The following is a 70894-nucleotide window of genomic DNA, read 5'->3' as shown; positions in this document are numbered from 1 at the left end:
CAGCTCGTTCTGACGTTAAGCTTCTACAAAGCCATTGTGACTGAACCCTTCGAAGCAAAAGCCGACCTCATGTGTCCATGACCGGTGTGTGTGATTGATCCTGCAGGGCAGCTCTCTCAAGTGGGACGGCAGTTCTACAACACAGATATCGAAGTGGAAATCCTGTCTAAAGAAGAAACCGAGAAGATGACGTATGTGGTACGTTTTCGGGCTCAGGACAAGCACCAATCGAGCTGTCCTGACCTTGACCCCGAGTCACTTCTATCAGCATGGAAATGATTTCATCAGGCGGAGTTCTTGTTTACACTCAGACAGCAAGTGTTTATTGGATGGAGATAAGTGTTTATTGGGATGGGACTCTGGGCAAACTCATAATTCACAGCAGTATCACATGGTATCTGAAATGTGCAATCTCGTGTACCTGTTGTCTTACTGTCTGCGGTCATGTAATGTCAATGTGACCTCCTGTTGTTTAAGAGTTTGTCCCATAAGCAGAAAGTCAATGTTGCGATTCCTGAAACAGCCAGTGAGTTAAGATACACTTGTTATCATACAGGAACTGATGGTGTCCAGTCGTATCCATACATTTCTTAATTTAGAAGTAAAGTTTATAAGGAGTTTATAAGATATAACTAATCACTTTATTGATGTTACAAATTCTTTAGAGATCAAAAATAAGATATTCACAACAGCAACATTTAGGGCCGGGCCAGATTGCACATGACGCGGTATATAGAACATTATATTTAATGGCTTATTAGAAGGCGAGAAGGTTTTTAATCAAGGTTCCTTCATTATTATCTATCAGTTCTGGAAATTATCAAGTTGTAATTAGAAAGATTTTGGGACGGATGCTGTGGAGCTCTTCTCCAAAGAGACCTTCCAGCCTAAAAGTTGTCCTCTCCAATGGATCTATAAAGAATTAGCAAATGTAGCATTGGCCATTAAAACACAATAGTCGCAGCTTAAAAACCCTTAAACCATACCAAAGTATGCCTTATTAGGTCCACCTAGCTAAAAATAATGCAGTCTAATATAAAAGTCATCCAATAAAACCTACTTTCATGAAGGTTATAATGTTCAGTTTTTGCCAAAACCAGTTAAAGAGGTGTTGATTCAGCTGTATGATACTGAGTGTATGTGGGCCAGTTTGTCTTCGCTCCATTAGCCAAAAAGCTGCATTTTCCATTTGACACTATCTTACCTACAAGTAAGACATTTCAATGATAACATATCAACAAAGGTGTTCTTTAAACTGTATGGAGGAAATAAATTAGTCTCATATTTAAATTATGTTCATGTCCTGAGAGAAAGAAAGAAAGAACTAATGTTTTCTCACAGATTGCTTTTGGGCTTTTGACAGATTTCAACAGCTCATCGTTATGAAAAGACAACATTACGGCGATGAGTTTGGTTTATGGTATTTATGGTACTGGTATTCACACTAATTGACTTGTATTTCGAGGGTTTCATTAACGTCTCTCTCTGCCCCGCCAGGTTTATAAAATGAACTTCGACAACGCCGCCTTCAAACACCGCATGCCCCAGCAGAAGACGGCGCCGAGCTACGAGAAGCTGCCAATGAAGCGAGGTATCTTTTTTGACATGTTCCCCTTCAGCGTCATCTTCCGCCGGGACATGACCATGTACCGCATCGGCGACGGCCTCAAGGAGGTCTTCTCGGACCTCCAGGGCAAGAAGGTCAACGAGGAGTTCACTCTGGTCAGACCCATGCTGGAGTTCAGCTGGGATAACGTGAGTCCAAAGCGTAAATATAAAGTTGCTCATGTTGCCTTGCTGACAAACTAAGCCATAAAAATCCTTCTGCTGACTCCCATCAGATCTACACCCATCTGAACAACGTGTTTGAGCTGCTGTCTAAAGCGGTGGTGGAGAGCAAGCAGAAGGTCAACATCCCCAAACTGAGCAAGGAGGAGCCAGAGGAGAAGGAAGAGAGCGAGAAAGCAAAGAGGGAAGAGGAGAGAGGTGCCGTTTCAATCATTTACTTCATTTCAAATGCATAATGTATAAAAAGGTGTTCATTTTAAATGGACAGGTTCACAAAATATCCATCCCTTCACTTCACTCCCTCTTTTTCTGCCAAGGTTATTGCATCTAACCAGAGCAGATAAAACATTTCTAATCTATCCAGGCCTAAATGAATATCAAACCACTGCTGTTCATTTAACAATAAAGTTAAATGCACTGCATCCTCAAAGCAGGTACAACAATATTTAAGTACATTTAAATGCCGTGAAGAGAAATATGTTTTGCAAGAATTCTGATGTGAAACCAACAAGTTGCCGACAGCCTGAGGAGCACTTCTCAAAAATGTGTTGTCAGAATAAAAGCAGATGAAAAGACATCAAACAAAGAAAGTCATTTGTTAAATATTGCTAAAGATGTCATTATTTCAAGAGGCCAAAGCAACATTCATTTTTATTTTATGGGGTTTTGATTTGTATAAGTATGACACATACTGTACAATAATCCACAACAAACCATCAACAGCCCACTAGAACAGAACTTATAACAAGGGGATGGACTTGTAGCACAGTCTATAGCTGAACACTGCCTCTCTGCTTCTGCCTGAGTCTGTGATTAGAATTCAACACAACATCCTTGCTGCCCTCGTTAACTCACTTGCTTAACTCACACCCCGGCGCTTTCTATCATCCATCCTCCCTCTGTTTCTGCCGCTCATCCCTCCGTCAGAGCCAAAGGCGGTGGAGGAGATGAAGGGCACGGACCAAGAGTACAGCAGCGCTCTCACCCAATACAACAGCTCCGCAAACTCTGGAGGGGAAGACATTGAACTGCTGGCATTCCAGACTGTCACCGGTCAGAACAATTTACACTTTAACTCACATTTCTAGTGTCTGACATGCTGTTTTCATTTAGCTCTATGCTTGCAAAAGGTCAGCTGTTTTAAAACAACCAATGGCTTGCCCATCAACAGCATTTCACATATTAATTCTGCTAATCAATTTTCACTTCCTGTTGCATGTATCCTGTTGATCTCATGGTTCTTTTCAGGAAAGTGTAGTGAGACCATCTTTGAGGACATGCGGGAGCCTCCAAAGAAACCGCTCCACCTGAAGGGCCAGATGAAGTACGTCCCCCAGTGGGACTCCCTCATCTTCCTGGGGACGCCCATGTAAGATTACAGCCTACTATGTTGGTGTTTACTTAGAGGTCTTCATAGGTCTGCTTGGCTTCTAGCAACTGGAATCCAACCCCACGTCCAAATTATAGTACATTCTTGCTAATAGGGTCAGGTAGGCTCCAGTTCTATTGCTGCAAGTATCGGGTCTGTGTGTCAATGTATCTAAGACCTAATGCTGTCTGTTGTGGTCAACTGCATTTTGGATCTGGTCTAATTAATACCCAGGTCTATTCAGACTGGGTCTGACAGTCTTTGTGTTCCTTTCAGGTCATGTGTCTTATTTTGGAAAATTACTTTATGCCTCTGGGGTTTGGACAAGTCTTCTACTGGTCCCTTTGAGATCAGGTTCAAAGTAAACTTTCATGCACACAATGGGAAATCCAATTTGGGAATAAACTACATTGAGACTAACCTTTAGTGTTATTTTATAGGAGAGAAAACCAGGCCTTTATTTGAGACATGCTGTTATTAGAGAAAGGCCTTTCTGTCTAATTTTTTTTTTCTCTTATCTGCTCTGTTTCGTCTTGCCTTAGTTTTCTGTTACTATTGCTTGCTATTAATGCTTCGACACTTGTTTCACACCCAAACACTTTCAGCAATTCCATTCTTTGCAAGCTTTTGTTGTGAAATACGTGTTTAACATCAGAACCCACAGTAAGGTTTAATAATCGGAAATAGACAAAGCGTGACAGCAGTATTACTGCTAAAAAGAGACACTCCGGGGTTACAGAGGGGTGAGTATGGCATGACTCCTGTATGTCGTTGTGCTGATGGGATTACTGCTGTGGAAATGGCTTGATGGATTATGCTGAATTTACTTTATGAGCCATTTTCTTTTCCCCCTTTTTATATTTAGTTCAAACCATGAGTTGTTTTGTACAGAGAACAACCCAGAATTATTTGAGATTTTTGAATATTGGCTGTTATTTGAGAAGTATGTAGAGAAAATGTATTCAGTGCTGAGGTTGATGCAATCCTCTGTCATTGCTTTCATAAGTGTATGTTGACACCATATTTATTCAATAACAAACTGGTTCACAGAAATGGTGGTTGCCCCTCCAATCATATCTAATTTTGGAAATTGGATTATGTTCAGTATGCTAATTGAGTGAATTAATTCACATTATCTTGCTTTTCTTCCCTTTCACAGTTTATGTATCTTTATTTCTTGTCCTTGTTCTTGCAGTATAGAGACAGTGGAGGACATGATAAAAATGGGTGTGTACGTGAATGATCTGAACCTGCACGACTCCAGCAGAGAGCTGATTTTGGCCGGGACTCAACAATCGGCTGAGCTGCAGCTGGCCCTCGATCAGGTGAAGACTGAATCCTCAGTCTCCAGATAAAGAGCATCATACTAACAAGGCAGACTTGTATTCAACTGGGGAACTCAATTGTACAAAATCAAAGCCTGGGGGTCTGGTTGAGGGGGTTTACGTCACCTTAGAAAATGTTCTGTAATAAAACTTGTACGATTCGAAGTAGAAGTCATATAATATGATATGCTGAGTGCACAAAATGTAAGAGCTGCCAGTTCTCTCCCTGAGACAGCCTGACCAGGTGAGCCCAGGTGAAGGCTCTGCTCCCCTATTGATTTCACCCATTAAATCCACTTAGTCATGCAGGAGAGATGTGGATTAAGAGGATTAGAGAAGCCAAAGAGGGATTTTTGAGCTTTAACAGAGGTGAGACTGTAACTGTAGACTCTTGTGTCCCATTTCTGATCCCCTAGGAGCAACAAAAATACGCTCAACTGCAAGAAATCATCAAGAAGCTGGACGAAGAGAAGAAAAGAGGAGATTCTTTGCTGTACGCTATGATCCCTAAAGCGGTGGCTGACCGCCTCAGGAAGGGGATCACTGCACTGGAGACGTGCCAGGTACAAGACAGCGCTGTTAACAAGGATGGTGGTACTCGGAAAAAACACAAAATATCAAAGCACCAGGTTCTGAAAAATTCTAAATGAGGCCATAGATGTTGGCTTTTGCTATCCTAGTAATGTTGAGCACTGATCACAGCACCAAATTTTCTCAACAAAGTCCATGTCTTGCATATCAAGGGCATTTGGTTTTGCTGACCCACTCCACATGGAGGTCAGGAGTCAGCCATGCAACAGTGCCCTTAGCTTAGCAGTCAACTCACAAACAAAATGACAAGCTTGTGACCAACAGAAGAACAAGATTTGGCTTCAATCACAGCAGTTGTGCAAGTGAGGACATAAGAAGTGTGAGAACATAGTTGAGCAACTGTTTTACAACTGACTCCACCAAAATCTCAACTAATCCAAAAAAGGGGCAAAGGAGCACGGGTGGAGCTGAGGTAGGCCAAATGAAGGATGGTTGCTGGAACCTAGCGGCTAGCTGTCGTTCAAAACGCCCACTCCAGGCATTTTAATATGGGGGTCTATGGGGATTCACTCACTTTTGGAGGCAGCCTCAAGTGGGCATTCAAGGAACTGCACCACTGTTTTGGCTTCATTTTCAGCTGTGGAGGTTGCTGCTTGGTTGTAGTCGGGCACAATTTTTTAAAACATCCAACACATGAAGTTACAAAATAAAAATGTGAACAGTTTACCACTAACTAACCAAGAATGACTATCCGTCCAATCTAAAATACAACTATAACAACCAACTGATGATGACTGATGACTAAACAAACCTGTGACTGAGTGACCCAGAACTTCTCACATCTCTTTCTGGTACCTCTGTTTGTATCTCAGGTCTTCCCAGATGTGACCATCCTGTTCAGCGACGTGGTCAAGTTCAATGAGATCTGCATCCACATCACACCCATGCAGGTGGTGGACATGCTCAATGAGATCTACATCGTGTTCGACACGCTCAGCGAGAAGCACAACGTCTACAAGGTCAGGCCCTGAAAGCAGCGCAGCCTGATATATCTGCATATCATTCAGCTACTTTGAACGGTCCTTTGACATTTTAAGTATTTAGGGTCAGTTTCTGTCCCCTTCTAATATACATTTTCACCCAAATGAAAAATGATAGCTCATGATTTTCTTTACATTTAACTGTTTTCTAACTGAGCTTTAAGTTCCAGCAGAATTTTCTTACCAAGCTGGGAGATTTCTGCAACAGCATTTTAAACACTATGGGGGATGCAAACTTTCCGAAAAGCTAAATGTAGAAAATCTTTCGTGAAACCTTGTATCAGTTTAACTGAAAGAATAACTGTACAATAATTGGACAGTACAGACTTTTAACTGTCATTGAAAAATACAAACACTAAACATTCGGGTGTGTTTAAGTCTGAGAAAGAAGTAACACATGCACACACGCTGGATAATACATCGAGAGATGAAGTTGAATTCATGTCTTTATCTTGGACATGGAAGTCAAAAGGTCCATTCTCTCTATGACCAGCTAGAAATCGTCTCCTTTCTGTCCAGGTGGAGACGATTCGTGACGCCTACATGGTGGTGGCGGGTGTGCCCAACAAAACCACCTTTCATGCGCACCACATCTGCGACATGGCCCTGGACATGCTGAGCTCCATTGACCACCTTAAAGACCCCTCCACCGGAGATAACATCCAGATCAGAGTCGGTGAGCAGTACACCTGTCAGCCATGATAAGGCCCCCGGGTTATTTTGCGGTTTTGGGTGTTGCCAGTTGCCGGCCATCAGGAGGTCACGGCTCAGGGTCGGCCACGCGTCGCTGCCTTCGACCTGGCAGAGATTCAGTGACTTGATCTTTGTGGTTCAGACATTTCCAGGTTGGGCTTTTTATTTACTCAAACTCTCTACAACCTTAAAGTGACAACTCCAAAGTATAATCTTGGGGCAGAACAGAGATTTTTCTTCAACCAGAGGACCTTGGTAAAGTACACATATCAAGACACTGATTCGTTTTTGTCACAAGGGGTCACTGTTCTGACTTCAGCACTAACCACTGACATCTCTGGAGAATGTTTTTATCATTTGTTTATCCCAAACTGTGCTCAAGATTGAGAAAAAAAATACTTTAGACATTAACAATTAACATTAAATAATCTATGACTTGTCATCCACTACTGGAAAAACCATGATGCTACGGTCTGTCACTCATAGAAATAAACCATAACGCTGCATTACAGTCGAGGTGGGTCAACTACTAAGAGCAGAGATCTGATGCAAAGTGAGGGGGTTAATACTGTCCTTAACATCCATTCATCCATCTATTCTGCAAACTGCTCCTTCTGTCAATGGGCTTCAAGGTGACACCTGAAGAAAATGTTGCTTTCTTCAACACTATTTCTCCAGTTGCTGAAAACACAACTGCTGAGTCATTCGTATTATTCTACAAACTTATATTTCCCTCACAAATAATTATGGTCATGTTAAGGACCAGCGACAGGAGCATTTTTACACTGTTCCACTTTTAAGGTAAATTATAAACCAATATAACAACTGTTCAACAACAATCTCCAGTGTCATCCTCTGAATTTAAGGGCCTGGATAAACGCTGGTTATGTGATGAGTACAAGGTAAAGAACTACTGGAAATGTGAAGTTGTGCATTTTTGCGCAGTGCAGATAAACAGCTTTTCCTCTTTTAGGTATTCACTCTGGTATGGTGGTGGCTGGTGTGGTGGGTCTGAAGATGCCTCGCTACTGTCTGTTTGGTGACACTGTGAACACAGCCTCAAGGATGGAGAGCAACGGAGTGGTGACTACACTAACATATTTAACAACCCATCGCCCGGCAAAATGTGCTAAATAACCCGTAGCAAAAGTGGAAATAACTGCAGTGACGTTCATGAGTTAGCTCAAATTCACATAGATTAGTATAGAAACCATTTTCTGTCTAATGACCCTGCCATTGTGCGTGATGCTTTTTAGTTAATGGAACAGGCTAATCACTTCATTTGCTTTCCGTTGCGTACAGTTATATAAGTTAATGTCATGTTTTCTGGGAAATCTGTTCTGTGATGAAAAGAAAATTAAAAAGGAGGGAGTTTGCAGGCTTAATTTCCTCCCAACACACTCCCACAAAGGAAGAAAACTCTGACTGAACTCTCATTTTAGAGTCCAGTAAGCCAAAAGTTTTCACTTCCCCTTGATGACTTTCAGTACAGATGGAGCTGGTACTTCAATACTTTACTTCAAGCTTTAGCAGGAGTTTTCTGTGTGTGCGTCTGTCTGAGCAGGGCATGCAGATACACATCAGTCAGACCACCAAAGACCACCTGGAACATGAGCCCTACATCATTGAAGAGAGGGGTAAAATCTTTGTAAAGGTGAGCGGTTAATATCAGCACATGATGTTACGACGTTCTCATCCACCATCCACTCACTGAGATGGACATTATGATTAATGCTTTACACGTCGGGTCTTACCAGTCTGTAATGTAGCTGTAATACTTCAATCACTTAGTTCCAATATGAGGTCTGTAATTTGAAAAATGGGACCCCTGCGTCTGCTGGGAGACTCGCTGTTGAGTATTACTGAAAATATTCACACAATTCGGAGATATTTTGGACATGACACTCAAATTTTTTAATATTGATTAATTATTTTTATATGAAATGTTCTTTCTAACATGTATATATAGCATTTGTGATCAGAGCACTTTATTTTCCGAACATCTTCCAGGGTAAAGGCTACATGAAGACCTACTGGCTGAAAGGAAAGAAAGATCTATCGTTCAAGACCCCGGCAGAGCTGCGCTACAGCAGCGAACAGAAAGACTCTGAGGACAAGAGCTCTAATGGGTGAGCAGACAAAAGGAGAGCAGTCGGCAGCAAAGAATCACTTTTCCTGTGTAGTGGACTCAGGATGCCCCCTGTTGATGCAGTCAGAGCTGAGCTCATTGCCCCCTGTGGCACCAGACAGCAAGCACACTGAAAGGCAGGTTTAGGTGCTTTTGTTTGTTGGAAGGAGTCACGCTGACCAGCAAACACAAACTTTTCACTCAGACGGGGCAGTGCTGCCCTTGGGTTATTGAACCACAACAAAAAAAACCAAACAGGGTGAAACAAAACAGGCAACACAGCGCTACGAAAAAACGCCCTTTTAACAGCAGCTTGTTCCTTTGTTTGAAGAGTTCTTTGGAAAAGATGTGAAGATGTGTCTTGAAACAAAACAGAAAAGGGCAAATGAGTGCACTGGCATACCTGTTAACATCGGGGTTTGAAAATAAGGGGAATTTTCTGGCGTTGATTTCTCGGAAAACAGCTGAAATAACATCATTCCAAGGACAGATTTATTCGCTTGCTTAAAGAAAATATGATTGTAGGACCGAGTACTACGCCAAATGATTTGTTCAGGATATTTTTGCAGTGTGAGAGAAGCTGCTGACAGGAATAACATCTCAGAGCTGAGAAACTAGTGTTTTTACAACTATCATCCCTGGAGCCAAAGTAAAAATGTTGGATTTCTGGCAGCATGATTACAGATTATATTACACATTATACTTAAGACAATGTTTTTCATGTCTTCTGTGAATCAAACTCTAATAATGTGTAACTGCTTTAGCTCCACAAGCACCAATGCCAAGCGCATGGCCTCCAACCTCCAAATCACGAGCAGTGAGGAGCAAGCTGAAGGTAAGCCGAGCCCCAGCGACCTCCCCCTGGACACCCTGCCCCCACCAGAGGCCGCCAACGAGCCCCCCGCCCTTTCAACCGAGCCGCAGGAGAAGGACAAAGCCAAAAAGACTAGGAACAACAAGGGGGCCAAGCTGGAGGTGCCCCAGGGGAACGCAATGCTGGAGTCTTCGCCGGCCGCCGACGGGCTGGAGAACCCGGGTCCGTTACTGAACATCAAGAGAAACAGCTTCAGGCAGCAGTACGCCAAGCTGCCCACCAACCTGCCCATGCGCAGCGCCGCCTGCTCCATTCTGTGAGCAGATGGTCGTGGCGTGAGATTACAAGACGACTCCAACCCGTGACAAGGCCGGGACGCTGGAAACATCACGACGCAGGCAGTTCAGCATTTTCAACATGAACGCCGACTGACGCACACCTTGAATGTCATCCCACAGGGTTTTCAGAGGTATAGGCTTTTGTGACATATTGAATAAAAATAACAGTAATATGGCAACTTAAACTGAAGACCAACACTTTGAAACATTTCCCACTATGTATTGTATTCATGCATCAAAGGATCTGCCTTGACTTCTTATGAATTCAGTTGGATCAACACCACCAATGCCCTGAATAGAATTTACAGGTTTCACAACACGCCTTCCTTATGTTGCATGTTTAAAAAAAAAAAAAAAGAGGAAGTGCGATGTCCTCTGAACACAAACAGCTCACGCACAGAGAACCAGTAAACTTCAAAATAGTACCACGGGTAACGGCAGCCATCACAATGAGTTCACTTCTGATTTGCTTTGTGCTATTTGCTGTATGATGTTGCAGCTACCAGCCATTCATGAAGTCACTGCAATTACTGCTACAGAAATCATGTTCAAATGTATGCTGGCAACAAATTACAGGATGTTTTTGGGAAATTGAAGCGAGCCATTTTGTGACGGGGCTTACATGATTTTTAAGTGAGGCGGCAGCCTCCACAGAAAAACTAATTGTATGGATGCCTCATTTAATTCACTGAGCATAGACATCATCAGAGGTTGTATTTTATTTTGTTTAAATTAGGCGTATGGTAATTCGGTAGGCACTTTGCTAGACTTTCACAACGTTGTCTTAAAGAGTTCTGGCTCTACTGTCTGCATGTAACTGACTGCATTTGTTTCACTGTATGATAGTGTTTATTTATATAAAACTGTATGTACAGCCACTAAACCTGACACGCTGTCATTTTTTGTAATTAGGTCATGACACTCATACTCATCCACTGGTTAAAGTGGTTGGTGGTTTCAAAAAAAGGTCAATAATGTTTAATGACAGCTGGCAGTTGCAGGTGTGTGAGGTGACCGATCCTCGTCCAGTGTCACCTGTAGACACTGTGGGGTGTTTGAATAGCCACTAGGAGGTGACATGGTAACCACATGCTCATGAATAAGTTAATAAATCAGGGACTGAGAATAATGAGGGATTTTTCTTCTGGGATGTTCTTCACGTTTAAAAAAGAGATGGAGCGAGATGGATATATTCAATAATGCCGCTGGCGGGGGGCTGAATCCCTGTTCGCTGCAGACTGATCAAATTAAATCTCGGGCCTCTCCTCAACCAGAATCCGTTCATCTCGATCTGTGCTCCCCATGTATGTTACAACGCTGTAAGTGGAAAGACAGCACTAGTGCCGAGCGCACCTAAGCTCTGCAAATCCTCCATCCAATTCAGGCTCCAAATCTTCAGGCGCAATTCCCTGACCTCAGTGGTTATGAGGTCAGTTATTCCTGTCTTAGTCATCTGGTGATAACACACTGCCATTATGTGAGCGACTGTGTGTGTGTGTGTGTGTGTGTGTGGTTGGAAGCTGAAGGCCCGTTTGATCTCTTAATGAAACATAAGTGACATAATTGAAGTTCCTCTTATTATCTCATAACCAAAAGAGGCAAGTGTGTAAGCTGTGTACAGTGTGAAGGTGAGGCAGGTAAGAACCCGTTCCTGCACACTGTACACACAAACACACACACACACACACAGATATTCAGCTGAGTGCTCCCCGCTGATGTTTCCTTGTGAGATGTCATTACACGATAAAGAGGAAGCCATCAGGAAACCGCTTAAGCACTACTTCCTGTCTGTTGCCATGGTGACAGACCTCATTCTGCAGTTGCAAAGTTTACCATGACTTTACTCGAGTTAATTTCTTGCAGAAGGACTGAGTGGGAGGCAAAACAAAGAGGCAGGTGTGTTTCGCTCCTCGCCACACGCTGGTGGGCTGGTGTCCTGTCCGGGCACTCCCCTTAGTCCAGCTGGGTCTCGGCGTCACCTTTAACCCCGACATCTGACAACAATTAACATTTGCGAGAGTTCATTGGGCGATTGTTTTTGAACGGCCTGAGCTTCAGCCAACAGCCCTTCGGCACAGCTGGTTGCCATTCAGATAAACCCACAGATACACAAACAGTTTGAGAATCAGGGGACACTTCCTGATTCGAAATGAATCGCTTGAACTCATGTCGGACGTGTTTGCTGAGGCCGCTCAGCCTCAAAACTGTTTATTCTGACTTCTATCCGACGCTACCTTCATCTGGATTTATATTTCATTCATTTCAGAAGGTCAACAAGTTTTATGACGACCGGCTCAAACAAAGCTTCATTCACGAGACGATGAACCTTCAGATTTTATCGGCCTCTGCTGCGACCACAGCGAAACTCACCACTCTGAGGGGAATTACTTTATGAAGTGTGTTTTTCACCGGGACTAATTATCAGGGACAAAGTGCACTCACTTATATTATCATGACGTCAGTGTGAGAGATTCAGTCAAGTGGCTGGATTTATCTGGAATTAGTTCAAATACAAGTTCAGATTATTTGAAATGTCATCTTTAAAAAACGCATCTGATTAAAATCACTTTAGGACCAAGCTGAACAGCATCAATACATGTAATATATTAAAGTGTTGATGATGATTAGGCGCACGTTCAATTGCTCTGTAACTTAAAAACAACAGAAATGGGGGGGAAAGGAAAACACATGGTGCTACAAGCAGCTAGAAAAGGCAGATTAAACACAAACGAACAGACTGCATCATGTTGGAACTGCACTGTGTTCATAAACCAAAAGAGCCACAGCTTGGTAAAAGTGTGTAGTTTCAGCGCACTCAGTCAGGTGTGAATCAGTGCACGTGTGCGTTCAGACTGCGACACACTCGCATTGTTTTGATTGTACCTTGAACAAGAGACACACAGGGAGGGACGTGGTGCTCGGCGGCAGTGACAGCAGCTGCATTCCAGCCAAGGTGAACACAAAAAAGGGGGTTAAGCCACTCCCTTTTCAGCCGGCTGCATCACTGGATCATTGCTAAATTCTTTCTGGGGTTTTCACTTGTCAGAACAAGCAAAAGGCACGACATCAGCAATACAGAGACACGCAGGGAGAGAGAGCGACAGATTCAGAGAGAGTGCCAAGGTGCGATGAGTGAGGGCAAGAGAGAAACACAGCGAGGAGTTTGAAGAGTTTCAGAGGGAAACAAGATAGAGAGCGGCTAGAGAGAGAGAGGGAGAGAGAGAGACACTCACGCTGAGGGGTGTGTCATAGCAATTTAGTTCCTCAAGGAAGTGCAACTCAACATTATCTTAAGATAGGGTGGCAGCACTGACACAAGTGCTGCAGTAGGGGTTTTTTTTAGGGGGGGTTTCGGCTGCACTCGTGGTGAAGATGAAGGGATCTCATTAAATCAACTGGCCTGCGCTGTCACCCTGAGACGCAGAGGGAGAGGTATCTGACACAGACCAGGAGGGAGGGGGACTCAGAACACGCTCAGGTAAGACGCTTCTGCTTTCTTCATGTGAGAAAACATCCTCTGGGCCCAGATTAGCTTTTTTTGTTCTTGGAAAGATTAAGAGCGCTCATCGCCGGCACCCAGCAGAGACTCGAGGGGTGAACAAACACTGTGACTTCTCCGCACTTCCCCATCTTGAGCGCGGGCTGGGAGACATGCGTGTACATATCTCGCAGTCATGCTGGAACAAGTACAGTGACATGCACTTTTGTTTGCGCTCGCTGGGAGTTGCTCAACTCAAATCTCCAGGCGGTGGACTTTCCCTCCGTCGCTGGCCTACTTTGATTTGCAGCACGTTAAGTGAGAGGCACAGACGGAGAAAGGTGTCACTCATTCAGATTCCAGCTACAAATACAACCTGCGCGCCTCTGCTGATGACGCCGCGCCGTTTCGCCAACTGCTGGCTCTTTTCGCTTCCCCTTTGAGGCACTGCGGATGGGTGGTAGGGTTGAGCAACGATAATTCAGAAGAGTTGTGCAATGTTGAAAGAGAAACTGCAATATGTGCTTTTTGAGGATTTCAAAATGCTTCCCTTTCTACGACTACAAAAAAAAAGCTTAATGGAGGATTTTTTTGCAAAAGATTTGTCAAATGAAGGCAGAAGCAAAGTCAGTACAAAAGAAATAATCCTTACAAACTTGCATAAAGAATTCAATATGCCGCTGAAGTGAGATAACATTAAGAGCTACAGAAGAAGTTAAAAACAAGTCAGGCATCTTAACCTTCAGCCCCGTTTCCCCACGTTCAAAACACACAACGGAAGTGACACTTCATCCTGGCACAAAACTCATCTGCTGCAGGAGGACAGAGAGATCCTGTAGTTCTGCTGTTATCTTTTAATCCTCTCTGGCTTCATCACCAGGAGAAAATAAAGGTTTCCATCAGCTCAATAAAACCACCCCTGCAGCTCAGCGACGGCCTTTCAATAACAGCCTCCTTGTTTTCATCTGATTGAGTAATATGGCTTCTCTATGGCTTTTTTTTTCTGGAACATTCTCATTGTTCAACCTGATCAAAGGCTGCGGGCGGCTGAGAGAGACCTCACCCCTCCTCTCAGTCTCATCAGCTACAACTCAGTCCGCCCAGCGCCAAGCCCGGCGCTGAAAGTCAATGAGAGTGTCAATCTGTGGAGCTCATCGTGACGAGGCCCCGCTGCACTCCAATAACGGGACAAGGCACATGTTGATCGGCTGAGTCAGAAGGGGCTTCGTGAATCCCCCCTCATCGTCAGGATTCATCGTCATACATGCACACTTGCAGAAAAGAGCAAGGACACGAATACACATGAAAAAATCCAACATGTTCTTTTAATCGCAAAAACACCTCAAAGCAAAAACAACCGGAAACCACTTTTACTTGAGAATGCACATCCACGTGCGCGCAAGCTCACACATGTACACAAACAGTGAGGCTGCAGCCATCTGAGGAATGCTAAATATTTACCTCTCCTGTCTGGACGGATGGCTCCACCAATCAGCAGTCTCCCTGACTGTCCATTAACCCAGTGTTTGAAGATTCCTCACCACCTGGCTGCCACAGTTACACTAACAGAGAGCGCGACCATCTCCGCAGCCTCAGTTCTACCTCTGCTCTGTTACTTTTCATTTTCAGTTCCTCTGACAGTATCAGGCCTCACACAGCGTACAGGTGCTTGTCCATCCAGGCAGGCATTTGGGAGGGAAACAAACACTTGAGCATGTAATGCAGTCACCCTCTGGTGGATGTCAACATCAAACCGATGCTTAAAAGCCCTCTTCAATCCATCTGTACCAGAAAATTGATGCTCAGCATTCAAAGCGTCCTCGAGGTGACGGACTGAACGACGTCCATTACAGAAATGTGCTTTCATGGCAATGTGCTGCTGCGACAGCGAAATGTTTCAGCGCTCTCCAAAGGGCTACAACTTCCTGATAGATCTGCATAAAATAAACAATGCAGATGCGCCAAAAGCCAAGCAGCGAGCGGTCTCCAGCTGCGGAGTCACATTTCACTATGTGGAATGCTGGCTGATGACTATGCACTGTGCATGTCCCTCAAATCCCTGTAGTCTTTTTAGCAAATAAATGAGATTGAAGCATGAATCTGAAATAGCTATCACGCTGCTCCACTTCCATTATCACCGTTCAGGGAAATTAATCTAATGAATGTTCTTTAATTCCCCACAGGGAACCCAAAGCTTTTGTAACAAAGCGAGCTATTAGAAATGTGACACTTGTTCAAAATGAATGGCTGTGCATGTAAAATGGAAGGCAGTCAAATATCCTATAAAAGTGACTGTTTGCTTATTATAGATGTTGCAGCTGGGGTTGGGGTGCACACCGGGGACTGAGAGCCGGAGCGAGCCCTGTTTGCATGATATGATCGTTAATGCGACTGGATCACTCTTTCGTTTATTAGCGAGATGTGGAGGTGTTTGCCGACAGTGCTGACTGTGCATCACTGGAGTCGGACAATATCATCATCTGAATAACGCTGCTATGCACAAACATTAAAGCAGCCATCAGGCAGTCACTTAACTGACAGCTTACAGACAATATGTTGTTAATGCACGTTTCAATGACACGAGCTGTTGTTCAACCCGAAGGCAGACCTCAGGCCAGTAATTAAGGTAGCCATTGCATTCAGGGTGCTCACTTTCTGGTCTTGCCCCATCAATGAAGCAATCTGGAAAGAGCAGGCATGGGCCTGCCTCAGCTATGCAGCCTCCCTGTTCCTCTCAAATACTTGTCCACACAGGCCAGAAGTCTGATTTAGTGTGGAAAATTACACTCAAAGACGCTCAGTAACTTTAGCAGGCCTGTTCACACCTCGCTGGGCGTATAAATGTGTAAACATAGGGCCAAATGGAACACAGGAAGTAGGTGAGGATATGCAACAGTCTCAGTGGCAGTGATGCGTGCAGCAGATACTGTATGTCTCTCTTCTGATTCTGTCTGACTAACCGCAAACCACTGGATTAAGGTGGAGCAGGTGTTAAGCATTTAAATAAAACTTAAGTTGTTCTTTATGTGTGTGTTTGGGGATGTGGGATTGGAGATCAGGATCAAGTATTATGCAAGGACGCATATTTGCTTCATCTATTGTGTCACGTTGCTCTGATCCTTTCAGTCTTTGCTGTTTAATTGTTGTGGGAATTTGACCTTATTTTGTTGCACAATCCTTGTACACTTCTCTAATAAGAACGCCAGCTCAGTAAAATTTAATGATTCACTCCAAATCTACCTGTTCTCATGTTAGAGATTAGGGGGAAATTAAATGCAATTAAAAAGGAATTAATTCAAACTGTGTTGACAAATCAAAGATAAACAGTGGATTTTGTAGTTGTGTCATAGCGTGCTGCATGCATGCTGATGACATCCCTGGGGGGTTCTCTGTGATGGATGCTAGGTGTGGTTAAAATCTCAGCGGAGAAATTAAAAGCCACAGTGGAGTCTCTTCCATGGTACTTTTCCCTTTTGGCATCATACATGTGTGTTAGATACAAAAACAAACACTGGAACTAACACACCATAAAAGCAGAGCTTCAAATTTGACGCCGCATTTCCAGTGTTAAATTAGCAGTCGGGATTTCAATTCACTTTTATTTTTATCTACACATATCTGAGCTGTTAAAAACTGTGTCGCCAAAATGTACTTCAGTGACGTGTGTGAAGAAGTTCATGGCTGGGTGGCAATCTGAAGTTTAGAGAGTCAAAGTAACGACTGGAGGGTCGCCAGTTCAAATCCCCGGATGATCTGGGAAATTTGCATAGGAGCGGTGAACATGTGTTGCCCCCCCAGCCTCCATAACAACAACCAGTTGGCCCTTGAACATGGCACTTAACCTCCAGCTACTCCACTGAAGCTGCTCATTGTCTGGCAGTAAAAGACTGAAGTTGTGCCGAGCAGCAGCCAGGTGTGAAAATGCTGCTCTATAAATATCTTCATCATTTTTGGTAGAACAGGTACTCCTCGTACATTTTGCACTTTTATTTTGACCTCTACCGAGACGTTTATGTTTGTTTGTTGGCTTGTTTGTCTGTCAGAAGGATTACAAAAAAAAAAAAGAAGAACCCATTAACTTTTAGAGCAGATCACTTCTGTTCACTAACGTCATTGCGAGATAGGGCACTTGGCCCGTAGATTGTAGGAAAGTTCAGATATCAAATATTATGACTCTGTACTACAGGTACCAGTTCTTCTCTTGGGTCGTCTACACATGTAGTCGCTCAAACTTCATTCAGTTTGAAAGAGCAGTTGTTTTGAAGCGCTCGGGGACAGCGGTTTCATGAGAGAACTGGTACGACTGTAACATGGCCACCATTGCAACCACAGTTTTTTCTCAAACTAAGGTGTGACTGTAGAAAAAACAATTTGCATATTGTAGAAGAGCTGACTTCTAGCGTTGGTGGAGGCCTTCGCTATCCGAGTGCCCTTATAGTTACTCAAGCGATGTGAAACAAAGAAAACAGACACACACCGATGAGCAATCAATCCACTCAGAGAAAGCTGGATTTGCAAATGTTCAATGTTTTCGCCTCTTTAACTGGAGTATTATATGCCATTTACTGATTCTGGATGAGGTTTTAATTTACGATCTTCTCACCAATGTTGGAAAGGACTAATTTGCAACATTTACTACTGCAGTTTTAATCACTAAACTCTCACAATTTGAAACTCATTAAAATGCAAATACTTTTTCCTTCTCCCTGGCAATTCAGGCAACCATGGACACCTTCAGCTCAAAGGACATGGCCTTGAAGGCGCAGAAGAAGATCCTCAGCTCCATGGCCTCCAAAAGCTCTGTCCAAATGTTCATCGATGACACCACCAGCGAGATCCTGGATGAACTGTACCGCATCTCCAAAGAGTACACGGGTAACAAAGCAGAGGCCCAGAAGGTGATCAAAAACCTGATCAAGATCGCCGTGAAGATTGGCTTGCTGTTCAGGAACAACCGTTTTAACACAGAAGAACTCATTGTGGCCCAAGATTTTAAGAAGAAGCTGCACCTGGGGGCCATGACGGCTATCAGCTTCTATGAGGTATGTTTCCATACATTAACCTTTTAATATAAAAACATAAATAAGACCAGAAACGGTCTGTAGCAGCATTTAGGTACTTCTTGCAATGCTGTTTTTCTTTTAAAGGTTGTGCAGATATCCTGATAGTTGACTGGTACATTTGTAATATTTCAGCTTGCATCTATATATATATCTTATATATTGCTCACAGTTATGAATCCCCTATTAGTCTTTCGTCGATTGTAGATAATAGAGATGAACCATCACTGTTATAACATTCTGGATTTCCCCACGCTGGTGCAGGTGGACTTTACCTTTGACAAGGCAGTGATGGAGGACCTCCTGACCAGCTGCAGGGATCTGTTGCTGAAGCTGGTCAACAACCACCTGACCCCCAAATCCCACGGTCGCATCAACCACGTCTTCAACCATTACTCCAACCCAGAGCTCCTGACCAAACTGTACGAGCCCAGCAGCCCCTTCCGACCCCACCTCACCAGGATCTGCAAAGGACTCAACAAACTGGTGGAGGATGGGACAATATGACATAGAACCAATAAATGTCAGTCAGAAACTGGGAGATCTACAGGCAGACTCACTTGAGACTCAGAACTGTTGGACAAAACTGGTCTTACTGCTGCTCAGGACTGGCAACGTACGACAAGCGATTTGAGAACAAAACTGCCGCCCCATCGTTCTCAAACAATATGTGGGATAAAAGTAAAGTTGGTTGAGTCATTCTTTAAGTCTTTCATGTTTAGAGGTGATATATACCATATTATTGTGATATATATACTTGTCTATTCAGACAAAGCTCTCAGAAACCAAACTTGAATACACACTGGTTTATATTATATCATTATTATTGTATCATTTTACTAGATCATGAAATTTCATCTGATGTTTTAAAATTAAGACCTTAAATTGTTGGACTACTGATGTCATGTATTCTGCAGAGGACTAGTTAAAACAGCTGGACACATTGCATAAAGAGAATAGACAGGGAACAATGCCACTGTAATGTAGTACTGCCACCTGGTGGTCAAGATGATGCTTCAGCAACTCAATGTACTGTATTTACTGAGGTGTCTAAGACAATGCAGCCAGTAATAAAGCAAATAACCCCACAGTGGACAATTACACCGACACTTTGTAGTCTCAGCTCCAAAACATGTTTAGGAGCATCAACAAAAAGACTAACTCTAACACTTAAATGGTGTTGACTGCACGATCTTAAATGTTAATCCCATAATTCATGTTTTTGTGAAGACTGGATCACAGGTGTTATTCTTTGGTATTACAAAGACATTGAATATCAACAGACAAGGGAAGAAAAAATCAAACCCTGAGTGGACAAACCACCATATATTGTAATTTAGCATTTAACTGCTAAAAATCTTTTCTTCTTTGTGTAAGCAATGATGTGGAGAAAAACTATTAAATTACAGAAAGCTGTGGATAAAGATCGAGTGCAAATGAGAGTCTGCAGTTTGTGGAGGTTGTGCTTTTTTAAGGTCAACCTTGTTAAACAAGTGTGGATAAACATACATGTGTACACACACACACACACACACACAAAAGTTCACTTAAACATATAGATCAGAATCTGATGAATTTAAACATTTTTTTCATTCTAAAATGTTAAAACAAACAATAAAAAACATACAAATAAAAAATAAAAAGATTGCTGTCAAAATACATCCCAAGGCATGTCTCTCTTTTTAAACTTTGGCTAAATTACAGTTTAAATTTGTCTGCAGTGTACTACTCTCAATATTACAGTGAACATGATTTATATACTTTATAAACTATGGCTGAAGCACTCAGTCAGAAAACATTGTATTAGCAGTATGTGAGGTAGCATTACACATAAACCACTTGTTGAGTTCACCATACAAAGAGTCATATGACTGAACCAACATGTGACTGCGAAATTCTCATTCTTAACATTTGAGACTTATTTCCTGCATGTGGAAACAAGTCACAGCTATGGGAAAACATTGAGCTTTTCATAATCTACAGTATGTCTCAACAAATAAATAAAAAGACTCCATAAGTGCAATAACCCTTTAAAAAATGGTGTTACTTCCCATGTATCTTACATGAGGATGTAAAACCTTTGAGCTCCAAGCCCACACAGCAACAGGGGGATGACTGGAAATGTACACAGGGCTGGGTATGATTCAAATATTTTCAGTAACGGGATACCTTGCCTTCGATTCTGATTCCTTAACAACATACATATTACATATACATATGTAATATGTATACATAATACAGATTAGGGTACAATTACTCACTTCGAATGAGGAAGCTGTTCAAAGACTTGGGAGCAGCTGGACAAACAAATTTTCAGTCCAGGTCGAGTGAAGGGTTTTTTACCCTTTACACTGATGGAATATCTGTACAGTATCTGACTAGATCAAAAATGTAAAAAACTGTTAAAAGGTACATTAATAATACACAGTCGAGTGCGGCAATATTCCACTGCCAGGTCCAGTCTGCAGAATCCAATGTGGCATGTGCAGTATTGGGATCTAGTGGCAGATAGCAGCTAGCCTGGGGCTGACAATCATCCACTGTGTCAACTTTACGACTATTTGTCTTCTTTTACCTTAAGCAACACCACGGTCGACGCCACAAAACGCTCTCTGCCTCGGCTCCAGGTCCCTGCAGAGGCAAGGACAGGATGTGCAAACGGCACTGGCTAGCTAACAAGAAGCACAAAGTTTACTTACTCACCTGTGCAGATTAGCAAGAAGTGGTTAAAAAAAAAAAAAAAAAAACTGTGAGCCCAGCCTCTGGGCCTAACGTTGTGTTTTTCCTGCACGTCTCTACAACGAGTAATGGCAAACTGCCAATCACTAGCATTACTAGTGATTGGCTGATCACTGACGCTGATGAGCTTTACTCCTTCGGCATCAAGGCACCAAATGACAAAGCATTTTATGATACCTGATAGCATCGAAGCGGTCAGTGCCATAAAAGCATTAAAGTTTGGTACCCAGCCCTAGATATATTTATTTATCTTTTATTATTATCCTGGAGGCCAAACCCTGTGCCTTGGCTCTCTGGGAAAGTTTCTTTAATGATCGGAGTGAAACAGCAGAAACATGTCACAGCTGAAAGATCTCATCTTCCCTGTCTCTTAGTTTTTTGGTCAGTTTGGTGATAGTTAGGGGTACTGCTCCATGTGGTCCCTGCTGCTGCTGCTGCTTTCTGGAAGATGCAATAACACTCTGCGATCTTGTGAGGGGCCGCCAGTCTGATGTCCTGCTGGTGCAAGCTGCTTCTAGGGCGGCAACCCTGTGAAGAACAAACACATGAAAAGATGCAGCGAGTCTGGCAACTCACAATAAGCTGCATTCATGTTTGGCCACTCTCAGTGATAAAATCCCTATTCGAAGGAAGTTGGGACGCTGTGTAAAACATAAATAAAAACAGAATGCATGTGCAAACAAACTATGTTTATTTATAACAGTTTTATGAATTGTTACTGTGCCATTGTAATAATAATCTCTATACAATCATGTGTTTCACAACACACGTCACAAACATGGAGCATGACTCTGTATGGACAGTGCATACAAGCATGCAGTGAGAGTCATGCAAACATACCTTTCCTCTGATTCTTGGCATCCTTTGACAGCAGCCTGCTTGGACATACTTATCAAACCATCCAGTCTTTTCAAAAAATCCATTGGAGTAAGGTCTGACGCTCTTTCTCTGCCATCATCTTGCTTCTTCTCAGAGGAGCTCCCTGTGGGTCCACTTTGAGCAGAAACACAGCTAGCATTGTCTTCTTCACTGTCCCCTAGAACCAAATCCACCCCATTACTGCTGTGGTCCAAATCTGACAGCACAGGGATTGACAAGGACTTCTTCAGGAAGATCGAGTCGTTGGTGTACATCCTGTTTGCTCTTTTGATTTGCTCCATCTGTAAGAGAAGGTTGCCTCGTCAGCCTTTTGCAAACTTATTTTAAGACTGATTGATAATAAAAAAAAAATAGCTGGTTGATGCATGTTCATTCATATGGAATATGCCCTTCCTCACTATTCAAACTGGTAACAACTGAATAAATTATCTAAATAAAACGTTGCCCTGCTTGTGAGTTTTTATTCTGCTGATTCATACCCCTTTTACACCTTTTACATGCGAGGGTTGACTCATTATGAATTTTGTTTTACTGAACCACTGAGTTTATACAATTATTTTACGAGAGTTCAAAACTGTAAGGACAAATGCAATAACCAGGATAAAAATCAACAATAAAAAAATGTACACACATAATTTCAAGAAATAGCATTACAGACGTTTATTTTATATATCCGAAAATGATTTGCTGAGGGAACAATCAAGAAATATTATTATAACTACAGTAGTTTCAGGAGTAACTTATACTTACAGAGACTCCATATCTCAGGGCCAGGCCTTGTAGTGTTTCTCCTGGTTGAATTTTGTGCTCAATGCGTCTCTGGCGGACCGGAGAGAGCTGCGACCGGACCAAACTTCCGTAAGACCTCGTCCGGCTCCCGCGGAGGAGGCCGTTCCCCCCGTTTGGCAAAGACGCCCGCTCCCCGGACATGGTCGTAAACCACTTAGTTAACGTTTAAATTGGCAACCGAGAAAACGGTTAACGGGTTCCAGCAAACGCTGATGTTGTTCACATCATGAGAATACAGCTTAGAGTAGCAGCTTAGTTAGCCTGCTAGCATCACTTTAGCTAGCGTTAACTAATTAACGTTGACACTTGACACACGCCTTTTTTGTTTTTTGCGAGTGTCAAACTGTGACTGTATCTTGTTAATGTCACCTGTCGACCCTCTGCCACAGCTAATGACAATGACTTAACATACTTGACTACAAGTTTAACCTACCTTGTACCTCAAACAAATAGTTGAAAAGTTGCTGAGAAATTTGTGAATGTTTTCATGCGTCCTCGACTCGACTGTCTGCTGCCATGTTGCCATGACTGCCGTGTTGCGTGACTAGTCCCATGATTCGTCACAAGCGCTGCATTCATAGCGATTGGGGAAAAATGACACAGATTGAAACCTTCCGTACAGTCTATGGTTTGAAACCGAATTAATCCTCTAGATATGCCTGGCCATGGCGTTGTATTGGTGTGTGAACTCCCAATTTTAAGATAAACAAGTAAAAATTAGTTCAAAACTGCTTGCCACGTTAAAACTGAACTGAACGTTGTTTTAAGAGGAAGTTCGTATTTCCCATTCCACCCATTGACTGGGAATGCCACATCGCTATCAGGGTTTAGCTTGTTGTCGTGAGTAGCTAGTTAGCTAACCGGTTTCTGACCGCCGTTTTCAGATTAAAAACCGTAATAAGTATGTCTTTCAAAAGGGAAGGTGATGACAAGAGTCAGTTGAACATCCTGAAGGTGAGAGTTTATCTCATATCTTATGTTTGGCTTTTCTGGAAGAGACTTCAGCTGAGATGTTAGGTTGTTGTGGTTAGCTTTCCGGTAGCTACTTGTAGCCACCTGTAGTGTTAAACTATGTGCCTTTAAAGCTGAAAAACGATGAATTAACCACTCTACTACTGCTGGTTTCAGAAACGGCGTGTGGCAGATCTTCTGTCTAATTTTATTCCAGAGGATGAAGCAGCTCTTCTGAAAAATGGAAGGTGAAATTAACTTATAAACTCTGATACGTTTTGGGTAATGATATCATGTAATCTGATGCTGTTAAAGGCTGTTCATGCATAGCCAACAACAGTTGACATGAAGTTAAAATGTATCTTGTTCATTCGTTCTTTTCTAGATACACTTGCCTAATATGCGCCTACCGGCCTGTATTTGACACAGTAGATATGCTGACAGTCCACAGAAATGGGAAAAGACATCTAGCAGGTGAGACGTTCAATACAAACAGCCACTCCCAAGATTATCTTTCGTAACTTTCTCAGTTGTATTCTGAGGCACTTAAATTACTTTTCTTGGAATAAAACCTTTCTATTCTACACTGATTTTTGTGTGGTGACTTCACTGTTTTTGCTACTGAGCAAAGTAATAGTTTACGAAATATAGTTGATATCCTGACATCATTTTGGGGAATATAAAAGCCTCAGCCAAACATCAAACGTAGCCTGGATGTGCAGTTTACTGTTCATCAGTAAATTAATGTGATAGCTGATTGCAACAATGTTATTACTTGTTTATTCATTTCTACATCTTGTAGCTGGCAATATGGATAAAATCCTCTATCACAGTATGTCATTTTGTTATTATGCCAATGACCATGTTACAGTATTTTACTGGAAAGTTAATAAATTAAGAGGCTGTTTATGGATAACCAGATATGCTCTTGACAGACATGTTTTGGGCTAATTTAGCAATTAAATTAAACTCCCAGCAGGTCAAGTCACTTTCTAACAAGGATGCAAATATAATGCAAGAATCCAGTATTGTCATAAAGCTGTGCCCCTCACTGAGTTGAAGCTTTGCCTCACGGTGGCATAATGCAACCAGAGATATTGAAGGGATAGCTACAGTGCAATGGTATAAATGAAAGTTATGTTGTCTTACAACATATGTCATCGTGCCCCCAAACCCTTAAAGTAACTACAAATGGCTTTGATAAACTTAATTCTTTGTTATGTTGTATTTCTTCAGGATTAAAATCTTTCTATGGCAAGAAAGCGGAGCTGAAAAATGAAATAACAAAAAGACAACAAGAAAACTACATCCAGACTGAAGACAAAAGACAGGTTGGTAACTTTATCCTATACAGCTATGAACAGAAGGTGCGTTTGCTCTCTCAAGTTGCTGTTCCCTCTTGAGCAAACTTTTCATAATCTCTTCATACATGTATTTGCGGAGGAAAGTTGTTTCTTGGACAAACAACAGGCAGGAGTCAGCCTGATCATTCAACAAGCAGAAGGTCAATGAATCATCACTGGAGAATAATGACACAAGCTGAGCAGTCTTTCTTTTAGTGGCTCAGACTGCTGATCCATGTTGTTGTCTTGTGTCAAAGCCTTGTGTGGCCCTGTGACTAGCATATGACCCTGACAAATAACATTGTGTCAACCATTTTACAGTTGTTGTCTGTTGTGGAAAAGATAAACAGCACTCGACAGAATATCAAGTTGCCTTCTGAGTGAGATCTCAGCGGCGTTTTAGACACCTGTACAGTTCTACATGTTGTGTTTTAAGGAACCCTCCTGTTCAGCCCCTTTACTGGAACAAACACGGAAGCTCACACATCACGCTTTACTAAAGACTGTGCCGTACAACAGCTGCCATAGAAAAACCAGGTGAGTGAGATGTGTTTTTAATATACAAATTCCCACAAATATTCAAAATCTCAGAGAAAGAGTAAAGGAAGATCACAGAAATCTGTCATTATTTTTTAGTACAAAATCTGAAAAAGGACCACTGTCCATCAACTCTGATCCCAGTGGCAACACTTCCAGCAAAACAGCATCTGAACACGAACAAGCACATCGGAAAACTGAAGTTTCAAACAGTTTATCACAAAGCAGCTCCGGTGGCTGCACAGCAGGTAAAGTCTGGCACAGAAAATCTTTTTATTTTCAGATTTGGTGTTAAAGAAAACGCAGCCGTGGTTGTGCTTTAACTGTGGACATGTTTTCTGTGGCCAATGAAGGGTCACATCCATCAGAAGACAAACAAAAGACATCTCAGGCTGCAGTGACACAGGCAGCAGAGCCAATAACAGCCCAGAGGAGGAGAGAGCTGAAGCACTACCTTCAACTGAAAAGGTACAGACAGTGGTGGGATGGCAAAGGTATGACCCGCCCTACTCTGCCTCTGATTGGCTAGTACTCATTACATTGGTTGATTTGGTTGGTTAGGTTTAGGCATGAGAAGTGATGATTGGCTTACCCTCATATTCTTACTGTTACAAATCAGAGTAGGCCCAGGTGATGCCTTCACCATCCTAGAATAAAACACAGCAGCCTTCCTGCCCTTTTGGTTTGCCTAATAAAATAATGCAACAAAATGTGTTTTTTTATATTAAACTTATGTAGTTAATATAAAAGATGAAGCAAACTGCTCAAACAAATTCGTTTTCAGAATTACAAACGACCTCATGATGCTACATCGGTGCTGTCTTGAGGGTTTGGGGCATAAATTGGGGCAGGCACCACCATCACCACTGGGTGCAGAACTGTTTTTTGGTGTGTTTTTCTTTTTAAACTGAAATTAAGCATGACTGGCTGAAGTTGCGCATTATAACTACTAGATGTCAGTTCAGTATATGTTTGTCAGCCTCATGTGTTCATTGCGTTTCATTTTTCCTTGTCAATGTCTAAGTCAGGGGTGGTTGCAAGACCGGAGCGGCCAGTGGGTGAAAGACAAGAATGTGGAGTTTGATTCAGATGAGGAAGAGCCTCCTTCGCTACCTACGAGTCCCCAAGAGGACTAAGAACTGTGGGAAAACAGATTAACTTGTACCACAGTGGTACATTCAGGAGCCATGGTGCTGTTTGAAACAGCCGAAGCTTCACATGCGAGGACTCTCTTAAACAGATTTGTACCATCCATCGACCTTCCATTGGATTCCATGGTTTTCCTAAGATGAATCTACAGCACCACTGTAATCTTGGAACTCACTCCTTAGTTGTAAAAGGAGATTTCTAGTCACCAGTGATCGTCAGCTGCAGCTGTTTATGCTTTTATTGTCTCTGGAAAGTCACAGTTCACATGTCCTTGTGTTTTTATAGCAAATTCACGTTATTCTAACTTTGCAAAAATGTTTTTTACTACCTTGAACATCAAGCAGACTTTAAAGCATGAAGACATCTAGAAAGAAAACCTGACCAAGGCTTGTCAGTCAGTTTTTCTCCATGTCAGCTAAGAATCATTACCTTCGTTTTCAGTTCCAAATAAATGAAGCCAACCTGCAGATCTGTTTACAGTCTGTCTGATTGTGTGACTGCGCGTGTTTCTTGCCTCGCCTGACTCCTTCTAGAGATGTTGCCACCATGTACCCAGATCTCAGAAATGAACTCGGTTAGTAGAGTGACTTTAAACAGCCTCACAAACTGAGTGGACCATGTATACCCAACAACATCACTCTTATGTCTTGATCATGGATCCTTCAGGATCAGAAGAGCAGCAACAAACACTTGCAACCTACAGAATGAGTGAGACTATTTTCCATCAGGCTTTGTTGTCTGTTTTGCTCCTTTCAGTTGAGCTCCGTCTCGTCTCTGGTTGGACTAATCCTCAGTCAGCTTTACTATAAATCAGCAGCAGATAGGCTGTATTGGTGCTAATCTGGGTAGTGAAGCCACCGTTAGCGTTCTTCACAGTGCGTTCGTTCAGTGCTGCTCTCAGCACGGTCGGTATAAATTGGATAACACCATCAGGGTCATTGGGAGGGGGCAGAGGGTCTTAACATGGGTTAGTTTCTGATGACACCGCTAATATGTGTGGAAAGCACGCTCACTTCATTAATTTGGAGCTCAGAGCGTCACCGCCACATGAGGAGGCGCTTGTTGAACATGTTGAAGATAGTTCTCAGTTGTTGTGGAGACTTGGCAGCATGACATGTAAACACTTGTGAATTGCTTCTGAAAACAAATGTATGGATATTTAAACTCTGATGACCTTCAATATCACGTCTGCCATTTTAGCATCACAGCTTGTAGCCCTCTGACGCAAAAAACTGATGAAACACAATATGGTAAATACGTGAGTCACGGCATTTATGGCAGCCGGCATTACAATCCAAAAATACACGTGTGTTTTACTGTGAAACTACGATCAAAGGGGAGAATAACCCCCAGAATAGATTGTGTCAAGGCAACGCTGACTTTAAATCATTTTAAGATGTCAAATGTCAGCGAAGCCGCGTGGCTTTAAAAATGTGACCTTTGAGAAATCTAAAAATTTATTTCCTTGTTATTGCTTCACGGTCTCGTCAAACTTGACATTAAGCCAGAGCCCTTTAAAGAAATGAGGAAATAGGTAAAAGAAACGAGGGGAGGGAGTGGAGGAACACCAGCAATGCCGTCAAAATCCTCGGAGGTTAGCAGCTGTTTCTGTTCATAAATCTCTGGGTGCACACGGGTGCAACCTTTTTTAAGTTGGTTCTTATATTTGGAACAAGGTAACTCAAGCCCAGCGGACCAGGTTGTGTTTCCCATCAGGGTCCGAGGGGTAAAAATAGCACAGGTGCTTGAGGGAAGTCAGAGGATCAGGAGAGACTTTGAGGGATTAAAGTGCCGAGATTCTTTACATGAAGGATTCATCCTTAAATGCTGCAGTATATGTCAGTGTTCAGGACATATTATCACTTATTACATCATTAAAACAACTCATTTTGGGTTGAAATCCTGTATATCCAGTGCCACTGGATTAAATACAGATTAATATGACACAATGGTTATAATGTAAAATGTGAAATACTCGTATCCAGATAAAGTGGAGAAACAATGAAATTAAACTTGCCAAAAATGTACGAAAAGTACTTGAATATATAGATTTATTGAAAGTATTTACAGTTTGTTTTCTTCCCACAGATAGCACCACATTGTAAAAGTTTTCATGAATGAAAAGGGTTAATCTTTTGTGTGGGATGATGTCGCCGATGCACTAAACTAAAAGCACAAAAAAAAAAGACACTTCACATTTTGCTTGTGACCTATACATGCCTTTATGATGAATTCAGCAGTCTACAAAAAGCTGGCTGCAGGAAATGAAATGAAATGATTGGATGTTAGGTTGGTGGTGGGTTGCGCCATGCACGTCGACCCAGCTTGAATTCTGGAGGATTCAGCTCCGGCACGTCACATTGAGGAAGTTGGCACGAGGCTGTTGGTGGCAGTCTGTCTGCAGGCTCCGGGGGGGCTGAAGTGGTTGTTCTTCTGTTTGCTCCTTGTTACTTTCATCTTAATCTCTGCTGGCGAACTGCAGCGAGAAGAAGAAAAATATGACACAAAATGACTAGTTAGTAAAAAAGATGGTGGCTTGAGATACATTTATTTCCCTAAAAATGAAGCCCCAAAATTTGAGTCTATATTTAAATTTTATAACGACACTTGTCATCTTCTCACATCAGGATTTTATACATTAATCCTGCCCAGTGTGGCCCAGTTTTTGAAAAACGCGTGCTAAAGTGCCCTCTTGGGAGCCATAACACACGCTAAAGTGCCCCCTGGGAGCCAAAACGCGCTCTAAAGTGCCCTCTTGGACTCCAAAACGTGTGCTAAAGTGCCCTCTTGGGAGCCAAAACGCGTGCTAAAGGGCCCCCTGGGAGCCAAAATGTGCACTAAAGTGCCCTCTTCGACGCCAAAACGCACTCTAAAGTGCCCTCTTGGACGCCAAAACACACTCTAAAGTGCCCCCTGGGAGCCAAAACACGCTCTAAAGTGCCCTCTTGGACACCAAAAAGCGCGCTAAAGTGCCCTCTTGGACGCCAAAGCGCGCTCTAAAGTGCCCTCTTGGATGCCAAAACGCACTCTAAAATGCCCCCTGGGAGCCAAAACGCGCTATAAAGTGCCCTCTTGGACGCCAAAATGCGTGCTAAAGTGCCCTCTTCAGTGGCGAGGACACGCTATATGTGCCCTTTTTTTCCTTTCCGCCCCTGCCCTTCAAAAAGTCTGTGCACGCCACTGCTCCAATCTTTCCATAATTCTGTGTTTCTAAGATTTTCTGGTCACGCGGTCAGAGCGACTCTCACTCATGTCGTTGTTTCGTGTGATGGCCATGGCAGCTCTGGCGCGGGGACCCTGCTGGCTGAAGTGGTAGCCGAATTTGAGGATGCTGGAGTTGTTCTCCAACATGGAGGCGATCTCCATCTCGACGGAGTCTCCCAGCGTCTGCCTCTGTAGCGGAGAGAAGAGAAACAGCTCGAGATCTCAACCGTACATTAAACCTGACTTTATTACTGGTGTGCCACCTGTCAGTCACTTTAGTGAGCTGTTCAGCACATCCACAGTCTCAGCTCTGTGTTTCACACCTGGTTGTCAATCTTGAGCTCCACCAGTGTGGCATTGTTGGCCATCGCTTTGATGATCGCCATCATGCCGTCCGCGGTGATGAAGTTTGACTCGATATTAAGACTCTGCAAGCTGGTGTTCTCCTGCAGCATCTCAGCGCATGCCTGGTGCACGCACACACACACAAACACACAAACACATACACAAATTGAGATTGTTTAATGCATAACTACACGTTAGAAAATGATCACGTTGATATTCGCTAAACTCCCGCTTTGTGACCTTTGCAACATTTTCATTTCTCAGTGAAAACCTTGAATTTGGAGCGTCTGGATGCGGCTGCTGCTCTCTGCAGGTTGAAAAAGCTTGAAGCGACAAGTTTCATCCCATAGAGAGCAGTTTTCAGCCCTGTGTGTTTACCCTGAAGTGCTTTTATCTGAAACATTACTTACTGATAAAATAGTACCATAAATTAACATTTATTTTATTTTAGGATGGAAAGGATTATGTACTATATTCAATAAGAAATCTAATTCTTCCTGTGACTTCAGTGTTGTCATTGTCACGTTTAATGGTCTAAATGACCATTAATCAGTTTAAATATCTATCTGTGACATCACTGCATCTAAGAATGTACATCCATGTTTCCATACCAAAGAAATAAAAAACCAAAACAGCAGAGAAAACGCAGTATTTGCCCGCGGTCGTCATCTCGTGTTGTACTCACGTAGGCCACAGGGTCGTTGCTTCGGGTCGCAGCGATGCTCAGAAACTCCACGTGAGAGTTTCCCTTCATCGCCTCGAAGATCTCTTTCAGTGTTGGGATGGGAATGTCCTGCGGCACAGACAGAGCTTTGGTTCTTACTGCTGAGGAGCTACACTCCAAATGATCAGCACAGCAAAACGACACTGCAGCTGGTGTGGCAGAGAGTCATGTTCAGAGAGTGGAAAGCAAAGCTGTGTCGGTTTAGGAAAGTTTAGCTGATATTTGTATTTGCGGCGCTGCGTCTGCTTGAAGTCAACGCCGCTTGTTTTTCCCGTTCACCGACCTTGATGTTGTTGAGGTTGACCTCAGTCAGGCTGCTGTCGTTGTTGTGGATCCTCTCCAGGGTTTCCTCCACGTTGGTGGGGTTGGGCAGCTCATCGGGGAAGATCTTGAAGGGATCTGGTTTCACTACACCTGCAGGAGACACAACATTACAGCTTAGGCTACAGAGGGCCTGCAGTAACATAAATTTACAAGGCGTTACTATAAAAAGAAAATATCCTCTTTTAATGCATTAAATGGAACATACATAGTGCCAAAGATAAGAAAAACCCCAACATCTCCCCAGGCTGCAAAAAGAGCTCGATCAAGACTGAGTGCCTTTGGGTTTTTTGCATTTTCACGCAGGAACAACAACAGTTCCTGTTCAGCACATTTAAGGCATGGTTTGGGTATCATATTTTATATCGCTGCCATTAATAAGATAATGTTCAATGTTTGTGCAGGAACGTTGCTGAAATCTAAAGAAAATACATCATCAAAAGAAGATGCAAACAAGATTAAGAATCAGACCAGCGGTGAACTTTTCAACTCCATCTTCTTATGACTGATCAGTTTCTGAAACATCTTTCTGGATAAAAGCAGATCAAGCTGTGTGTGAAATGATGTCAGACGTACTGTTGATGCCCTCTGTGTTGGCGATGGTGCCCGTGGTGCCCAGAGCATCATAGTACTGCTTGTTGCTCATCAGCGTGTACATTCCCAGGATCGCTGCAAGAACAGGAAAACAGCCGCTATGAACAGAGGATAAAGAAGTCTGTGATATTTGAGTAAGATCAGATCATTTGTCCTGGACTGTGCTTTCACGTGTGCTCTTCATGTGCATTGCTTCTGATTTGGAGCCAGCTCTGAGACCTGGTTGGATGCTCCCTCGTCTCCCGTGTGTCTGTTTGTTTTGATGAGATAAAGACGTCGTTGTCTGAGCTCAGCAGGAAACTCGCTGGTTGTAATCTCACACTTCCCAGGGGTCCCGAGGAAGTACACATTTATACACATGTTTCAGGCTGAGCAGGTGGGCCGTAGCTAAAAGACCAAACACGGTTCAGGAAAGGATGCTACTGGAGTCTTGGACGTCCAAAATATATGAACAACTTGATTCTAAGCACAGCAACCAATGAATTTAGAGCAAATGTTATGATATTATCAGATATAAAGAGAGAGAGAGTGAGCTGATGTGTGTATAGAATATGATATCAGCACCAAGAGAGCAGAAAGTCGAATTATGACTTCACAGTTAGTGAAAAAAAACCTCTAACTCTTTTAATATGAACCTGACTGTATCCATGGTGGCAGAGTTACTTCTTGACTTTAGTAAAACTAGTTTCACTGGTTTGGAGATTAAGTGACAGTTAATTGAAAGAAAACAGAATAAATTCTTCTTCTTCAAACATGTTCTACAGCAGGTTGTATCCAACAAATACAATCCACACACGTGATATATCATTTTTACAGTGGAAATCTTCCACAACGCCTCCACCCAACAGACAACAGAGTTGGTTCTCCTGTTGTTACTGTTGATGACCAGGAGGTGGCAGATCTCATGGTGCTTCTCTTGCTCTTGTTGTAACCTGCCAAACTGTGTCACCCACCAACTGCTGTGACAGCAACCACCGCGCCTCACCCCTCTCCTCCACCTTCCCACCCACCAGCCTCCTGACCCGGTGTGGGGAACCATGTGAAGGGCCTTGTGAGGAGAGGGAGGCCGGGGAGACAGCTGCCTGCTCAAGGGGGGGCGTCACCAACCATAAACACCCCCTCATCATCCGGTTTGGCCCTGAGAATAACCCACAGTAGCTTTACAGCACAAACTAGACTGCAGATAACTAAAAAGCTCGATATAGCAGCGTGTTAATACAAATAAAACGTGAAAATTAAGTCACCGGGGTCACTTGTTGGACCGTCCTCCCTCTGAGCTCACGTAGCGGGTCGGCCAAGCTATTCATCCCCTTTTAGTGTGTTTGCCAAAAAGCCCACACAAAAGACTGACAGAGGCTAACTGAGGTTTAATCCTCATCTGGACTCCATCCAGGGTTAAAACGGCGGGCTCTCTGGCGGGGCCGGACAAACAGGCTCCCCCCAGGCTCTGTCTTTCCGGATGCCTGCCCGCCTGTTTGGCCTGTCAGAGGAGTGTGGCGGGTTTTCAGAGAGTTCAAATGATCAAACTCAACAAAGAAAACATATACAGTGATTTAATTTAACCTTTTCTAAACTCATCTAGCATTTATTCAGCAGGCCTGTCAAGCTTTGAATTTTTCGACATGCCAAACTGCATGGGTGTGTAGTGAGAGGAGGGTAATGGACACTAAGCTTCAATCGTTAGCATGTCTAAAGTAGCACCTACAGTAGCAAACGAGTATTACTTCCAAGAACCAGGAGCATATTAGTAACTAATAAGGTTATATTAGTTTGTGGGGTTAAGTTCTATTTAAAACAAAGCAGACGTTCCGGTTTGTTCGGGATTGTTGTGGTTTCCAACCGGGTGTCCAAAGTCCTGACAGATAGACACTAAACTGGGCAAACTGTCCCAGCACACAGAATCCAGCACCGATTTGTCTGCTTGTGTCAAGGCTGGCGCTAACATCACAGGGCACGGCGCTCGCGTCTCTTCCTGACAGAACAGTATGCTAATGGTTAGCTGTCATCCCAAAGCCAAAGCCAGTCTAATCTAAAGAGCTGCAGGAGGGTTACGGCAACGAAACGCAACGTTCATGGCGTCCGTGGTCACAAAACAACAGAAACTCGTAGGGACAGGGTTCAGTGACACCCAGATGTGGTCTTCTTGGTAATCTGTGAACATCTTTTAGAAAATGGCTAATCTTCCATCAGTCCAGTCACCATGGTTACCATTTCTATTGTTGGCTTACGAGTAATCTTGGTGATCGAAGAATAATCATACTATAGGCAGTCATCATCTACAGCACATTAAAATGTCTTGAAGGTCACATTTCAATAAAAAACTCCCAGAATACTTCTCACATTACACTGTTGATTCTAAGCTTCCATAAAATGATTCTGAGCCTCAGGAAACATGAAAAACTGGCTTTTCTATCTGTGAACACAGACGCTTCCCACTGGCCTGGTTCAGCCAGATACAGTATCTTCGCCCCCACCATCCCCACGTCTGCTCCACCCTTCCTTTGGTGGCCTGGGGCCAGGCTTATTTATTTTTGTGTTGCTGAGCATGGGGAATTGGACCCCATCGCATGTCTGGCCATGTCTGTTAACCTGGGACCACTGAGCTGCCTCTGCATCGAGGCAAACAATATGAAACCTGCTGTTAGTTTCATATTGTTTCCCATTTCTGGGCCGGTATAACAGAACTAAGTGGGTCAGAGCCGCTGTGATGACACACTGAGGTCACACTGTGCTGTGTATGTCAGGACCTGCTGCTGGGAAACAGCACGAGGACAAACAGATGGCATCATAGGAGGACTACACCTTTTTCACAGCAGACATGTTTGCATGTCATGGCAGGAAACCCGCAGGTGTAACTGATAACAGTGAGAGCAGCGGCATTCCATTTAGATGAGCTCTCAGTTTCAGGGTCCTGGTTTTGTGCATGCTGGTTCACTTGGTGGCGCTGAGCCATCATTAATGAAATTTGTGTTTCAGACGTGCTTTTCCTGCACTGACAAGTCAAAATGTGAATGAAAAAGGTCTTAGTCAATGAAATGAAAGTGTCACAATGAAGCTGTACATTGCTGCTCCATCACCGGTTACTATGGAGGTGAGATACTGGTCTGTTGCTACGGGCAACAATCTGAGACATAGGGGTTAACCCAGCAATTTCTCCCCTTGACTCTCAGATTATCTAGATCAATGATTCACGAACTTGTTGTCTGTCATGTTCCCCTTTGGAGACCAAAAAGAATTACGTGCCCCCGTCACACATAACGTGACTTCAGTTTTAACTCTGTGTAATAGTACAGAGACAAGTTCAAACGTAGTTTAACTGAAATAACATTATAAAGTTCAGTTTTCTGTTGTGCAAATGAAAACTGTGGTCAAACTTTGCCCAAACTGTGAGAATTTTATGTTAACGGGATACAAGCTCTCCTGCTGCAGAGCCTTCCTGAGTCTCCATTGTTCCCAAATGAATCACATTCAAAAGCCTGCAGACATTTTGACTTGTCACAGCGGAAACAGCACAGGTGGAACTAATGACCTTAATAATGACTCCAGTCCAGCAATCAACGCAACACAAATCAGCAGATCGTTGTGTGGCTTTATGTTAATCATAGTAATAGTGATAAAGTTTGTCCAACCTGCAATATCACACATCTCTGCGTCTGTGGCATTTTTCAGAGCCTCCTCCAGCTCCGGCTCCAGAGTCACCTGCTCGTGCAACGGGAGCTCTGCTGCCTTCTTGGCCACGAAGGCCTTTCCTGGAGATAAAACGACAGAGTAGACACGCTCAGAGATGAAACCAGAGAAAAAAGGCAGAGCGACAGTTAGAGAAGAGAAAGCAGGGAAGGTTTTGAGCATGGATGGCAGACGGAAGGAAGCTGAAAAACTGAAATGAAATGATATGATGAGTCCATTAGAGGTCGTATCGTGTATCGTGATGTTTGCGTGTATTTATTCATCAGTCTGCAAATCAAAGTCCCCAAAGGTTTTACTTCTTAATGGGTTTTCTCCAGCCTGAAAGCTTTAAACCGTAAATTTGTCTCTGTTTTGGTAAAAGCTCTTTTGGGATCATGTTTCCCAAAACATGAGTAAGCCAGGGCTTATCACGGGTTTGTGGACCAGCTCTAATAAACTCAGTTTTCCACTGGAGCCTAGTTTGTGCTTTCTTGTCTTTTTATTTGCGGTTTTCTCATTGAGCTTTACAGTTTCAGCAGGGAATCACAAAAAAAAGCCCAAAAAGTTTTAACAGAACGTAGATATTCCTGATGCATTTCTGCTTGAGTTGCACGGGAACTGAGTACAAATATTCTGAGCCAGATCATTTCCTGGTGTAGGTCTGGACGTGTCAGCCCGCGGGACAATGATGGAAATGGCCCCTAAACTCAGTGAGCTGCAACAACCCCACACAGACCTGAAGCTAAGAGCCTGAGCTGCTGTGCAGTGGCGCATCGCAGAGTACAATACTGTCCAGCTGTCTGAGGGAGAAGGAGACGAGTCTATGGAGATTTAGGTCTTTGCATTAAGAGCTATTTATAGCCAGTATCTATGGTCATTTTATGTAACCTCTGCTGATGTTTTCCACTCAGTGTGGTCTGTGCAAAAAGACTGAGGGGACACGCTCGTCTTCCCAGGACAGGGTCATGCCTAACTGCAATCAAAACTTAAAATGTCCTCGATATCATATCCTCTATTCTGCAGCCCTGCAAACATGTGACCTTTAATTTCTAGTGTCCCTATCTGTGCTTTAAAATTACAGAATTTTTCTGTCTAACATGACAATTAAAGACAATATTTTGTGGCCAGTGTGTCCAGCTCCTCACACAGGACGCCTGCCCCCCCACCTTTCTTCTCCCCAGTGAAGGGCACCAGGTCCTCCCTGTCCTCGTGCTCCAGGGCCTGCTTCTCCAAGTGCTGCTGCAGAGCTTCGCGGTCAAATGGACCCGTTGGGCTCTTCTTCGTCTGGTCACGCTGCCGCATCCCGGCAGGCAGCATGGCATTCTGGGAGAACAAGAGGTCAGATGTTATGTTGGTGTGACATCAAGGCTGCAGAACATGAGAGAATGGATTTAGTAGTCAAAATGCATGTACAACATTTTCATTCTTTGATTCCTAACTGTAACTTTAATTTGCTTGATGCAGCAATCCATGCAATGCATGAATGAAAGTGAGAGTCCTCCCTGATTTTCCTTTCTTCCTGCATTAAATGTGTCCCACAGTGGAGAGCAGAGGGGTAAAGTCAGGTGCACTGTGCATGAATCTGCAAACGCCTTGCACACAAGACTACATGTGTGCAACAACATCCAGATCTAAAGTGTAGTGATCATCTGCTTTCAGTGTCTGTTCCGTTACTTGGTTACTGTAGACGGTTGCACTCAAAAGAAATGAAAGCCTGAAGCATTTTCTTTTATGATCTTCAGTTGGGAGGGTTTGATATGGCAACACTTGCTTTTACCGAGAGACCTGCTTGATTTAATTCTTCAGTTGATCTCTTGGCCTTGCTCTCTTGCCGCTCTCTTCTTGTACATAACAAATCTAATCACTGGTGGGCTCACTGAAGGAAAGACTTTGCAATAAAGCTGAATGGATTGCACCTCTCGTCTTTAGTGTCGTGTATCCTGCAGGTTTTTGTTTGGCTCACAGTTATCAAGCTACCCCTGGTGTCAGATGAACCATCTGGGGGAACAAAAACCTGCAGGGCTTGTAAACATCAGGCACCAGAACTGACCACCGTGGCCTTGTGGCTTTGGAGAAAGTGATCAGAGGCAGACCACCTGGCAGGTTAAGAGAAATCAGGCGCTCCTCAGTACCTCGGGGTCCATCTCCTGCAGCTCATACTCGAGCTGATCCAGCTCCTCGGCACTGAGGCCCTTGAGGATAGCATCCTCGTCGATGTCCCTGGGGTCCGACATGGCTCCTGAGGCTCCGGCTCACGTGCACACACACTCACTCATACACACCGCTGCACACCCCTGGGCGAGAGGGCACTGTGAGAGGAGGGAAGAGAGAGGACACATGAGGCGGGGGGGTGCTTGGCGTGATGTGCAAAACATCTGCGCTCATTAACAGCTGTAGGTCTTAACTGAAACTGCATCCCGACCTCAGGTCATGGCCTTATCAAAAAATGAGAGTAATGAAAGTATTTTATTTGAATCAAACTTTATTAAAACTTTAGCTTGTGACCCAGGAGCTCCTCTATCATGCAAAGAATACTATATAATAGTAGTATATTTCACATCGCTCCATCAAATCTTTTTACCTTTAGTTTTCTGACTATGTTAGAATTTTAAAAAATATTTGGGGCATTTTATTCCTTTATTGGACAGGCAACATTTGAGAGAAACAACAAATAAATAGCTCACGGGCGGGACATCATCCTGTAGGACACTGAGGCACCCAAAGAACCACTTGTTGAAAATCTAAATCACTCTGTCCTTATTTCACCTGGGGACCCCCTGGAGCCCTGTCAGGGACTGCAGAGGGTCTCCTGCTCTGCATTTTGGGAACCGCTGCCCTTGCCAAACATGATGTTTCATGATCTTCATTGAGCTTATCAGCTGCCCCATCCCGAGCTCTTCCATAATGTGTTGATGATAATAATAGGTGCATTTCCAATAATAAATCTGCAATACTCAGGACAGCGGAGTCTGTATAAATGTGTCGCGGCAGCCTCCAGGTCACATGCTTACATAAGCTTCCTTTTCACCCTAAAACACACAAGAGGTGAATAACCACCCACTGAAGCGGCAGAGCGAGGTAGAGAAGTGAAGGAAGAGAAAAAGAGAGAGCAAAGTCTTTGTAACTCTAAACCCTTAGCTCACCACACAGCAACTAAGAATAGCAGAATGCAGAGAGGAGAGGGTGGAGAGTGCAATCCCTCATTTATCAGTGACGGACACTTGTTCATACAGTCGGGAACACACCCGCAACACATCGCGCACACACACACGAGGACAAACCGTCTCTGACACAGTAATGAGCAGCAAGTTCAAACCACCCGGCTCAGCCCCCAAATGAGGAAATGCCACAACTGGGTCAAAGTATGAGTAATGCAGCTATCAGGTTCATGAGGTCCGATGTTTTCATTTTCAGTCCAAATTTCATCCCAACTTGGCCAGAAAACCAATCAGGTCGTAGAGCGTGGTTTCATTAAGTCTGCCAGTCTGACAGCAGGGACAGCATATCATCACATTTAGGCTCAGGGGTTGATTAAACTGGACATTTAGCAACATAGACCATTATTTATGATTATTTTTATCAGTACAAATGACATCAATTCAGCCTCTCCAACAACATAAAATACATCAAACACGTGTTTGTTTGATTGACAGGTTAACTGGCACAATGCAAACTGGGAGCTGTGGTGTATAAAGGACAGACAGTGTTTTGTTAGCAGAAACGGGACGACCACTTTAGCATTTAAACTAAGCCGTACTGACATTTGCAGGTATGTTTTTAAGCCGCTCTCACTGCTGCAGCTCTCTGGCTGACAAGCTAATTAGCCTGCAAACTGAAAAGAGTCCAAAACATATTAAATACAAATTTGCTTTGGTTATTGGGAGCACAGGAGTTGTAATCTTTGCTTTATCAGAAAAACAACATGTAATCTAACTCTGATTGTAGTTTGGTTGGAATATAAAGGTAAAATAGACACCGCAGCAGAACTTCCTCTGTGCTGTTCCAATGATTCTGCAAGTTAATGTATATGACCGGATGTTTGCGTATAATTTATACGCAAACATCCGGTCATATATATTATACGGTATAAATAAAGCCTCCAAGCTGAATGTGAGAGCATCGAGACTTGAATCCTTGATCTCATCAGCTCGCACTTTTCCAACACGATCCACTGACATTTAATTAGTGACCTGCTGAGAGAGTCACAGGTTGTGTTGAAATCTCTGCTCAAATGAAGTTACTGTGAGTGAAAGGCTTCCAGATGTTAATCAGGGCCACATCCTGTCTCTCTGCTGTACCATACAACAAAAACAACTCACCTACGTTCTATTGTAGGGCGGAAGCTGCTGCTCTACTGTTTACTTTGTCTTTGAAGTTAACCGCCGCCTGTTTGTGTGGCGAATGATCCATTCACCTGCTCCTGTAGCAGCTTACACAGTGGAGCACAGAGTCCTGTAGAGCACACTCAAACAGTCGGGTTGCCTCGACAACTGCACAGAATCTTTGTCGCCATGGAAATGGAGATACACACCAGCATGTGTAACGACCCAGTGTGACACACAAAGTACCGTGACCTTGATCTTCTCAAGGTAACGGCTGCACGGTGGGAGTCACTGATCAGATTACACTTCATTAGAGAGGACACACACACAAACACCCACACACACACACACACACACACACAAAGGTTTTTCTATCATTGTGGGATTTTTTATTGTGGAGGCGAGTCAGTAGTACTCATTTAAATGCTTCATTTTGGTCCCCACAAAGTTGATGGAGCTCAGACCATGAGTAGGCTCCCAGTGTGCAGACCCCACGGATATAGAAACACAACAGCATGCACACACACACACACACACACACACACCTGTCCAGTACGTGAATGTAGGACCTATAGCAATTTAGATTTTAATATTGACTAAAAACATTCTCTGATTCAGTCAAATTTGGACAATTTCCAAATGAAACATCTTAAAGGCTCAACAGGGTTCTGGCTCCATCACTCTGTATTTGCTCTGCAGTTCAGTCAGTAGACCAGAAGACCTGTAACACGACAAATGCAAAGCTTGGTATTGATGTGATAAAAATCTCCTTTTGATGAGGAAAACGCTAAAAGCACCTGCTGAAATGGGCCCCCGTGCGTCTGGCAGCTCCTCGTTGACGCCGTGCAGCTCTAATGTGTAAAGCCAATGACACAAACACCGGATCACACAGCTGAGAGTTGCGGAAGATGGAGGAGATTTAAAGGATGACAGGAAGGAGGCTGCAGCTCAAAGGACCAGGTGGAGGATAAATCTCTCCAGACGCAGTTTTTATCTGGGATAGCAGGTTTTACTGCAGTAGAATTCAAGCTAAAGCACAGCCTCTGTCTCTTCATGTCGCTCTCATCGTTATAAAAATACCAAAAAAAACATCTGATGGTATCGTGGCAGTGTAATCTGTGTATTTTTATGATGTAGTTAGTAGTGAGGGAAATTCTGTCTGCTGTCACTTTGCTGTTTTATTCTTGACCTCTGACCTTCCCCTGATGGAAGGTGGAAGGTTTATTTGGTTTATTATCTGTTAAATTACACTGGTTGATTGGTCTGCTGTTCATTACAGTAAAGCATCAAATGATGTAATTTAGATGGAAATACAGTGTTTTTATGGTTGTTTATCGTGCTGTGATTTCCAAACTGGGTTTATTTATGGAACCTTTTTGGCCACAGGTTGTTGTGTTGCTGTGCTGCAGAAGAAGGAGGCTGTGGGTCACATTAAAGTGCAAGGATCTTTTTATCAAATCAATGCTTCCTTTTTATAAATTATTAGGTGTCGACCAATCAATAACGTTCACTGCCAGCACGGCGGAGGTCGAAAAGAATCTGGGAAACCTGACATGACATTACTGTCTTTGCTTGTTTATAGCCATTGATTTAATTCTGCTTTGTGTAAATGAAATCTCCTTTTTTAGGTATTATTACATCTCAAATTTGAGACATTTCGGCATAAAATCAGCAATTCTCAATATCAGCTAGCCCACAAAGGTTTTCCAGCTCCCTCTGAAACGCCCTCTCAGTGCATTTTGTCTGTTTTCTGCTGTATTCGATGTAGCGAGCAGCGTGTGACTTAAGAAGTGAATGTGAGGGCGCAGGGCTCCATCCAAACCAGGCTCATGTGATTTGCCTGCAGTCAAGCCTTTGAGCCTCGCTTATTGTTGAGCTAAATACACGGCTGTTTTCTGACACTTGAGCTAAGAGTGAGGGCTCAGCTGCACCGGCAGCCTGTCAGTTAAGGAAGTGAGGAACATTGTGCTTTTACACAGAAAGAGATCTGACTGACTTCGGTTTGGGGGTCTCAGTGTTTTGTGGATCAGTGTTTTATGACGCTGAGGGAATATTTGTCATCAGCTGTAAAATCCAAAGCGGTGAAGTTATCTGAACAATGTGAGGCCAGACAACAGAAAACGTCTCTCCGGTAAGGGGACGAGCAGCCGGGCCCCACGTCGTGTTTTCATTTGTTTTGACATTTGATTTGGCACGTTCCACATGCCAGGAAGCCTCACTGGAAACAGGCTGGACGTTTGTGAATGTGCATCTGTCCCCAGCAGTCCCAGCAGGATTTCTATATGGACCAACACAAATTGGGAGCGGTGGCTGTCACCTGCTGCTGCCAGCTGGCTGCCGACGTTTCTTTTTCCACTTTAGATCTCGACCGTCTCCTGACCTGCACCTGCAGTTGCTGCCTTCATGAGAGCGGTGACACGAGCCGAGCCTGGTTGCAAACGCATGTTTGTCTGGGGTTTGACTGAGGACTGCGACTGTTTGTCATCTTTAAATACTCAAACCTCCTCTGAAAGTGCGCCACTTCTGAATTTTCCCCCCTATGTGACACAGATCGAACAGCGTCAACCCCAGAAAAAGCTCACAGAGTCATCGTTCTTCACTTCTGACCTGGAACAAGTCGCACACATTGAGATCCAGAGACGTGTTGCCCACATGTGACTCTTATTGACGAGTCAGAGCAGAATTTGCCGCCATCAGAACAACAGTAAGTAAATTATTTTAGCGTTCTCCCGAGACAAACGTCACGACTGAACTATCTGGGACACGCTCAGATCTAACGAGGAGTCTCACTTCATGGAAAGCCTTCGGGCTCAATCTGTCACTAAAATGTGTTTAAAACATAAAGTCGAGTGAAATTAACACTGAAGTAATACTGAGAGGCTTATGTTTTAGCCAGTGGTGAGTGGGACAGTCTGTTCACATGAAGAATACCTCCAGTCTCACTGTGACCTTTGCTAAAAGTCACCTGATTGCTATCTTTGCCTGCTAACTCTTAGAAAAGAGTTTGGCTGCATGTCACCAAATCACAATTTTATATCACCTGATGCAGATCAATTGAATCTGACTCGTTAAATGTGCAGTCGAGGCTGTAATTAGTGGTTAATATATTCATATAATATAAATTAAAAATCGAAAATTAGAATATTTACTTCATTAAGTCGTTTTACCAACTTGGAACTGAGATGATTAAATGAAATTCACAGTTTAACTGAGAGTTAAAGGCTCTGGCACACACTCCCATGGTGTAAACCCTGACAGGCGTCGTCACCGATGACTAATTAAAGCTCTTCTCAGGACTTTACAGACTGCGCTTGATTAACGTCTGTTACTTTTCATTTATGAGGCAACTTAAACTTGTCCTGTGTTTTATTATGCTGCATTTACTGAATCGAGCATTTTACGACTTCACTCTGAGTGTAAAATGTCTGCACTATGTACAGCAGTGGACGCTGTACAGCATCGTCCTGCTAGCAATCCCACAATGCTTTGTGTGTTATAGGCGACCGCACCTGTCAGGGACGTGTCACTGTCTGAAATCTCTCAATTTGTGTTCGTCGCATAGAGATCAGCGGATGAGTGAGCGAGAGCCTGAGCCGGTCTAATTAGGCAGAACAGCTGAAACACCTGTGCAGGTGAGGTTTGCACGGCCTTTAAATGATGCATCAACGGGCACATTAGTGTTTAAAGTCGTCAATAAAATCTTCCAGCTCAGAAACAGGGCGGGATGTTGCGGTTCTCGCGTGGGTCATGAAACATATTGATCAGGGTGCTTCCAGATTGTGAACTTCCTGTGAAACAGGAAACGCATGTTTGAATCAGCCCATCATGAGTAGGAGGTGAAGAGTATCAAAAATTACAGGTAAGAAATCTTCAGTCCCTCCGCCTCCAACCTTCTGTCACACCCCCACAGCTAAAGTGCTGAGAGATTTCCCAGCATGCACTTCAGGGTGATTCCTTTAACCTCCGTTGAAGAACACACTGACTGCAGCTTCTTGATTTCGTAGCACAGACAAGGCGAAGTCTGGGAAAAGGGCTCTCACGTCTGAGACGCATGCAGTAAAACCCCGATTCAGAGCTCCTGCAGTTTCTTATTGAACTCATCCATTAAGAGCTCCGCGTCGAACGCTCTGCAGCAGCGAGGAGTTACTGTGCGTTTTACAAGTCAAAGAGCATCACAGGGGTTTAGATTTCACAGTGACAAAGGTTATACACTCATAAATGCTGCAAAATGATTTACACTCCGCTTCTGTGCCAGAACAGAAAATAAACTTTGAAGTCACTGCTCTGTTTTATTGCCCGTGGCCCGTGGTAGCAGAAGTTTGAAGGGTTTTTTTTTTTTTTTTTAAATGACCGCCACCAACAGCTCAGAAGATTCGTCGCCATCCGCAGGTCGACTTCTCCGCGTCTTACCGCCCAAGTGTAACATTCCAAATCTGCCCCCAGCTTAATTTTAGCCTCACAAGTCAGCTACTTGCAGCTGTGTGAATCTTCCCCGGCTTGGGTTGCTCCTTCAGACTGTGTCAGAGCACCATTTTGAGGCCCAGAGAGCAACTTGGCTCCGGCGCAAGTTCTAATTTAGCGATTCTTAAAGGAAAAGTTTGGGATTGCTGCAGAGCGCTGGTGCAGCAACAAGTGGAGTTGCTTTTCATGACAGTTGTTTGCGGTGCTGAACCTGCAGTATCGACCTCACCTTTTTTTATACCACTATTGAAGCTTCTGTCCCCAAAAGATAATTCAGTCTAGTGACAGAAACTCGAATGTCACACACTAATGGATCTCACTGGAAGGGAAATGCAGATTGAGGGCGAACTTAACCCTCCTTCCCGTTTCAAACTCTACAGCCCCCTGAGACAACATCTCCAAATCCCCTGTGACGAATTAACTGCACGGCGATGGACAGCTATTGGACGGCTTAACCCCCCCACATACCACACTGATAGCTTCATTTGAGCGACAGTATTTCAGCTTTGGGCTGACCCTCTGCACAAACCTCCCTCAGAGTGACACAAGGTGGAGAAAATCCAGTTGAGCGTTAAGCCACCAAACTTCCGCACAGAAACATCTGATTTTTGGGCAAAGATTGACCCATGACACCCCCATCACCACCACCACCCCCCCACCATTCATCCTGCAGCTTTCCCATCGCAGACACAAACCCACAACCTCACACACGAAGCTCTGGGCAGGGGAAGCGGTGCCCTCCCAAACAGGCGACCCAGAGAGAAAGATTAAAGTGTGGATCACCCCAACATGCCTGCAGGATCCCCCCAAACACACACACACACACACACACACACAGACAGACACACAGAGAGAGACAGAGGGAAGCAGCCTCACACCTACCTTCACAGAAGCACAGTGCTGAAGCCCCTCGGCAAGGCAGAGCCTGCAGTTAGAAACCAGAGAAAGTTGTTTCTTTTTTTTTCTCCCCCCTCCTCTCTCTCTCTCTCTCTCTCTCTCTCTCTCTCTCTCTCTCTCTCCCTCTCTCTCTCTCTGTACCCCCCCTCTCTCTTGTGTGTCACGGCTGCTATGCTGAGACAGCCATACTGACGGACGGCACTTTGAGAAGTCAGCATTTTATTATTTTGGCTGTGAGAGAGGAGGGGGGGTGACAGAGAGTCATAGAGAGACAGGGGGAGAGAGAGGGAGCGAAGTGGGCCATGAGCTTGTGCTCATTGGTCAGTCAATTAAAACTGTGCAGTCAGACAGAAGGAGAAAGTCTGACATCTAGTGGTTTGAGCTGAGCTGCACCTTTGAAATGAGACGCCTCGTTCTCAAACTCTGCACGTCTGCTGCTTTATTTATTTTATTTTATTTTATTTTATTTTAATTTATTTTATTCTCTTTGTATTTATCTTATTTTATCATTGTTATATTGCAAATTTCATTTTTTTTTATTTTATGTGAAGCACTTTGTGGTACATTTTCTGCATTGAAACGTCCTCTCATATATGTGTGTGTGTGTGTGTGTGTAGAGATATATATAAATAATAAGAATAAGAATAATAAACTTTATTTGTAGAGCACCTTTCACACAGGAATTGCAGCTAAAAATGCTTTACAAGAAAGAAATCACATGCACCAAGTGAGCGCTTCACATAGAAAAGAAGAGAATAAAACCCACTTGATGATGATAATAAAGATGAAGATATAAATAAGGACAATGCATAAAACCACACAATAAAATAAAAAAACGTTGGTACAAATAGAGCAGAATAAGGATGAAAATAAAAAGAACGGTAAAGCATTTAAGTCACAGTCTAAAATAGTAAAATGCAGGTAAAAGTAGATGACATAGGATGCATAAAATGAAGTAAAATAAGACATTGTAAAAGAAGTGCAGCAGCACGAGGGAAAGCACAACAGTTAATAACTATGAAAAGTGGAAAATGGAAGATTTAAATGATTCCACATACAAATAAACATAGCTGTGCAAATGCTAATAAATCATCTTATTAACCAAACGACGCTTGCTAGGTTAGCATAATGCTATATTCTCCATCCATACTAAATGATTGATTGGCAGTTCTCACTTGTTTGACACCTGAACGGTAACAGTCCCACACTGAGGAATGGATTCATGAATAGCTGCCATCTTAAAGGGATGCCGCACTCTTCTTTCTTTACTCTCTCACACCTGCTTTTGCTCTTCCTCACCTCTTCCTTCCCTCTCAAAGGTTTCATCTCTCTTTTCGTTTTTCATTTTCTTTATTTTCGTGTCCACACTTCTTCTTTCGTTGTTCTTGAACCGCTCTGTCTTCCTTGGAAATGTCCTCATCAGCATCTTGTCTCTTATTTCTCTTCTCCTGGTTGAAGTTTTGGATTCTTGGTACATGTTTGTCTACTTTCCTCTCATAACATCATCTAACACTTTTTCTATTTCATGTTTTGGCTTTGAGGCGGCCTGACAAAAAATACTTTCTTCAAAACTCTCTTATCATGCTACTAGAAGACCAGTACTTACAGTAAATCCCAGGTTTCTCATTTAAGAAGTAGCACACCATTATAAATCCCCCCATGGAAGGAAAATTATTCAGTAAAAACTCCTCTGTGATTCCCCTGTGTTGCCTGAATAACCCTGGACTAAGTCCAGAAAGAAAGAGTGAGAAGCTTTTTTCGGATATATTATTCCTTAATTAAAAGTCCCAATAAATTCTTCCTCATAGATCATTTCACATTTCCAAACCAGAAAAGTTTAAATCATTTTCTGCACTTCATAAACACTTTTTGAACCAGACTGTGTACGCAGATACCAACCACTCCTCCTCCACCACCACTAGATGGCAGCAGATTGACACTGACAGTGTAAACACAGCAGCTCTGCAGTTCTTATGAAATCGTTGCCCTGAAACAGGCAACCCTGTGTTTTGACTGTACAATGCCCTCCAGTGTTTGGCACTCGGGCCGTGAAGGAGCCAAAGGGCTGCATGAGGAAAAACAAGACGTGCAGTGAGCAATAGTGAGCTCACTACTGAGGGAATCAATCTGTCATTTTATTAAAATCGTTGTTGCGTTGATGATTTCCAAAGTGGCACTGGTCAACTTCTGATTCCATTCAGCAAATCAACAGATCAATCTGAACTTGTAGTAAGTGTGACAGTGACAGATGGCGCCCTGTTCAAACCTCCTCACAGAACACAAAACGCCATCCACCTCTTTGACCCTGTGCGCTTCACATGCAGCGCAGCCGGGCTGCAGCATCACATGAATGCTACAAGACTGCATTCTGTTCTCTGCAGCACCATAGAGACAGCACTGACAACAACAAACAAAGGTGTGTTCGGCATTCATTCATTTTCATTTGGTAGCGCCGGTTCTAATCCGGACAATCCGATGTGAGTGTGAATGGAAAAACGCCCGAGTTCTCACACTGTTTCTACCTGTTTTTTTGTCACATAAGCACTTATTTTACGTGTTCAGCGTCTCTGTTTTTGCAAGTCTGCACATTCCTTTCCAACATTCTGATGTGATCTATTGCACCTGCAGCCTTTGCACATTAACCATGAGCCCTTTCTTAAAGGGTAACATGACAGATGCAGATGCTTCCAGGACACAAAGGGTCTAAAAATGATGTGAATCATACGCTGTGTGAATAAAGTTTGTGCTGTTTATAACACTGCAAAATGGAATTTAAGAAAAATCTATCAAAAGTCATGTGTCCCAGTGACAAAGACAAACACAAATTATCCTCCGTCCTCCTTAGACAGAATAGTTAAGAGGCAGATCTTTGAGAGCCAAATATCTGAAAATACAACATAAAGCCAAAACGTCTTGACACCAGTGGCCGTGGGTGGAAAATAAAGTTTCTGTGTGAGTCACTCAAGTCAAGCGACCTTTAAAACACTAATTTCCCCTTAAATTTCTTCTGAACCATTAAGAAACTGTAACGCCATCATTTCTGCATCGGCTCGACGCGACGCCTCACAGGAGCTAAAAGATGTTTCTCCTGAGCAAAACATTAAAAGCAAAGATGCCACGTTTTTATTTCATCAAATGACATCACCTGTAATTCAGGTTTATGTACAAACTGTGGAGCCTTTAGCAGAGTTTAAAGCAGAGTCATGCTGGTTCGAACAATGTGATGCATTTAAAGATACGTGGAAACGTCTCTGGGTTTAAATGACAAAATGTTTTGAACTTTATTGTCAATAAAGTCGATAAAACCGACATTGTTTTACAGCAGTCATGCACTCAAAGTGATATTGTGATGAAAAACGTTGTTCCCCTTCGAGGGCAGCTTCCTCTTGCTCTCATTTTCAGTTTGACTTCAAACTTTTTTAAAAATCCTGAATTCTGAAATGTTTCCTCACTCCTTCACATTTCATTCAGAAGAAACTGATCAGCGGTCAGTGTTTGCAGAAATCAGTCTCAGGTCGCTGGAATTTTTTTTACCAGAAAAGACGTACGTGTGTGTGTGAGTGTGTGTGTGTGTGGTTTCCATGCAGCTTGTTCATGGGTGTTTCGGGTTAATGAGTCACCACAGAGGGAGGAGGAAGTGTGAACAGCTTTGTGCGTTGGCGAGATACTGATGGACAGATATGGAGGTTCCTGAAGTCCATACAGAGTCTGGACCGACCAGACTGAAGGAGAGGGACAAGAGGAGTGCATCGACAGCTCAAACTGAGAGAAACTCGAGTCTCATTCAGCACCGCAGAGACGAGACTTAGTTGGCAGATTATGAGAGTGACCACAACCTGATGAACACACGAACCGAGTCTGAGGAACAACAATCTGGCCTTTATAACGGCCAAAACAAAACGTGGCAGCCCAGGAAACAACCGTTCTGCTGATGCAGAGCGACTTCCTGCCTCACTGCAGCACTGCAACCGAGCTTTCTACCAAAATAAAACTGACATACCACAAGTCTGACACACTCACAGAACAGAACAAAAAATGTGTCACAGCCCGACGGAAAACCGGCGAAACAACAGTGAACCGAACTCCTTCATCATCAGACTCATCTTTCCACCATAAACATGAGGTTACCGGCAGCAGCTGGTTAGCTTAGCTTAGCTTAGCACAAAGACTGGAAACAGGGGGAAACAATTTGTTGTAGCGTCAAGGAAAATTTTATTTCTATCGCAGCTTTCGAGAGTAAAAGTCACAAAGTGCTTCACAATAAAAGACCAAAGCAAGACATTTTCCTGCATTCTGAATTATTATATCTTCAACATCAACAACCTGCTTTGGAAACACTGGACTTGTGTTTTAAGGTCATGCCAAGCAATTTGGATCTGAATGTGGACGGAGCAAAGCGGGGCTCTCCCAGTTCAGCCGGAAGTCTGCGGGGCTCCCCCTTCGTATTCAAACCCAGGAGTCTCTGGGGGCCGAAACCAACCCAACAAAAGGACTTTGTTCTCTCTTCTCCTTCTGTGATAAATGATGTCAAATATCTACAGCGCCGTTTGTCGTGGATCCTCATGGCCACTTGCTTCGCTTCCCCTCACAGACTGGAAACCGGACGTTAAACTGAAATCTAATTGCTTCCTCATTCACTGAAATGGGTTAAAACGTAAATGTCTCTCTACTGAATTTATGGTTTAGGCTTTCCACCACTAGAGGGCGTAAATGAGACGCTTTGAGTGACATTTTCCAAAGAACCAGACAAAAGGCCTTTGTCCCACAAGTATGCAGCCCATTCTTTTGCTCCTCCTGTGTGTGTGTGTGTGTGTGCGTGCGTGCGCTACATGTGCAACGTGATCACAGCAGGACTAGATTTCCTTGTGTTGACAGCAAACACCAGCCCCGTCCTTCGCTGACTTGACTTTGTGTTTGTGATGTTCCCAGCGGAGGAGTTTTCATGGCACCAAACACAGAGTGATATCAAACAAACCACATGAGAAACATTCCACTGCGTCAGACTGTGCTGAGACTAATTCAGCCTCAAAGCTGGCCCCGACCTGCCTGTCGGAGCAGTCTCACAAGGTGTCGGTCCTCGTCCTGTCTGGCGGCGACCGCAAAAAGAATGTACAACTGCTGCTCTGTCATCTGTATGAGGAAGTGCTCTGCTTCTTCACCCGCAATTAGATTCATAAAAATGTGTGGATGTGACTGTGACAGCAGTTTGAGCAGAAAGGAGTGTTTCTGCTGTGTCACACGCTTTAGGATATGAGGCCATAAAAGAATTAGACTAACCTTAAGAGCAGCAAAGGTTAAACCTGATTATAGAATAGCTTAGCTGGTGATAAGATACAGCGGCACCACATGCAGCTCATGACAAGGGTCAAGGAATTAGAGGCATTTGTGCTCATATGATCACTGCAGTGCAATTAACAATGGATCGAACATCTGCGTGTAACGTGCCGACTCCTGACGCTCGCAGGGACGAACCCACAAAGAATTATCACTCAGCTCTGCAGAGCATTTTAGCCTCTTTCAGCTCATCGTTTTGGTTTTTATGACATGCAATGTGAAAAAGCCGACTGTAAGCTGCCTGCCCAGCTGCACATTGGCTAGCGAGTAAATGTAGTGGAGCTATTAGCAGCTAAAGAGCTAGATATTACTGTTTGTAGCTGGTGGAGAGGAAAACTGAGCTAAAAGGAGAGCGAATAGAGCGTCTTTCACACTTTTCCTTCTCCTACGAACACATTTGGCATATGAACGCTGTGTTTACGCCGTGCTGCACTGGCCCCACTGGCCAGAACTAATGTGTGAATGCAGCTTTAAGTGGAAGCAGAAACGCATAAAAGTACTTGATTACAAGTAAAAGCTCTGCATGTAAATGTACACAGAAATAAAGCGCACAAGCCTTATCAACAAAATCTAAAAGACAAATCTGATGTGAAAGCGCTCACTGTGCAGAATGACCTCTTTCCAAGTGTTATATCTTCTGACTTTTGATACTATGGATTATGACGGTTTCACAGGACAATTTAATACTGTAGTGGGTCAAGGTACTCGCAGGTTTATTACTGTACCTTCTCCTATCACTGTGTCCTGTGTGGTCTAATCCACAGACCTGAGCATTTATTATCCCACATAAGGCCGATAACTGCAGTTTACACCCCTGGGACTTCTACATAGGCCTATACTGAACTATATGGAAAACAGCTGACTCTCTATGACTGCAACATGTTTTAGTGCACGGACATAAATGTACATTCTGTACATACATCCGTTTTATGTATTTATTCTTTTATCATTTCAGTAGTACAACAAAAGTACAACATTTGCCTCTAAAATGTACTGGAGTCAAACTATAAATAAGCCGAAATCCTGGAATAAAGAGCAGGTATCTGTGAACTGTGTTGAAGCACCATGCTTATTGACCTTCCACCACTGTTCAGTTCTTAGAAACACGTCTTGAATGCAAAGCTGATCTGCAGCTATAAATATGGCGACATTGTTGCAGTGACCTAGTTTGACGTTTGCAGCCTGTTCTGATGACACCCAGCGTCACTCTAAGATGTGATTATACAGGTGTTGCACCTGTGATCACACCTAGCAGCTACGTCTCTATGAGGAGTGGTAGCCTTGACCAGTATGTTTGAGATGAGCCGGTCAGGATGTTCAGCCTCCAGAACGGCTTCAGCGCTCCTTGCTGACTGCAGTCGAGCTATATTATTCCCTCATTTGGTGTTTTGATGCTCGTGGTGGTGAGCAATGTCCGACACTTTAAAATCTCCCTTATTTGGGTTGAATCTGGAGACTGTGGAGGATACAGGAAATGATTCACAACAAGCTGTAACTGCAGAGGTCCAAGATACAAAACAACATGGTTCACAGCTATGGAAAGCTTTCCCACCCGAAATGAAGCACAATCACAGCGGGACATTCTGATCATACAGGCGGAGAAGTCAATCATGCCACCAGGCTGGTTTGAGAGGTTTTGTTTCGGGTGCTTTCTTTTTCCTCAGGAAACTCATCCTCATTACTGGAATGCCATGAATTCAAGCTGAGGGCAGCCGCTGTTCTGTATGCAGGCTGACACGCCTCACTTTGTACAGTCACCTCTGACAAATTTTTGCAGTATCTTTGTTAAAGTTCAGCGAGTGAAGCATTGGAAAGTCAAAAAAAAAATCGAAAATCATGCACCAGCGTTTAAGCCACTGTTTTGTCTTCAGGTTGTTTTGGGTGGAAAGTTATGACTGTTAACCCGCAGACGCTTCCAGACATTTGGTGATGGGGAAAATATTCTGGCATTACTCAAGCACCTGTAGACAGTGGTCCCTCTGCTGAGGGCGTGGGCCTGATACCTGAAGGTATCACGGAAGAACACACTCAGCTGATGAGAGGGACATCTCAGACATGTTGAGGCAAAGCATGTTTTTGATGATGCCTCACCTTGTCACCTTCGTCTCTACCTGTGTGTCCCGGCGTGACTGAGGAGCCTCAGTGATGTGTCAAGGCTCGCTGTGGTGCATGATGTCACCGTGGTGAAACATGAGCAACAAACTTTGTTTAGCGGCGCAGCTGTAGAGCACTGACACCTTCTGCCATTTTTAGATACATACCACAAAGAACACGGTTTTCTCTCCTGTCTTCGAGAAGAAGAAATATAAATTTGCATCAAATGGCATCTTGCACATATAATCCTGGGCAGGATGCACTGGGATGAAGGACACAAACGGGAAAAAGGCAGCTTAAAAGGCTTGGTGTCGTGTGACTGCTCGCAGGGCTGGTTGATGAGCTACCGTAGCTGGCGAGGTAACAGCTAACATGTTAGCTAGCCTGGATATGCTAGTGCTCAGTCAGTCACAATAGCTAGTAGAGCTCTTCGTGTTGTCTCTGTACATACCTCATTTCATTTAGTAAAGAGTTATTAAAGGCAACTTTCATTAGCTTGAGTGCTAACAGGACAATAAATTCAGACAGTTTATTCAGAAGACATCGTTGTAGGTGGCGCTTCAAGGCAGCCACAGGTGTTTTTTCGTCGGCATGTGCCGTCAACATTTTTATGCTGTTTTACTGCTTTTCACTTATTTATTTATGTTTCTTAATCTTGATATTATTGTGTAATTTCTTTTTCCAATGTTTTTCTTGTAAAGTTCTGCGTTTACCTCTGCACTGCCTGTTTGTAGAGCAGTTCATTCTGAGACAGAGGCTTAAATAGAACTGCATGCTGCAGCTAGCACATTAGCCTCCTCTATTTTGGACCTTTACGGTCAGCACTGCTGAGACTGCAGGCTGTTGGTCAACAGCTCAAATTGTGTTAAAGTTCATCAAAGTTGAACTTGTGTTGTGGATTGACTCCAACTCTGTGAACAAATCCAATGATTCAGCAATTCCACTGAAATGAACTAATTTCACCACAAAATGTCACTGTTTGAAACGCTGGCGTGACCGGGACTTACAGCTGTCCCGTCAGTTCACAGATTGGTGGAACCAGCTGGACGCAAGCGGGAACTGCTTCAAATATAAGACCTCATGTGACGTGGCTTTAATGGATGACCAGCACGAGCACAAACACGTTTACTAGCTCAGCTGGTTTCTGGTGTTTTATGACAAACAAAGGTGGAATTATCATTTCAGCTTCAACAGACGTGTAGAGAGAGCAGCTCAATGCACCACAGCTGCAGGCTGCACCAACAACAGCTGCGTGTTCCTGACAGGCGCATACAGAAAACTAATAATGATGATAATAACAAGTGATAACACTGTTAAATGTTTATCAAAAATATAAATGTGGTGGTGTACCTTATGGAGAGGTTTAAAAAGCTGCCTTACATGGTTGCAGTGATGGGAAGTAACTAAAGTTACTCAGTTTACTCAAGTACTGTTCATAAGTACATTTTGATGTACCGTGTTTTGCACTTGAATATTTGCATTTTCTCCCACTCCTCTATAGTTCAGAGCCATCGTGGATGTGATTTCTGCCTCTCACGGATTGTTGAATGTGCACTTTAACATTTCAATCTTCGACTACATTATCACATGACAGTTCCAAGCCCAAATGATCAGGCAATGTATCTTTTCTATGGAATAAAATATGAATTTTACAGGGAGCATTCAACAATGTTCCAGGTTCTCGGGAGGCAGAATCACCATCGTCCTTTAAATGTCTCTTTGTTAATGACTCTGTGCTATCAGCTGACAATAAAATGTAGACAATTATTACAAATGGCTGGATCACATGTTCACTAGAACTCCAGAATCAGCATGGAGTCTGACTGTGCAGCATCTTCCTCCATTATCTTCATTATTTTAGCGTGCATGCTGCCATTTGTCTACAGTCCAGAGTTTGCAGGTGGGGCTTTGAGTCTTCTGTCCCCTTTTTTGACTTTTCTGCTGTTTCTCTTGTTTTTTTGTTATAATAATGTCAAAGAACTTCTAAAAAGACAGCCAGGTGACAGAGAGAGAGAGAGACAGAGAGAAAATCTAAGCCCTTAAAGGACCAAATCACCCACCACAGACAACCACACAAATTAATTAAAAAATCATCGAAAACAAACACTGAAACCACAACATGCTCTTTTAATCAAAGGGGACATTTTCAGTGAGGTCCAAGTGCTTTCGTGGCGCTGGGCCTGATAAAGTTGAATGAGTGAAAAGCTGAATGGAGCCAGACAGGGGAGGCATGCGTGGCGTTCACGGTCATGTGGTGGATCGCGTTTCCTTTGTCTCTGAACCCCACGGCCTGCTTTGTCTGCATGAGGGGATCCGATTTCCCCTTGTCTTTGATGTCTCCTCCTCCCACGCTTCCACGCCTCCTCTCTTCAGCCCATATCCCCCCCGCCATAGCCCACTCGCCCTCCCACACAGTCAGACACACACACACACACTTGTTCTTGCCTTCTGCTTACGGGAAACTCGACACAAGGCTGCATCTGGAGGTGAATGCACGGCCGTGAATACCTCTGCGGATGACTGCATGTGGAAAAAATTCAGGGTGAAATAGACTGCAAGAAAGAAACTAAAACTGAAGAGCCATCAGCTTCAGATCCAAACATATTTCTTTAAGAAGCGGACGAACTGTAAACATTCTGCTCAATCACAAGTACAGTGAACTGTCTCAAGCAGAAATAACACTACTTGTGTTTAAAGGGATGCAAAAAGTACAGGAGAATAAGAGCTCTGCAGAATATCAGCATGAAAGCGCCCACAGTGCTTTCTGACCATGACTTATTGTTGCATTCACTGTGGTGCTGGAGTTAATAATATTTTGTTCTCAGCGTGCTGAAGAATGACAAACAATCTTGAATTCCCAACCAGTCCTTCTCCAGTTTTGGCAGCGCTGAACTGAAGGTCGTTCTTTCTGTGGCTGAAAACATGCACACAGATTTCCTTACAAGGGAACAGAAGTTCAGAGCAAAAGTTAAACCCATAAGAGGACCGCCGCTGGTTTTACAATGTAGAATCAATGAACATTACTCATAGAAACTTTAAAACTGTCCACTTATGAGTTGCTGGTTCATCAGTGGTGTTGCTTTGCACAGACTGGGCATGATAACATCAGGACCACTGTGTGAGTTCATGTAAGGTATCTTCAGGAAAAGGCAAGATTCCCCCTGTTTTATTTACTTTTTACCACCACAGGTTTGTCCTTGAGCACGATGTAGTTCTAATATAAACAGTTACTTGAATATGAACGTGTAATATATGAAAATATCCAGATACAAATCATGACAACTGAATCCTTTCATGTTTTAGGGCTTAATAGTAAAAAAAAAAAAAAGAAATTGCTAATTTGTTTTAATCTAGGTGGACCAACGCTAAAGGGTGGAGAAGTGTACTAATATTCATGGTTTTCAGAGGATGAACCCTGAAACTTTGTTGATCCTCAGAGTCAGAGCGCCATCATGTCGTCATCAACTATTGGATGGATTGACAAATTGGGTTCAGTCATTCATGTTTTCCCCCAGGGTGATTTCTAATCCCTTACCTGTTATTCTTCTTTGTAGCGCCGCCATCAGGTCAAAACCTTAATGGGTAATGACCAAGTTCCTGCAAACCTAGCTTCATTCCCATCATGCTAACAGCCTAACTAAGCATGCTAACTAGGATGGTACCTGTTTCATTTCACTGGTATATTTTTTTATTTTATTTTGTTTATTGTTTAGTATATTTTATTGCCTTAGTATATTTTCATTCTGGTATATTTTTAATTGCATTTACAAATATTTTTATTGCATGTTGGTTTATTTTATTGTAGTTATCTTAATTTTATTCTTACTAATCTTTCTTATTGTCTTGTTTCTAACATGGGGGTTCCAATGCAAATTTCCTTGACATGTCATGCTCAATGACAATAAAGAATCTTGAATCTTGAATTTATTTGATTACAACCATTGACAAACTGAATCCTGTGTATTACAGATAACCAACAGACCAGCAAACCAAAGGCAGAAACAAGTTAATACTTGATGTACAGCTCATCATGTATAGAATAGGACTGATATTCTGCTGAGCCTTCATTACGTATTAAAATGCTACAATGTGACTAAAAAGAGTATGCAGGACAACAAGGCAACAGGCTTGAAGCTGAAACTAAACAAGCCATCAGTCCTCAGTCGCCTTCATGCTGCAATTTTGCAAAGCAAAATATTTACATTCAGCATGTGACCTAAATTTCCATATGGCCCGACCGTGGGGGGATAATCCATCTTAACGATCGCTGGGCATCTCCATCTAATTTATGCCGCAAAACAACATGTGGTATGTAAAGCATCCCTTTGATTGCATTGTTGTGGGGGCTTGTGCTGTCAGAGATGGCGGGGGCCCCCACCCCGCCAGGGCCCGCCAGCCAGACTGCGGGTCAGGGGGGGCCTCTTCCCGCACACAGCCGTTTCGCTATTGAGGCAGCGTCCTTCCTGCAGCCGGGCTGATGTCAGGGCCGAGGAATGTGGAAAACAGAGCACACTGGGGGGCCTTGTTCTCCCACAGTGAATAGTGCTTGGGAAGGAATCCAAACCACATGCCACACACGGCCTGAGACCAGCGAGGGGGCAGGGATGAGGAGAACCCGGACCCTCTACCAGCCTGCCGGTGGTTTGAAATAATATGGACGCAGTTTAACGGATGCTTTGAGGTGATGGGGGCCAACATGTGCAGCAGATGGAGCGGAACGTCAGAAAGTTTTGACATGAGGTGGTTGTGAAAGTTTAACTGAACCTAAACTTGAACTTCATTTATAAAAACTTTCTTTGAGTCGTCCTGGAAGACGAAATATTAGTTTGTCAACTTTAACCTCAGGAAGCAGACTTTTTCATTCAGTCACGTTGATGGAAGCTGCTACATCGGCTCAGTGATCGTCAGTTCGTCAATGAAGTAATGTCAGAGAAATGGAGCAAGAGGAAGAGCATGGACGTGCATATTATTTTCTTTTTTCTTTTTTTTTTTTTAAACTTTGGTTTTTATTAGATTTTTTGCATCCAAATACAATGTCATTCATGCATAAAAACAGAAACCAACAACATGGAAGTATAGTTATAGTAATTATAAAACAAAAATAATAATAACAATGATAATAAAATAAAACAGCTTATGGGTCCTTTCAACGCATATTATTTTCATTTATTTGTCTTTATTTCATTGCTTTTAAGAGTTTTTATTTTATTTTGGTTTTTCTTGCACTATTTACAGGCGATGCTGATCATGCAAACATCCAGACCCGACCTCCTCTCTGTGCCACCTTTCACTGATGTGACGAAGGTGTGAAATAAAATCAATATGTCCCTCTCATTCTCCTGCATTGTACATTAGTAAATGCGCAACAAATGAGAACGCATTATTCAGAAGTGTCAGAGTGTCATGCTGCTGTGCTAGCCTCTGTGCTAGCTGTAGCACTGGGTTATTTAGAAAACTTAATTCTTTATGAATGTTGAATGTTGGGCATAAACACTTGAACAAACAGCATGACATGTTAATTGTAGGTTGGAGTTACTTCGGACAGAATAAAACTAGCCTATGCTAAGCTAGGCTGATCACAGTGTTGGGCTGTAGCGACGCTACAAGCAGCTGCGTTACAGGTTGAACTACATTTCTCCGTAGCGTCACTGTTTTCTGAATCAAACAGCGTTTCAGCAGCTCTTTATTGATCAAATAGCACGTTAGCGTCCAAAGAAGCTACATTTGCCACATTGCTGAAGCTCAAACACAGCCAAGCTTTCTGCTGCAGTCTGATATAAAACCGCTGAGGATCCACCACATGTGGATGGTTTGTGAAGCCGTCAGGAGCACGATCAAATGACGGTGACAGATTTCACAGAGTTTACAGATGACAGGTGCCAGAGGATGAAGATGAAGAGGAACTGAACTCGAGGGAGTCGTCGTGGTGGTACATTGAGAAACAGACAAAAATGGTGCGTTCAGGTTCTCCACACCTGCTTTTGTTATAATGCACATTTTTGTTGTTGATGATGTTTGTTTGTGTTGCCATGTTGGTTTTGAAGTTGGGTCAATTAAAAAAAAAATAGCTTTAGTGTAGTAATCTGCTTTTGCTGCTGTAGCTTAGCGTGCTACATTTCTGCAGGTGTACCTTCATTAAATGTGCAGTAACTGGTAGCTTAGCTCACTGCACCGACTCATTGTCTCCTGGTCCAGCTCCATGCTGACACACACACACACACACACACACACACACACACACACACACACACACACACAGTGGTTTGACTTGTCAGCTTGTTTCATGATGAAGATGTGTCCTCCAGGGTGTGACATCACTGCTGGGTGTGGCTTCAGATGTAATAAGTTGATCAGAGGTGAATTAGACCGGAGAGGGCAGTGAAACAGTTTGGTTCAGGGAAAAACAGGAATTATAGTCGCTGCTGCAGCACTTGGCCGTCTTATTACTCAAACGAGAAATCAAATAATGTAAAAGTCAGATCTGACTGAAGCACTGACAGTTTTGCTTTATTGGCTCTGACGATCTGTCCAGGCCCGGCTCCTGGGATTGTCTCCAGTCCCCAGTGACGCTCGAGGATAAGGGTCATGGATAATAAGACCTAATGGGTGGACGGATGACACCTTTCACTTTATAATGCTCTTTAGTTTTACATCTCTACACAGTATGTTACATTATTAAAATATAGATTAAATTCTTGGTGGCAGGATTTTGAAAACATAATTTCTGTCTTTTGCGAATTACAGTCAAAACGAAACTGAAAATGCCAGAAACAAAACTCTATGATATAAAACCTAAAAGCCCGAAATGATGATCACGTCATCTGTCTGCAGTACAAATAAGAAGCAGCCAGTAAATAGAGGGAAAGGGACTTTTCCCGATGGAAAAAACACGGCACATGTCAGATTGAATAAAGCAGACTGATTCAGAACGAGAATCAAAAAGGGAGGGTGAAAGTGAAAGAAGCGGACTGTTAAAAGAACAACAAAATGAAGCCTCTGGTAAAACCCAGTGTAACGGGCTTGAAGGGAAAATTATCCAAGTTCAAATCAAAGTCCTGTGGGCTGTTCCAGAGCCAAACACGTCCTGTCATGATTCTTACACAGAAGTATGAGAAACAAAGAGATTAAAGTAAGAAAGAGTGAAGAGAATATGTCGATAAGGCGTGTAGATAGATGAAGGTCATCAAAACAGACATGACAGAACCTGAGAGAAACGTGATGATATGAAATCATCACATCATGAAAAAGGACTCAACCAAAATAAACATACCAATAAGTATGACTAAAACCAAGGGAAGGTCTCCTGTGGCGACACCTGACGACAAGAATAATCAATCATGATCAAATAAAGATGATGTCTTCCTCCTCAAATAGGACTGTGGTGTCTTCAGGGTGTTGTCTGTTCATTACCTAATCAAACAGACTCAGATACACTCATCCTGTCTGAGACACAATGTTCACATGAATTACACACTGATGAAACACATCGTCCTCACCCAGTCTTGACGTGCTCCACCAATGACCACCGCATTCCTGAAGTGCCTCTGGAGAGTCTCCGCCTGTCCTCCGGTGCACCAGCAGCGACCTCAGAGCGCCTCTGACACTGTTGGACTCACATATTTCTTTAAAACGAGGATTGTGAAAGCAGCATCCTGTCTCAGAACAAACCTTGTTCTGTCATTCTGATGCTGAAAGTCAGTTTGTCAACAGATGGAAAATTAACTGACAAATTGTTGGAGCCTGATATTCAGTAAAAGCACCAAAACTTTGCTCATTGTAGCTTCTCAGACGTTTATAGAGACAAAATAAGATCTGCAGATTAAGAAATGAACAGAAATCTGCCATTTATTTTCATAAAGGCCACAATTTGTCAACTGTTCCCCCTCGTTATACAAAGAACCTCCAGCAAAGAGCTGCCACGCTCCTGTCCATTACATAATTGCTTGGATGAAGTCACTCATCTTTCGTTCTCGTGCCACACACTCGTTGCAGCGATCCACCCCACATGAGATTACATGACACAACGCACACCAAACACCTCACAAAGCTGGGCCTCTAGCAGTTCATGTTCATTTTCCTAAGAGAAACAAATCATTGCTGTAACCCTTTACCGTACACTGAAAGAAGAGTAAAACACATTTTCTCTGAACGACTGCACATCGTCTGCATACAGTTTCCTACTGTTGTTCTCATTATTACAGCATCTTAAATCCACCAACAACCAAAATCAGATTAAATTTCACAAAAATATCAGCATGAATCTGTTTTCACTACATTTCGTGTTGTAGATTTATTCCAAATCTCACTTGCCTTCAATATGTTCTTATCACTCGATCACATGCGGTGAAAAGGTTCAGCTTTTTTGAGCTTCAGAGTGAGTTTCAGCTCACTGTTTCTGTGACTCAGCTCTCGTTTTCACTCTCATAGCATCATTTTTGACCACAGCAGCAAACAGACACAGTTAGAGACCAGCTGGTTAAAATTTGGGGCATTTAGCAGCTGAAGAGTCAGACACCCGGGAGTTGGTGGAGACCAAAAACAGAGCTAAAAGAGACAGAAAACTGGACTCCAAATGAATGATAGCTCATTCAACCTATTTTGTAATTTACTTTATGAAGGCTTGTTGGTTCTGCATATAGCGTAAATACTGAAATAGGAGGCAGTGTCAAAAGAATGGCCTCCACAGGGACAAATAAAAGCCAGGTAAGAAGAGAAAAACATACATACTGTTGACATTTCCACAGCACTTAATGTAGTTTGTTCAGTACTCTTCAATCAATGAAACACTTCCTGCAGATATTTCACATTAAAGGACCACCAGCAATAGTGGGGAAGGGTTTTATTTTGAAATGATGGCAGGTGAACATCTTATGGCAGAATGTCAAAGTAGAACTAATTAATTAGTGATACAGCAGACGGTGATGGAACGAACAATAATACATAGCACATCACATCATTATACATCAGATAAATGTAGCTACTTTTATGTAAAATGGCTCCTTTGTCAAATCATTATGAAGATTATATTGCTTTATTATTACAGCAGTCTTATCTCATCATCATGTATCATACATGTTTGCTCAGTAACTTGTAACCATAACTGACAAATGTGGAAAAAGTTCAAAATTTCTCTCCGCTACACAGTGAAGAAGTATGAAGTAGCATAAAACATACATGCAGGGATAAAGTGCAAGTAGCTCAAAATTATACTTAATTACTGTATTTACTTTACTGTATTTAGTTAATTTCCACCATTGGTGAATAAGCACAGTGTCTGTGCTACAAAGACAAAGTCAGAGCAGCAGGGAGGTGACTGTTGATATACTATAGACAAAATTTCAAATGATTTGCTGAGATGTGCTAATACCTATAAAGCATACAGTAGGCCTAGTGTGTGTGTCTGTGTGTGTGTGTGTGTGTGTGTGTGTGTGTGTGTCTCATGTGAATATGCCCGGCAGCACTTCTTCAGATCCTCATGCTCAGCTCTGGCTGCAGTGTGACATCAGTAAAGCTTGGAGTCGGGCTCCCATGTTGTTGTAAGACCCAGTCACGTCTGATGAGATTACATCCACCTCTTATGTAAGGCTGAGCAAGTCCAGACATGAACTTCAGCCCAGCGCAGGAATCCGCCTCGCTGCTGCAGCTCAGGACAAGATGTTCCCGACTACGCTGATGCAGTATTCATGTGGAATTCACTTCTGGATATCCTGTCCCTGAACAAACAGTCTTGTTGTGCACTGATAACACTTGACAAGCTGTGGTCATGCTTTGTCTCTTTTATGTCAAGAGTCCAAATGCAAGTCTTTCCCGGTTTCTGCACAGTTTTGATAAGATTATTAAAATAATGCAAGAAATAGAGTATGTAGTTATTATGATTTAATTGTAAAGTGTTGGTTTGTCTGTCACTTTGGTCCAGACAGAAATATCTCAAAAACAAACAGATTACCAAGGAGCTTCTTAGATATTCATGGTTAGCAGGATGAATCCTCATGAATTTGATGATCCCTGATTTTTCCTCTCGTACCATAATGAGGCTTACACTTTGTCTTTTTAGGCATATGTCTGGACTGAGCGCTGGTCGGCGGTTTGATCCCCGGCTCCTCCGGTCTGCACGTCGAAGTGTCCTCAGGCAAAATACTGAAGCCCAAAACGTTCACAACATTTCTGTGCTTGTGAAGGGATGAGAGCAGAATCATCGTGGGGCTCTTTGGATAGAAAGAACTGTGTGATGAACACCTTGCATGGCAGCCTCAGCCATCAATCATGTATGAGCGAGTGTGTGATGACATGTGTTGAAAAGCTTTGAGTGGTTGGTAGACTGGAGAGGCGTGTACTGTTCACAACTATGGGATGGATTGCCATGAGATTTTGTCCAGCAGGATGAACTGTAATGACTTTGGCAACCCCTGACCTTTTCTCCTGGAGCGATCATGAGGTCAATATTTTGGTTTATGGACCAAAATACCTGCAAAATCTGCAGCATCCCCGGCGGCCTCAGAGTGCTAATTATCAAATGCCACTCTGCTGATACGTGCAACTGAGACGGTGCTAATGGTAAAATGTTGCACCACCTTATTGTTGTGTTGTCTTAAGCACAGCCTCGCTAACATGGCTGCAGCCTCGTCAGAACTGCTCTTTTTAAAATGCAGAAAATCAACATGCTTGGCATTTTTCTCCACCTCCTGTCACTCCCTCTGCTGTGCTTTTAACAGACATCGTTGCATCACTTTGCGTCAGTGAGTACCACAAAGTTCATCTTCTCACATCTTCATCAGCTGGTGACACCATCTGCCTCCTATAAGAGGCGTCATCACAGACAAAAGAGCTCCATCGGCTGTGTGAAACTGTTCATTTAGGTAAAGTAGGCCAGTGCTGTTTTAAAAGGCTTATGCCCTCACAGACGTTCTGTCTCCACTTAAATGATGCAACACTCCATTATATGCAGCTTACAGTCTGAGATGTCTCCTTTTAAAAATGCATATAAACACCACTTAAGGGTACGTCAGGTCTGCAGGCTTTGCGATTGGTTGATGCAACAGGAGAGCTCCTCAGTGTTTAAAAAAAAACAGTCTTTATTTTTCTGAAATCCTACAGAAATCCCTTCCATAATCCAGCAGACTCCCCAGAGACATCCAGCAACCGTAAAGAGGGGAGAAAACACGGCCGCCCACAGGCTTTCAGTCCTATTGAAAGCATTTGAGGCAATAGAAAAAGCTTTTGGGCAACATGTCTGATTCCAAAAATCAGAGCTTGAGGATGTAGCGAAGGATTTAAAAGGAGGTGAACAATTGTAAGAAGTGAACCACATGGTGGAAAAGCTTATTTGCTTTTGTGTGGATACATCCATGAGAACAAAGAGCCGAGGAGTTTCATTCGAAAAAGGAGACGTTCAACGACTCGATGGAAGATATTCTCCAAAATAAATGTAGAGAAACACAAGACAAACATTTTCCATCTGTAACTCAAATTCTGCATCGAGACTGTTTGTAAAAAGAAAGCACAGCAAGTCGACACCAAATTCACAGTTTGAGCCCTTTAATCAGTCGTTTTGAACATCAGGCAGATTCCTCTCACAAAACATGTTCAGAAAGAAAAACACTGTGGAATAATGAAGAGGCGAAACCTTAAACACTTCATGTAGTTTGGACACAGCTGTCGAAAAGCTTATTTTCATCTATGTGAAGAGTTAATTTAAACACAAGATACTTGTGCTCAAAAAGAGGATTCATTCTCAGTGAAGAACCTTGGAGCTCTAATCTGCCTCTATACCTGCCAAAGAGCAGTGATTCCTAACACGTCTCTGGGGGTCATCAGGTGGAAACCTCCCTTCAACAGTGTTTCGCCTACTTAGTTCCACTACACCTCCAGGAGGTTAGGCAGTGAACTCCGGCGTCCCAGAGTCACCCCCCCTAGTGCCAGTTCACACTGCTCCTACACAATCCAAACAGCACCGCCACATTCAACTGACCCAGAGATGGTCCAGGTAGTGGCCAGTACCGATACTACCATTTAACTATTGCTAATGCTAACCGCTAAGAAGAACAGAAGAGAAAAAGACACAGGATCATGATTTATACCTGGATTCACATTGTCTCATTGAAAGAATTATGTGAGATTTGCTTCCAGCAGGTAAACAAGTGCAATAAAACTCTACAAGCCTGTTTCCAGAACAGTTGGGACACATGAACAGAAACAGACTGATGATTTGCAAAACACTGAAAGCCCATATTTGAAAGTGATATCTTCATTTAGTTTCGTATTTATCCTGACTCGTCTGTAAAAAGTTGGATCAGGCTGATGTTCATCTTGCTGTTGCATCACCTCTTTTTTTAAACGTTTGGGAACTGAGGAGACCGACTGCTGTTGTTCTGAAAGTGTTGTTTCCTCATTTTTGCTCAACAGTTCAGGGTCTCCTCTGTGCTGTTTCATAATGCTCCAAACAGTTTGTGGATGTCGTTAATGTACAGCTTCCTCTTTGCATGGCAGAGTTTCAGCTTCGTTTATGGCTGCAGTGACGAGCTGTGTTCACACACGATGGTTTTTGGAAGCGATCCTGAGCTCATGCAGTGACGTCCACTGTTTTCAGTGCAGAGCTGTCTGAAGCCTGAAGCTCACAGCCAATCAGAGTCAGTTTTCAGAGATTTCTTCTGATTCTGATGTTCTGTCAGTAATGAAAACCACAAATATTTTACAGTTTTATATTGAGAAACATTAATCTTAACTTGTTGCACTATGTGGCAGCGCAGTCTGTCACAGAGCGGTGAACCCCTCCACATCTTTACTTCAGTCACACTCGGCCTCTTTTTATACCCAATCATGTGACTCACCTGTCGCCAGTTGACCTGATTAACTGAAATGTTCCACCAGCTGTTTTCTTTCAGCATTTCACAGCTTTTCCAGTCTTTTGTTGCCACTGACCAAACCTCTTGAAACATGTTGCTGCCAACAAATTCTACAAATTTCAACACTTGACATGGCGCCTTTGTGCTATTTTCAATTAAATATGAGCTTTCAGTGTTTTGCAAATCATCACATTCTGTTTCTATTTCTGTTTTTCACAGCGTCCAAACTTTTTTGGAACCCGCCTTACATGTGTTTATGAATATGCAGCGCTGACACAAACACAGCGGGGTGACCTAGAAATGAACAAAGCACCTTGTGGAAATAAAGCCAGTGATTTGAATCCCCGAATTGATCATGGAAAGTCTTGTGGAGGAGGCATTGAGCCATGCTGAACATTTCAGTTTTGTGTGCGGAGGTTTTGAGATAACTGAACTTCTGCTGCCTCCAAACACAACAGAGGTTAGCGGAGTTTCATTTTGCAGCTCAATGCATCCAAAACGGACAAATTCAACAGCAACAATAACCAGGTTACTGAGGATTACTGTCAAATTTCATTCAGACCATTCCTTCAGCAGAAAGTCTCTTCTCCAATGAAAACTGTTGAAAATAAGGTCTGGGAATTTTTCAGGGGAACCAGGACACTGTTTCTGGAAACAATAGTTGCTGTTGAGTGTTTTTAAATGACATTTTTTTTAATGCTGTGAGTGCTACAAACAAACCACAGCTCATCTCCACTGTATTAGAGCGGAGGCTAAAACCTCAGAGACAGATATCTCCAACCTGAGCAAATGACACCAATACTCATTACATGGGTTCATACCAGCAAAGGTAAGCAAGTGTTTTTGTAATTTGGCTGAATGACCCTTTAACCACAAATTCTCCAGCAGAGGTGCCCCATGCACAGTCAGGGAGGGTGTAGGCAACTGAGTGCATAAAAAGCTTAACAGTGATACTAAAGTGCATGCTAATAAAATCCAGAAAAGGGTATCAAGTGCAATGTCGCAGAGTGTCGAGAGAAGAGCTTCATTCTGTTTAATGGATAACACACAGGACGACAGTGTTCATCAGTCTGTGCCACAGGTGGCCTGTCGTAGTCTTTGTGTGTCTGAGCAGCTTCCATCCAGGTGAAGGTTTCATCCCAGGGTCCAAGATCATTGGTTCTCACAGCAGCTGCAAAGTCAGAAAACAGAGATTATTATTAACACTTTAAACCCAACATCCACCATCCATCAGCCAGAACACCTGCAGAACTCTCAATGCTCAATGCAAAACAAGGTTTAAAAGCAAATGCAATGAAACATTTCATCTCTTTCATGAGTTGGTTTGATAAGAAGATGACTGTGCATTGGAGGCATTTCATGCATTGAGTTTGTTTTTAAAACAGTAAAAAAAATCAATTATTCACCAACTGCTTTGACCAGATTGATAAGCCGTCAGGTTTGTTTTCATTTGAAATATTGGCACCTACGTATTATACACTCCCACGGCTCTGCTACCAATCATTTACGGAGCTGATGAGGCCTGTAAACATCCGGGTTTGAATCACCAACCCTGCTCGTTGTCACAGAGTGTAAAACCTTTGTTTTGTCAGCTTCTTGGCATGGCGTGGGTGTGCTGCACACATGACCGTAAACCAACATGCCGATCGATGCTTCGCTGTCTAATCTGCTCTTGACTTGTTAACGACGAGCTAAATTGCACTTGGCGTGGTCATGTTTGAGGTGCTCTTCCACACAGGGCTTAGAAAAACTGAAGTACGAGCAATCAAAACAAACACAGACGAACAAATACTGCATTTCCTAAAAACACTGACAGCATGCACGCACTCAACGTTACTGCTGTCAGTGCAGCCGACACACGGGCACAGACGAGTCTGGGTCTCACTCCTTGTGCATGGAAAGCACTTTGTGGCAAAAAAAATGAATGTGAAGTGCGCTGACACTCCTATGAATCACCTGCTTCCTGTTAACCATAATGCTTGGCGTGGCGCCTATCACTCATCACAGATAAGACAGCGTGGGGTTAATTCTGGAGACACATAAAGGGCTCAGTATGGCGTCTCCCCCTCCCCAAACAGTGAAAAGGAACGATGCTGTTGGTGCTGTCAGGTGGAAGTCGCTGCCAGGCAACGATCACTTATATCATGCGAGCTGTGAAAATGGTCGTCTGTGATTGGTCAGGGTCCAACATGGAGTCTGCCATGTCTCTCACAGCAAGAATTTACAACTTTGTGATGACTAATCTCATAAACTGACCGTCTTGGAAGGTAAAGACGTCATGCAGTATGATGAAGCAATTGAACAAACAACCAGTGCCACTGCTTTTTAGCCGTGCTGGTCACATGGTCTATCCCCTCCCCCTCCATTAGCCGGCTGATGTGCCCTTGAGCAAGGGGCAAGGGGCACATCAGCCCACTGCTCCTGTGTGTTTCACTGCATGTTGCATGTTGCATGTGTGTGTTTCAATCAGTGATGGGTTAAATGCAGAGAAGTAATTTCCCAGTTTGGGATCAATAAAGTTAATAAACATGCACTAACATGCAACAGCTGCTGACCAGGTACCCTTTAGCACGCTTAACCTCCTCTCTCACTGGAGACTCTGTGACCAACGGTAGACTATATTGGCTGTTGGGGCTAAATGTGAATCAAAAAAATGCCATCCAAAAGCAGAAGTACTCAGCAAAACCCTGCCCTGTCTAAATATAGGTTAAGGGATATGAGACGACAGCCAATAATTCACACAAGTGGTCTTTAACTTGTTGTGCAATCTCAATTACTCATGATGTGAGCCTTTTATTTAGAGTGCATGTTGTCATCCTGCTTTTCAGAGCCTTGATCCTCTCAGCTGTCGGGCTCTGCTGCAGAGACAGCTGCAGTGACACAACAGGGGAGCTAAAAACGACGCTGCTCCTTACAAACCGAGATATTAATCGTAGTGAGTAAGGACGGGTGTGATCACGGTCATTTTCTGTGGGAAGACTTGTGTCTACAGCTCCTTATAAGGTCTTCAAATGATCGCATACACAAACTGGATGTTTCAGGAAGACACAGACAAATTATGATTTACTCAGAGTGGTTCGTTTCAAATATCTCGTGATTGCATTTTATTTTCAAAAATATATTTGTTGACTTTCTTAAAGGTGGCATGTAGCGCTGCCTGATTCTACCTTCTTCAACTCAATCACATTGAAACATTAAAAATGAATTGTCTTATTTAAAGGTTTTTAAATACAGCTGAATGACCCTCAAATATATTTTTTGCTGACCAAGGATGTGCACAAGGCTGGCTGAAGCCACCTGAGCAACAGCCCGTTGCCCTCTTTGGCGTAGCTCAAATTAAGCATCACATCTGGCCTTGCTGTCATCGTGTCAGGGCGCCATGTGAGCCGTTTGAAGTGCAAATGGTTACCGATGAATGGTATGACCAATGGGATTCCCTGTGAATAAAAATCTTCCAAGCAATGCGCAGCCTGTCAGATTTGCATTTGCATCGCACAATATTTATTATATTATGGTGTCACATGACCCATTCTTAGGTAGCCGGCAAACATATGGGCTGCAGGTTATTACAATCTGAGAACCCATCGGCTATCGTCTGATGATGGTTTAGTCTCGGAGGGTAACGGCCAACGTTTTAGGGCTTCCATTTTAGCAAGCCGGATAACGGATATCAAGGCAAGGCTTCCTCAGCCACACCCACGTCATCGTTTACAGTCCAATGAGCATCTTTCCTACGACATTCAAGCTAGTCTCTATAAACGGATACGTGTATATGAATGCAGATAAATAAAACAAAGCTAATAAAAAGTTTAATTGTTGTTAGACGATAAATGATCCGAGATTGCATTTCGGCCGATGTGTTCCTCCCCGTTTGTTCTCCACTGGGACCGCTTTCCTGCATGCAACTAAAGCTGCTCATGCATGATTGGTCAATACTGCTCTGACACAAATAAAAAACAATAAACAAATAAAAGTATCCTGATTCTGATTCTGACGACAAATGGAAACCAGAACTTCTGATTTCAGAACTGTGTCTCTCTGGATTCATATGCAGATATCTGCTGACAGAGAAAGGGGTCATTTTTCTCGGGTTAGAGCAACAGCTCCGTCCCTGCTGCTCTCTGTTCTACAGCTCGTCCACTGTGCACAAACTGAAGTTTTGCATATGCACACTTTGCAGCTTTGCATTTTTAGCTCTTTGGGCAAATTCATGGAGAGAAACTGGTCCAAATTTACAAATAAAATGTCTTAAGAATCCTTAAATTTAACTTAAATCTGCATTGAAGCCGCCTGAGGGAGTTTTGGACTGTGGGACTACAGTGATGTGAAATTATTATGGCAGTTTTATCTTAAAAAGATCTCTGATATGTAAGAATTGATACCTTGTGGTAAGTTTTTTTTTTTCTTGTTGCGTCATTCAGATTCATCTGAATCATTACTTTAAGGAAGTTGGCATCACAGTTCTGCGCAAACTGTTTGATTGACAGATCTTTTGGGAAGTCCTGGGGAAACACCATAGCAACGAGCACTAAGCAACAAAAATAGAGACAAAATCCAAAAAAAGTACAAAGGTGCTTTTTATAGTTGTCCATAATTAAGAGCACGACAGCGTTACTCCTCCCTTCTGTTCTCTCACTTTTGTTGAATTACTTTGACTTACAGGAAGAGGCACACCGCTGATAATAAACAGCCCAGTCCACCAGGCTGCAGCTGCAGCATTCTCAGTTGCATTCAGTCAAATTTATCAGCAAACTGAGATCAGACTAGGCCAACAATTTCATCTTGGTGGCAGTTTTCTGTGCATGTTTTTTTTTAACTGAAGCAACATTTAGGTACTTTCCAGCAGCTGATATGGGTCATTAATCAGACACTCCACCCTAGTGCTTTCTGTGGCGCTTAGGTCTAAACACGGTGAACAGTCCAGCAGACACAGCGTATGCTGACGAATCCTTTTATTTTTAATGATGCATTTTTAGAATATTTAGTCCCCTATCGACCATCATACTCTGTCAGACATTCACATCAGCTGTTTTTTTCTGTCCCAAGAACCTCAAAAGAAATTGGTAGACGTACTTTCATATATAAAGTCCCCTCTGACTGGAATAATTTACCGCCATCTATTAGATCTGTCACTTCCCC

At 43.0% G+C, this 70894-nt stretch overlaps 5 protein-coding genes across 5 annotated transcripts in view; 3 read left to right on the top strand and 2 right to left on the bottom strand.

The window, feature by feature from the left end:
• Nucleotides 1-10795, top strand: part of LOC121610247 (soluble guanylate cyclase 88E-like) — a 16572-nt gene extending 5777 nt beyond the window's left edge. Inside the window, exons 5-17 of the mRNA XM_041942262.1 lie at nt 107-198; nt 1498-1755; nt 1842-1926; nt 2716-2841; nt 3037-3157; nt 4353-4482; nt 4899-5045; nt 5886-6032; nt 6573-6729; nt 7720-7793; nt 8311-8400; nt 8757-8875; nt 9639-10795. Of these exons, the coding sequence (XP_041798196.1) occupies nt 107-198; nt 1498-1755; nt 1842-1926; nt 2716-2841; nt 3037-3157; nt 4353-4482; nt 4899-5045; nt 5886-6032; nt 6573-6729; nt 7720-7793; nt 8311-8400; nt 8757-8875; nt 9639-10008 (1916 nt within the window). The 3' untranslated portion in view covers nt 10009-10795. The remainder of the gene's footprint in view (nt 1-106; nt 199-1497; nt 1756-1841; nt 1927-2715; nt 2842-3036; nt 3158-4352; nt 4483-4898; nt 5046-5885; nt 6033-6572; nt 6730-7719; nt 7794-8310; nt 8401-8756; nt 8876-9638) is intronic.
• Nucleotides 10796-13112: 2317 nt separating this feature from the next.
• Nucleotides 13113-20096, top strand: tnfaip8l2b (tumor necrosis factor, alpha-induced protein 8-like 2b). The gene is made up of 3 exons (XM_041941831.1): nt 13113-13504; nt 18223-18546; nt 18829-20096. The coding sequence occupies exons 2-3, from the start codon at nt 18229-18231 to the stop codon at nt 19069-19071; spliced, it is 561 nt and encodes a 186-aa protein (XP_041797765.1). The 5' UTR covers nt 13113-13504; nt 18223-18228; the 3' UTR covers nt 19072-20096.
• lysmd1 (LysM, putative peptidoglycan-binding, domain containing 1) lies at nt 18841-23488 on the bottom strand. The gene is made up of 3 exons (XM_041941830.1): nt 22933-23488; nt 22144-22463; nt 18841-21831 (listed from the first exon to the last, which is right to left on the bottom strand). The coding sequence occupies exons 1-3, from the start codon at nt 23110-23112 to the stop codon at nt 21642-21644; spliced, it is 690 nt and encodes a 229-aa protein (XP_041797764.1). The 5' UTR covers nt 23113-23488; the 3' UTR covers nt 18841-21641.
• A 95-nt stretch (nt 23489-23583) lies between these two features.
• scnm1 (sodium channel modifier 1) lies at nt 23584-27435 on the top strand. The gene is made up of 8 exons (XM_041942860.1): nt 23584-23925; nt 24100-24170; nt 24308-24396; nt 25159-25253; nt 25702-25802; nt 25902-26050; nt 26156-26270; nt 26827-27435. The coding sequence occupies exons 1-8, from the start codon at nt 23875-23877 to the stop codon at nt 26936-26938; spliced, it is 783 nt and encodes a 260-aa protein (XP_041798794.1). The 5' UTR covers nt 23584-23874; the 3' UTR covers nt 26939-27435.
• Nucleotides 27436-29154: 1719 nt separating this feature from the next.
• Nucleotides 29155-45626, bottom strand: tmod4 (tropomodulin 4 (muscle)). The gene is made up of 10 exons (XM_041942872.1): nt 45471-45626; nt 37938-38114; nt 36972-37128; nt 35769-35888; nt 32122-32214; nt 31508-31638; nt 31186-31293; nt 30479-30622; nt 30200-30344; nt 29155-29427 (listed from the first exon to the last, which is right to left on the bottom strand). The coding sequence occupies exons 2-10, from the start codon at nt 38037-38039 to the stop codon at nt 29405-29407; spliced, it is 1023 nt and encodes a 340-aa protein (XP_041798806.1). The 5' UTR covers nt 38040-38114; nt 45471-45626; the 3' UTR covers nt 29155-29404.
• Nucleotides 45627-70894: the final 25268 nt, after the last annotated feature.

Source organism: Chelmon rostratus, chromosome 8 (assembly GCF_017976325.1).
Source record: "Chelmon rostratus isolate fCheRos1 chromosome 8, fCheRos1.pri, whole genome shotgun sequence".
Classification (NCBI taxonomy): Eukaryota; Metazoa; Chordata; class Actinopteri; order Chaetodontiformes; family Chaetodontidae; genus Chelmon; species Chelmon rostratus.
Note: the sequence above shows the minus strand (reverse complement) of the source record. Positions and strands in the feature narration are given on the sequence as shown.

Coding starts and splice junctions, on each gene's coding strand:
- tnfaip8l2b (XM_041941831.1), top strand. CDS start 18,229: ATGGACACCTTCAGCTCAAAGGACATGGCCTTGAAGGCGCAGAAGAAG. Junction 18,547..18,828: donor CGGCTATCAGCTTCTATGAG/GTATGTTTCCAT, acceptor ACGCTGGTGCAG/GTGGACTTTACCTTTGACAA.
- lysmd1 (XM_041941830.1), bottom strand. CDS start 23,112: ATGTCCGGGGAGCGGGCGTCTTTGCCAAACGGGGGGAACGGCCTCCTC. Junction 22,464..22,932: donor CCCTGAGATATGGAGTCTCT/GTAAGTATAAGT, acceptor CTTCTCTTACAG/ATGGAGCAAATCAAAAGAGC. Junction 21,832..22,143: donor TGCCAAGAATCAGAGGAAAG/GTATGTTTGCAT, acceptor TGTTCTTCACAG/GGTTGCCGCCCTAGAAGCAG.
- scnm1 (XM_041942860.1), top strand. CDS start 23,875: ATGTCTTTCAAAAGGGAAGGTGATGACAAGAGTCAGTTGAACATCCTG. Junction 24,171..24,307: donor GCTCTTCTGAAAAATGGAAG/GTGAAATTAACT, acceptor GTTCTTTTCTAG/ATACACTTGCCTAATATGCG. Junction 24,397..25,158: donor TGGGAAAAGACATCTAGCAG/GTGAGACGTTCA, acceptor GTATTTCTTCAG/GATTAAAATCTTTCTATGGC.
- tmod4 (XM_041942872.1), bottom strand. CDS start 38,039: ATGTCGGACCCCAGGGACATCGACGAGGATGCTATCCTCAAGGGCCTC. Junction 32,215..35,768: donor AGAGATGTGTGATATTGCAG/GTTGGACAAACT, acceptor CTGTTCTTGCAG/CGATCCTGGGAATGTACACG. Junction 30,623..31,185: donor GCAACGACCCTGTGGCCTAC/GTGAGTACAACA, acceptor TGCGTGCACCAG/GCATGCGCTGAGATGCTGCA.